We start from the raw sequence: 72,089 nt of genomic DNA on the forward strand, positions 1-72,089 counted from the left end.
TTAAAACTATATTAACATGTATACGTTTTTCTAGCATTTAATTACATTTATCTATATACTTTAGAAATACATGAATTTATGTTTAAAAAATTAAATTCTTATGGGGTTAAAGTGCCTGTCGCTATTATTTTTTATGGGATGCTGTTGCAGTAGCAGTGGTTGGCCCTGTGTGGTGTTTGACAATTTTATATAAACAGGGGGGGAGAGAGGTTGGTTGGTTCATCATATATTGTTTCAATTCCATAAGCAAATACACAATTTATGATGCCCACCAAACGGGGAGCCGGACCCAATGATGAAGCATGCCACTTCTGCTGGTGGGGGGACTATACCCTAAGCCTTATTAGGTCTGTTTACCACAAGAACATTTGTTAATGAATACCATTTCTGAACGACAACCTTCCTATTTTGTTTTTTGGTGCTGGACATACTTTAAGACTGAGCTAGAGTACTTTTATGACTCTTTTGGATCCTTTTTAGGTCTCGCCTAACAAGTAGCAAACACTGTCTGTTGGCAAAAAGACCTATTATCTGCTTACAGTGGCTTAGAGCCCTACCATTGTTTAGCACTGGTTGTCTTTACTGTCACTCCCATTTACTTGCTTTTCATTCTTCAGCTTGTGTGGACTTTATTTCCGCTTCGTATATTTGTCCCTCCCCGCGGGCATGAATGCATTACTTGTTTCCTTTCTCTGTTCTCTTTTACAGCACCACATTTTTTCTTTTTGGCTAAGCACTTCATGAGAGTGCAACAGGGCTGTCTCCTTTGCTTACTGTGCTACACCTGTGTCGCACTCTCTATTGCTCTCTCTACGTGCCTTTGTATTTTGCTCACTCCTGTGTTCTTCCCCCATTCCTTTCTCACCAGTGTGCTTCCCCCAGCAGCAAAAGTGAAATTATTCATTTTTGGGACCCTGCCCCTTTCCAAAAAATAGGACACCACTCCAATTCTTGTGGACTTCCCCCAGCAGCTTCGTGTTCCCCTCTCTAGCCCATGTGCGCTCTTCACATTCCTCTCCCTTGCAGGTGTTTCATTCATCACCCTCCGAATTTCTTCTCCCACCCATGCCATCTGAGGTGCTTCTGCCCGCTTGGTGTTAAACTCTCCGTATTGTTTCTAGGAGTGAACGGAACTCAGCGGAATTCTGTGGAGTTACAGAAAAACTCAGAGGTTCTGCAGAATTCCGTCACCGGGTGGAAAAAATGCAGTTTGTGCTGATTGTACTGCATTTTAGCGGCGGTAGTGTGAGTGTGGGCACCCAATGTGTTTCAATGGGGAAAAAGAGGCTGCAGGCTTGGGCCAGGAGGCGGGATGAAGGTGACCACCGGCTTGGCAGGTTAGTTGGAGAGTTGAGGGAACCTGGGCACTGTTCACTGGGTTCCCCAAGGTCGGGGCGGAGGATGCAGGTGTGCCTTTTGGTGTCAGATTTACGTTACTGGAGCCGGTGGCTGTCTGGGGAAGCCTTCAGGTTGAGGCTGCAGGCGACTTTGTGGGGTCCAGGAGAGCCCAGCCACCGATTGAGACAAGGTCAGGATTGCTTGGGAGAATTTACAGGACAGGTAAGCTGCTCGAATTTGGGCCGTGTGCGTTGGGTGCAGAGTCGGCAGGGGTCGCTGATCTGCCTAGATCCGGAATCCTTGAGGAGGGTGTTTCTTTCTGCACATAAACAATCACAAGAGGTGATTTCCTTGTTCTTTGTGTGCTAGAGAATTCAGCATGCATAGAGGGGCTTATTTACAAGCCCATTGTGCCGCTGATGCGTCACTTTTTGTGATGCATCAGTGGCGCAACCTTCTGCCTCATATTTACAAGGACACGTAAAGCCACCCCGCGTGGCTTTTTGTGTCCTTGTAAATATTGCCCCTTTACGCGCAACACTTTGCGTGAAAGTGGTGTACCATGGGTGTTGTACAACATCCATGCCTTCTGCACACATTTCCAGATTTACAAGAACTCGTAAACCTGGAAATGCGTCGGAATGCTATACCACCCCCAGGGGAGGCGCAATAAGGAGAAATTCTTTCATTTCTGCTCGTTATTCTCTCTTTCTATTCGTGATGCATTCTGCGGCACATATAGAATGAGGCAATCACCTCTTGTGATTCTTTATGTGCAGAAAGGTGTCCCTTCCTGCGCATAAACAATCATTGACATTTTTATTTTTTTTCAAAGTCTATGTGTGCTGTAATAAGCAGCACACTTAAAAGTTTAAAAACACCATTTCAGATTGTTTATGTGCAGGAAGGGACACCTTCCTGCACATAAGCAATCTTTCCCCTCAACACAGGCACCCTTGCACTATGGTGCAAGGGTAGCTGCATTGGCGCATGGCAGCAAATTGTGCGCCAGTGCAGGGGAGAACAAAGGGATCCGTCATATCGTTGTAGATATGACGCTTCTCTGTACTTTGAAAATAATGCAGCGTGCTCCAGGCAAATGGCTTGCGTCACTGCGCTGCTTTCATTCCTTGTAAATGAGGCCCAGAAAGAGGAAAAAACTAGGAGAAATTAAGAATTCCTCCTTGTTTGGCCACCCCATGCCTCCCCTGGGTAGGTGTATCATTCTGACACATTTCTAGGTTTACGATTTCTCGTAAATCCGAAGTATGGCAGAAGCCACGGGTTTTGTGTGGGAACACCGACAGCAACACCCATGGCACTGCCCTTTCATTTAAAGTGTTGCGTGTAAAGGGGCCATATTTACAAGTGTATGAAAGCCACGCAGGGTGCTTTTACGTGTCCTTGTAAGTATGGAGCAGCAGGTTGCGCCACCGGTGTGTCGCAAAATGTGACACACCGGCGGTGCAAGAGGCTTGTAAATAAGCCCCTTTATTGCCCGGTGCCTAACAAAATGAATGTGTCCATCTGTAACGCAACTGGTGCTCATGAAAAGCACTCTGATACCTTTGGGTCGAGTTCGCGCTATATAAAACTCAGAGAAAAAAATATGACTACCAAAATAACAAAATGATGTACCTGTGTTAGTACACACTTATAAGTAGATGATTTAAGAAAACAGAATATTTTGTATTCAAACACATGTAGTGTCCCTGCAAATAATTTATGCTTGTTAATCAGTATAGCTAACATGCCAGCCAGCAGATTATGCATGAGAACCAGTACATCATGCATGCAAATCAGCAAGTACTGCTTTTTAGACCAATGGAAGGTTACACGTACAAATCAGTATACTGCAAGAAAGAAGCTATAAAATATGTGTATTAGCCATGCAATCATTTATGCCAATTAGTACAGTGTGTACACAGGTAAATGTGGTATTCATGCCTACCATTTGAATATGCATGTGAAGCGTCCATCATGCATACCAACCATCATGTAATTCTTTCAAGCCAATAGGTTGTGCATTCCAATCGGTGTTACACATAAACAAAAGTACATTACAAGAGTGAACCAATACATTAGGTCTCCACACCAAGCAATTATGCACGTCTACCAGCACATTATGAAGGCAAACCATCACATAATGCTTTTAAACCAAAAATCAGTACATTACAAGAGTGAACCACTACTTTATGTATCTAAAACAAGAAATTATGCAGACCTACTGGTACATTATGAATGCAGATCAACAGGTCATCAAACCAGCAGGTTGCATTCCAACCAATAATAAGTATGCACACAAACCGATGAGTCAATAAAGTATGTGCAAGAGCCAGTATGTTTAACTTCTTCACCCATTTATAACTCTTATAAAGAAGTACTATATGGATCACTGAAATAATATCGACTGACAAAATATCGACTTGCCAAAATATCGTGGACAAAATATCGACAGTCAAAATATCGAGTTTGTATCTACAAACAGGTAAGTACAAAAATATCGAGTACAAAATATCGTTAACAAAAATATAGATGTAAAAAATATCGACTTTATTAAAAACAGTGTTAAATTAAATTAATATTAAATTTAAATTACTAAAATATACTTAAAACGACTTAAATTAAATTATAATAATAAAATAATAAATGAAAATAATAAAAATAATTTTTTAAAATCTTATTTGTTGACCCTGAACCCTAAAAATACCCCTTTACCCAAAAACCCAAAACTGACCCTGAACCCTAAAAATACCCCTTTACCCAAAAACCCAAAACTGACCCTGAACCCTAAAAAATACCCCTTTACCCATGACCTGAAAACTGACCCTGAACCCTAAAAATACCCCTTTACCCATGACCTGAAAACTGACCCTGAACCCTAAAAATACCCCTTTACCCATGACCTGAAAACTGACCCTGAACCCTAAAAATACCCCTTTACCCATGAACTGAAAACTGACCCTGAACCCTAAAAATACCCCTTTACCCATGACCTGAAAACTGACCCTGAACCCTAAAAATACCCCTTTACCCATGAACTGAAAACTGACCCTGAACCCTAAAAATACCCCTTTACCCATGAACTGAAAACTGACCCTGAACCCTAAAAATACCCCTTTACCCATGAACTGAAAACTGACCCTGAACCCTAAAAATGCTCCTTTACCCAAAATTTATCAATATTATTTAATTACCAATTAATTATTAATTAACAATAACAATAAAGTAAATATATTAGAACATTAGGTGTAATTATTTTAATAATTAATATTATTTTATCAAAATTAATTACTTAAAAATAACACAAAATTATATATATAAAAAATGTACTCTAATTAATGTAATTAACTAATTACAATTAATTAATTAACAATTATTTACTAATACAAAATATATTCAAAATTATATTAATTAATTAACTAATTAATATTAATTAATTATCAATTAATTATTAATTAAAAATATTAACAAACATATATTAATTAATTAATTATTATTAAATTACTTCCCACCCTATTCCCCTATAAACCCACAACCCGCTACAGAATTACATTACGCAATTATTATCAAAACAAAATTCATGTAATAAAATATTTAATAACATTAATACACACTATTCACACATATTATTACATAAAAATACACTATAACATATTATATATTATTAAAAAATCGATATTTTTGCTATCTATATTTTATACAGTCGATATTACTTCACTTACCTGAAAAACGATATTTTTGTAGTCGATATTATGTCCAGTCGATATTTTGTCCAGTCTATATTTAAAACTCGATATTATGTCCAGTCGATATTTTGGAGTCGATATTTTGTCTCTATACCGTACTATATACATATGAATCAGTGTGCCTTGCATACAAGCCGTACATTATGAGGGCAAACCAATATATTAGGCATCTCAACCAATATGTTATATGTCTGGACCTGTGTATTCTGCATGTGTGGCAGTAGGTTATGCATGGGAGCCACAACTTTATCCTAATTTTGTATTGTATTTATTTATTTATTTTAAAAGTTTTATATAGCACTGGCTAGACCCAGGAGGTATCAGAGCTATACACTTCAAGTAATTAGGAATGATCCAATTTATACACCAATGCACTAAATATTCATAGCAATGTTCTGTTGATATAAACCGATATGTTGGAACATAAACCGATATTTGGGTTTAAAAACAAAACACAACTGTACTGTATGCTGTCTCACGTAATCCAATGTGCTTTATTGGTTTTCCAATTACTTACCTTTGCATTAACCAAAAAATTGATATCTCAAACGGATGTATGCCTTTACCACGCAGGTTTTACCACGCAAGTCGTTACAACGACTTGCGTTGGGGGGCGCTGGATAGTGAAAAGTTTAATTTACTATTCCAACTCCAGTCCCCGTGGATAGTAGGGAAGGTTTTGGATAGTACATTAAACTATTCCCTATCCTACAGCGCCCCCCAGCGCAAGTCGTTGTAACGACTTGCGTTGTAAAAGTTGCGTGGTAAAGGTACTGCGTGGTAAAAGTTGTGTTGTAAACGCTGGTCCCCATCTCGGACCAATGTTACTGTATGCTAAGCAGTATAGTGCTTGCAGGTCAATGCAACATATGCACAAATGCACAATCAATATGTTTCATATTTAGACCATTGTAGTTGCTATGTGAGCTGCTATGATGGATACCAACCAATTACAGATACAAGTTAATGAACTCTTGGCCTGTTGTGGCACCTCGCAGCAGTCTCAATGACCTAAGTCTGACACGTTAGACCACAGACCTCGCACCGGGCCAGAGAAGTCACATTGTGATTATTCATCCAGTCGAACAACGTTTTCCTGGTAAGAATGAGTCGCATGTCAGGGAGGTCTTCCCTATCAGGAGTAGAGCTCTGAGGACAAGTTTACCCGCATGAAAATAAACTCCAACCAACGAAATTAAGGATTTACCTCTCCAGGACGTACATGCATTAAAAAGGTTATTTTCGACCCACATTGCCATTTACAGGCCATTGTGGTGACTTCAACTCCTATGTGACTGAAGGAACTGCTAACCCAAGTGGCTTATTGAGTTTCAGGTCAACTGTGAAGAGGTGTCTATTTTGGATGCTGTGCTGCTCAATGCATGGTCATGTAGTCAAAACAGGCCATTGCAGTGCCGTAATTCCGTAAATAATTCCAATATGTAGGAAAACTGAAAGGTGAACTGATCAGACTACATACTATAGCCAAAATATATACAGGGGCAGATTAACAAGCCCCTTGCGCCCCTTTTACGCCACCGTTGTGTCACTTTTGGGACGCAGCAGCAGCGCAAAAGTAGCGCCATGGTGCGGGGCACTTACAACGTGACGCATCTGGGAGTTGGGTCACGTTGTAAAGCCCTGCGCCAGAAGGAGGCGTTCCGGCGCAGGAACGCCTCCTAAAAATGGCTGAGTGAATCCGAATCGCCCGGAAATAAAACGAACTACACACACTTCATTCTCAAACATGAAACTACACACACGCCCAGAAGGATACACATTGCACTGTACAGTTATAATATACATGAACGCATGGACCGCCATCCAAGAATGCAAACTATGTACACACATTCACACATGCGCACGCGTCACAGAATATACGACAAACATGTATCACAATGGCACAATCTACACTGAGCAGGAATCACCAGAGATAAACTGCACTTGTCACCAACAGAAAGGAATCATTATAACCATCACCATGAAACAAGAACTTCTCATAGAAGAATATAGAAGGCACGCGTCTTTACCAAATGAAAGCTACAAACAAATTTAATAACTAAATAATAAAAATAACACGCACATCTTCATCTCAAAATATGTGGTGCACACGCATCATCAAATACCCAAAACTACAGATAACCGTCACCATCAAAAGAAGCCCAAAAACTAGAATAAAGAATAGAACGTGCACAAATATTATCACCACAAAATAATCACTTCGCACAACGCCTCGCAGAAGTGCTTATATGTGCACACCAGTTGTGGCCGGCAATGACGGGCAGGTGGGGGTGGGAGTCGTGTGGGTTTGCGGGGGTGGCCTGTGGGGTAGGAGTAGGACAGTAATTTCAATTAAAAAAAACTCACCTTCCCCGGGTCACATGCCGCCGTCAGCTCCTGCTGCTCCAAGCCGGGTCTTATATTGAAACAGTGGTCCTTAAACAAAACAGTGTGGATAAGATAAATATTGACTAGAATCAGTGCTATATTAAGAGTGTCCAGCCGGACAAACAATTTAATAAATCAATAAAGTCAAAAACACAAATTGGAGCACATCAATATAGTGGGACACAGTCCTGCATCCTACACGAACACATGACAAATACATTTAGACAGAAACATTTCAGGCAAGACAAAAGTAGCTTGTGGAATTTAAGAATAATTGTAGCAAGCTTAGAAAAAACAGTTAATGCACTGCTTTTGTCACATTAGATTAATGTGCATACTGTTTACATTAGTCGACGACGTTTCAATCCTTTAAAAACAATAGTAGGATCATCATCAGGACGGTTAAGTTACAAGCCTGAATTATAAAGTGCCTTGGAATTACCTGTGGGCTCACGTGTGGCACATGGAGGCTCAGAACGAGCTAGACACCCGCAACAATGGACGGATCTTAATCCATATTGAGGAGGATCTAGTGGTGGACGATGACGCTTAGGATAATGAATGAATTAACTCTCGGCAAGGTGGCAATAAACAAACTGCAGCGGATCCGAGACTGGATAGCCGGGTCTGCGTTTTCCACCGGCAGCTTCCCTCCCACTCCGCACCACTGCCAATCACAGCGCTGCAATGGCAGCGTTGTGATTGGTGCGGACGGCGCCCGGCCGGAAACCTACAGGGAGGCCATTTTCTCTAGGTAGGCTGCATGCAGCCGACATAGAGAAACCAAAGTGCGCATGACTGGTTTGGTCGGCCCCAGAGGGCCAACCAAACAGTTAGGGCCCACAACAGTGGGCAAGCCACTTCCCCCTGCCCTTGAGCAGCACCGCTCACCCGCCCGCCCGCCCGCCCCCAACCTGGCACTTCTGCTTTCTCGCAGTGCAAGAAGCAAAAACATAAAATGGTAGTTTTACCATTTTATGTTTCTGCTTCTCGCACTGTGCGAAAACAGTGGGGCGACGCCTCCCCGCCCTAATAGAGGAGCTGCCCCTGAGTGCCACATTGACCAAAACCTGGCAGTTCGCCCCTCAGTGAGGTCCTGTGTGTCCCTAGGGGCATGAGTGGAAGGTTACTGTATGTCTACCCTGTCAGGTGCTCCACATTCACCATGTGGCACTTCGGAGGGGCCTTACTTCCTTCTCGTCTCAGCTTATGCAAATAGTGGATAACACAGAATTCCCTCCTGGCATGTCTATGAAAGAATACCAAATCTAAGGGCTGTATCCACCTCCAAGACTTTAATGATGGGGACACTACAAGACCTTTCAGGGCCTCAAGGGTGACTATAGTATCCCAGAACCCAAACACTCCCACTACCTGCAAATTCGCCACTGGATCATGCACCCCACCATTCGGCCAGGCGCCACAAGGTCCTTGCCACAATTCAAAAACTACCTAGAGCATCTCTGCACAATACAACACCTGGTCTCACAGATATACTCCATCCTCAACATGTCACTCCCCACGCGCAGACTGGCCTTTCAGGTGCAATGGGAAAAAGACCTGAATATCGCCCTGGACCCTAAACTGTGGAGTGACACTACTGTATCACTGGCACCTAATTCCACTTAGGCTCCACGCTATAGACCCTACGCATCCTGATACCTGCTGGTGAGTGTGTGTAGACAGAGACACCCTATCCGTATCATGTGGTCAATCCCTTGCCGGGGGGACTTCTGGGACAAAATGTTCCTTGCCATCTTACAAATAGAGGGCTATTCCTGGACAAGCTCCTGGAGCTGACCCTCCTTGGCAGGCAGTTGCAGGGCTTTTTACCACTTGTCTTCTCCTCCAGTAAATGCATCTCCTACCTCCTGCTGGCGGCCAAGCAAAGTATCTCTACGAACAATGGCTCCACTAACTCTTGCGTCTTCTGGGACAAAAGAAGCTAGCCTATGACTTAGCGGACCCTCCCCTCTCTTAATCAAACTGTGAAGCCCTGTTCTGTCCTACCTTAACAAAGACTACATGGGACTGACGTGCCTTCAAACCCTGTGAAACCTGGGCCTGGCTGATTTCTATGTTGTCCCGCGCTTTGGGGTCAATGGGCCTCCAGAGGACTGATGACACATGTGACCATGGCTGACTTGGTGTGGGGAAAGGGAGAACCCTAGGGGGTTCAAGTGATTTTGGGGTGGTGTTTATAGGTGGCTGCTCCACCATCTTGTTCTGGCAGTTCCCTTTAAAAAAAAAACAGAAATAAAAACGTATTAACACTAAAAACAAAAAGATTGGGTGTGTCTGACACCGAGGTGAAGATAGTGCTTCGACAATAAGCTTCAGCCAGGTTTCCTGCTCCAGCCGCAAAATAGCAATGCTGCTACACCAAGCTCATGCCTGTAAGAAGAATTAGGAGGAGAAGGCCTGGGGGTTCAGTCAGGCCCAGGCCTAGTGCCTAGCGTCTGTGGGTGATGCACCACCAGTGGTGGCTCCTCCACTATGGCGGAAGAGCGTCGCCCCACTGCTTTCAAGCAGTGCAAGAAGAGGAAACATAACATGATGATAACTTTCTGAAATTCTCATGCTATATTTCCTTTGCAGGCGGGAGGGTGGGTGGTGCTGCTTTACTCACCAAGCAGGGCAGGGGCGGAGTCGTATGTCCACACAAGTGCGCAACAACTGTTCGGCCCTCTCAGGCTGCCCAAAGCAGTCATGCACACTTCCCAGTTCGCAATGCTGGCTGCATTACAGTCTGCATGGAGAACATGGCCACCCCTCCAGCCCCTGGCTGAACACCTTGTCACGGCACTCAATATCAATTACAACCCTGCATTGCAGCATTGTCATTGGCTTAGGGAAGGGACCTGGCTGCCTGCTTCCTGTTCCTGGAAGCAGACTTAGGAGAGCAGGATCACTGAAGACGCATGACCAGGCCTCGAGGTAAGATGTTTTAAAAAAATATATTTACAATCCCCGCTCCCCTGTATCCCCGTCCCCTCCAGTGTCCTTTCCCACGTTTCCCGCCTCCCAGCTGTCCAGTCCCCCTGCAGCACTGTGTAATGGCAGCAGCGGTGCGACCATGCACAGTGAGTGTACCACTGGTGCGCCAAAGGCAAGCCAGTCTGCGTCCGTCCTCCCCTGGACCGCACCGAGCACCAAGGACCCTTCCTCTTGGACACCCCACCACTACAACGCCAGCACCCTCCTCGCCATGACCCCTGGACACCACACCGCCTGCCATTTAGCATCACTGTAGTATTCCCTTGCATCCTGTGCCTGCCAAAACTGCAAATGCACCTCTGCCGCATCAGCACACTAGTGCCTCCTGCCGCCCAGCCAACTAACAGCACAACCGACTGGCTCAACTGCATCCTCCTCAACGTGCAGTCCCTCTACAAACACGCAACATAAATCTGATACCTCCTCGTAGCCACCTCTTCACACATCGCCTTGTTCACAGAAACCTGGACCAACCTCTGCTCCGGACCGGACATCGCCATCAGCATCCACAACGGCTACAAATTAATCCACACGGACCACCCTGAGTGCCCAGGAGGCGGCATTGCCATTGTCTAAAAAAGCACACTCTGACTGACCATGCACTCTAATGACCTGACGGCCACCATGGAACACCTCCACTTCCAGATCAGGACCAACTCCGACCTCCCTCTCTCTGCTGCAACCTTGTCTACAGGACCTCCGGCCCATGAACCCCCATTCACTGATGCCACTGTAGCCCTTATCGCACCCCAGACTCTCCCATCCACTGACTACATCCTACTCAGAGACCTCAACTTCTACCTGGACAACCCCAGAGACCAGAACACCACCACCCTCCTGGCAAACCTCGCCAACATCGTACTCAAGCAGCTAGTCACCGCACCAACCCACATAGCTGGACACACGCTCGACCCCAGCGGGAACTTCAACTACAGCCACACCACCGAATCCTCCTGGACCAAGCATCATAGTAAACATCATACCTTCACCATGCCTGCCACACACCAGAGCAATCATTGCCCCCCCCCATCCGCGGCTGGATCAAGGCCATCAAATTACTTTTTGGCAAATCCCTCAGCACCATCACTCCGCCAACACTTACAGAGGTCAGCGCCGAAGCACGCAAACTCCACAGTTGGAGCTCCAATTGCTTACGACACCCTGGCAGCTCCTCCATGTCAGTGGACCGAGCATCTGGGTGTCGCTGGCCGCCAGGGAAGGTGACAGCAGACACCCTTGATGCCAAACTAGACTCTGTACAAAGTGACGCATCTAGGCATATGCATGATTTTTGTGAACTCCTATGCCGCATTATACCTGCGTCAGGTAGGATGTATGCAGGGTGGGCATTCCCACCCAACAAAGCCTTGTAGGAGTGGCACAGTGAAATCTATTAGATTTCTCTGTGACAATTTTAGGACGCCACTGCGTCTAAACTTTACGCCTGCCTCATGGAGGGCGTAAGGGTGACACTGTGCCATAGGAATAGGCCTGCCCCATGATTGCTGGAGTTATGTCATGCTTGCAACAGAATTGCAGCAATGTGTGACTTTAGCGCCAAAAGATACGTTAGAAATACTGACATCTGTAACTCCTTGAGACATGGAGTTCCGTACAGCAAATACAGCCCATCCATGGTGTCGCAAGGAGGGCGCAGTGAAAAGTGTTCCAACGCTGTTTTGTGCAGCGATGCAACACTGTTTGTGAATGAGGCCCAGGACTGCACACTATCTTATTGTGGGGCGCATCCCTGAGCTTTTGTTGTAGCATTGGGCAGCTCAGCAATAATCTTTGCTGCACTGTCCAGCACCAAATCCTCTGAAATGCGCCCCCATGTGTTTGCACCAATTTTAAGACCAGCTGTTTTCTGGTCTTAAAAAACTGCCTCTAACTGAACTTAGAGCCAGTTTTGGGGGTTTGCACTATACAAGGAATTTCTTGTAACTATCGCGAGGTGGGGTTAGCAGCAGTTTTTCACGGGAACGCCCACCTTGCATCTCATTTTCGTTAACTCTCGCTAACAGAAGTGGCGATCTTTAAAATTCACGTTTTCACCGGAAAAGTGCTGCAAGCTCCAGTTAATGGTGACTTCTAAATAAGGCGTTAAAAAAAGCCGGTTTAACATCGAAAAATTGATGCTACGGCAGCGTTAAGTCCTTGTAAATATGCCCAAACTCTCTCCATTAAATGGAGACAAACAAGGCTCAGCCCACTGGGGCAAAGAGCCAAACCACAGAAGAGAGAAAGCTGGCTGAAACTTATACTTTGGTTCTGCAAGAAATGTAATAGCTGGATTAAGTTCAATGGTGAACTGGGTCCGCCTAACATGCAATTTATGTAAGTGGCTCATTAAAGCACTTACAACCACTTACAGTCAGTTTGACTGTCCGTTGACAATTAAGCATCATTCTTAAATAATTGTGTGAAGGCTCAACTTTTTTAAGGGCCAATTGACATAGCACATTTTATAAAGAGCAAACAGATGCTTTAGAATAAGGAGAAAGAGGCACATGCACAATAGCAGCTCTGAAATGCGATGGGGAACAGCTTAATAAAGATTTTTGAACCTTCTCTGACCTACACGGCAAATACTCTGTTATACTGTGTCATAGATACTTAGGGCAAAACCTGTAGCAACATGGAAGTATCCCAAAGAATGCTGGTGCTACCAAACAAAGAGATGTGGAGGAGTCAGCAAAGCCTAACAAAGATCAGAGGCTACAGGTCAAGATAGTGTTGAGGAAAACATTATCACAATATCCACTTACCAAAAGAAGAGTTTTAGACATGCACATAGATCTACATCAGATGATTGCTGAAACTCACAGATGCAAAGCTCAAATGCAGAATTGTCCGTCACAGTGGCATACATAACTGAAGATATCCTGACGACAGGCGACAGAGTGGACACAAACAAAAAAGAAATTACCACCCTGAGCCAGGAAACGGAAATGTCCCAATGAATGTGTTCCGAATTGGAAGAAGAATTAAAAGCAGGGTATGCAATATGAAAGAAGCTGAAGAAGGTTTGGATATTGGAGGGTTCTATGTGGACTTTTTCAGGGCTATAATCAATAAGTCCAGGACTACACAATTTCAGTTGTACTAACCCATTTAGTATGAACCCCAAGAGAACCCCAATGGACCTACATAGGGATATCCTGGTAAAACGTGTGCCCTACAATCAGAAGGGCATAATAATCAGGGAGGCAAGGAAAGCAGCAAACTTGCCTTTAAGGGCAGATGCATCACTCTATACCAAGACCTCTCTCAATCACTTTAAACAAAGGAACGCCTTGGCAGCTATCACAATGGAGCTTTGAAAGAGACAAATGTAATATAGGTGGACATATCTCTTTGCACTCTGGCTTCATATACACTCAAAATCCTTCACCATAGTTACTATAAAGGATTGGAAAGAGATGGTAGAGATGTTGGGAAAAACACAAGAAGCTACAGGTCAAGAAACAAGCAAGATGGAAGCCAAAAGAAATCTGAGAAAAAATGCGTCCATCAAGGAAACTATGAAAAAATGCTGATAATAGAAAGCAACAGGACTAGTGAGGATAAGTTGAAGATCACATGTGGAGGAGTACTCGATTTTTTCTTCTGGCAGATTTCCTATTATCGATTTTATGAATGTAACCCGCAACTAAAGAAAGGTCAAAGCTCTAGGGTGGAGACCTGGGGGTGAGAGTGGTTGTCAATAGAATGCTTCATTGACCTACCAGGGATGTATCTGATCCCTTTTAATAACAAGCATTTACAATGCAATAGGTCTCGCAGCATTAAAGTTTGAGTTATTGGCATTGTGTATGACAATGCGTTGCATAAAATTTTTAGCAAACTTTGAATTGGTGAGCAGTGAGTGTGTGTGCAAGAGTATGCTGTTGCTCACAGCTGTTATTATTCACACAGCTCTGATGATGCACCTCAGGCACGGGCTCAAAGCAGTTATTACTCACACAGCTCTGATGATGCACCTCAGGCACAGGCTCACAGCTGTTATTATTCACACAGCTCTGATGATGCACCTCAGCACGGGGCTGACGCAGTTATTATTCACACAGCTCTGATGATGCACCTCAGCACAGGGCTGACGCAGTTATTATTCACACAGCTCTGATGATGCACCTCACGCACGGGGCTGACGCAGTTATTATTCACACAGCTCTGATGATGCACCTCAGGCACTGGCTCACAGCTGTTATTATTCACACAGCTCTGATGATGCACCTCAGGCACGGGGCTGACGCAGTTATTATTTACACAGCTCTGATGGTGCACCTCAGGCACGGGGCTCACAGCTGTTATTATTCACATAGTTCTGATGATGCACCTCAGGCACGGGCTCACAGCTCTTATTATTCACACAGCTCTGATGATGCACCTCAGGCACGGGGCTGACGCAATAATTATTCACACAGCTCTGATGATGCACCTCAGCACTGGGCTGACGCAGTTATTATTCACACAGCTCTGATGATGCACCTCAGCACGGGGATGCCGGCAGTTATTATTCACAGCTCCCTCTTGCAGCGAGCCCGGGAGGCACGGCAGACAAAGCGATCGCTTTCACATTCACGATCGCTTGAAAAACAAGACGTGCGCGTGCAATGACAACCAGCATGGGGGCGTGTCTTAGCCCCGCTCATGTAGCCCCATAGTAATCCTACACAATCCTGCTGTGAATCCTAAATCCGCGATAACCTACCTGTCGTCCCGGTCACCGCACACCCTGGGCTGCAATCTGCGACCTCTGGAGCTGCAGTGGACCGAGGAGCCCCAGCCACCCAACATGGGAGTGTTGCGCACGGCCCAACCTGCGACTGCAGTTGTGAGCTGGTGCCAGAGTGTGGCATGGACCCGGAGTTGTGCGGGTGCCCGGACCCCAGCCCTGACCTGATGATGACCGCTAACTCTGCTTAGCAAAGAGAGTGCCCCAGGTCCGTGCCTCCGTGGTTTTCCTGGTTGCTGCCGGGGCCACAGCTGAGCGCGGAAGCATTGTCCACCGCGACAATTGTATGCAGGAGCTGTTGGGCACCGATGAGCCGCGCTACGCATCGAGCGGCCGGCGGTGACATTTTGACCTCTCTCTGCTACAGAGAGTAGAACACAATTTGGAGAACTGGTGAGGCAGGTGAGGAGCGGTGGGGGCCCAGAGCGAGAGAGCCATCAGGGCAGAAGACGGCTAGAACATGGGAGACCTTTTTGGTTGGTGCTCAAATTTCTAGGCGGAGGCGGGGGGTGGGGGTGGGGTCTCGGTTCGCTCGTGTGTGTGTGTGTGTGTGTGCGCGTGTGTGTATGTGTGCATGCGTGTATGGGCGCTCGTGTGTGTGTCTTTGTGTCTGCGCATGCGTGTGTGTTTGCGCTTCCCAGGAGACAGGAGATGGCCACAGCGAACGCATTTGCATGTGCATGGCCTGCTCCGATCGCCTTCTTCAAGATGCGCGCGGCCAGCTCCTGTCTCCTGGAAAGCTATGTCGCTGACTATAGGTCTCTGGCGAGACCACGCTTACGCGCGGTTAACGCCACGAGACCTAAAAAGGAGACTACATTTAGATACCAGAAGTTGTTTATGGGGTGATTGACGGGGGTTGGCTCATGGAGGCTTGATAAACTTCTAGCCAAAGGAAATCTTAATCTTATAAATCCACAATTATGAATTGAGTTAATAATAATGATACTGCCTCTTATACAAGAAAAGGTGGAACTAATACCTTAAAATGTTAAGGGGTTGAATTCCCTTATTAAGAGACATAAGACTTGGGAAGCAGTAAAATTGGAATGCCCTGATCCACTTTGTATGCAAGAAACCCATCTTATTTAAAATATATAATCTTTACGAAGTATATTCTATACACACTGTTTAATATTCTGCAACATCTGACTCAAAGAGAATAAGGATTATGATAGCATTGCATACAGACTTTCCTTTTACTGTTAGTAAGGTAACATGTTGGGCCAGAAGTATTCATACTAAATATGATATACCAACTAATGGGTAGTGAAGGCAGTGATCTGGCTAGGTTATTTTAATTTAGTCTCTGATGAAACACCCTCAACCAGGGCTTTAAGTGGGATGAAAAAACTGGGGGTCTCTCAAAAGGTTGTGGCCAATATAATTTAGGTTGTGGCTTAAAAACGCGTAAGTTAAAAATCAGTGCTTAGCATAGTGTGCCACCCAACTTCTAGTTTGCTGTTTCTGTCATTACATCCAGATATATGATACAACAAGTAACATCATACCTACAAAAAGTTGGGACTATTGGCTTTGTCAATGGTTGTTAGTTGCATAAGATAAATAAGCAGCAACTATGGCTTATATATATATTTGAAAAAGCTTTCTCTTAAAGAACTGGTGACACCACGACAATGTTGCTGCTCCTGAGTTTCAAAAAGAGAAGGTAAATTCAGAGAGAAAATGACTCTCTTTAAAGGATTTCCCTTCCCCTACAACGCTCACCTGGCATGACGTCATGAATAAAGCAGATATGCTCCTAGTGAGGTGGCTAAAAGTGCACCCACTAAAACAGAATGCCAAGCACTCAAGGAAAACCTATTGCAGGGAGACAGGGCCAAAAGCAAGAATTTTACGGAATTGTATGATTGTAATGTGTTCTTATATTTTTGTTGTTCACATTTTTGACTTTATATACAAACACTCCATTTGGGAAAAGGGTTGGCTCAGCTAGGTTACAGGTGTTCTTATTCTTGCTAGGGTTCATATTACCAAGGAATAGCGATATTTATCGCAAAATGCGCTTTTTTTGATTGCTGCATATTGCTGAATATGTTAGCGGAGAAAACATGCTATTAGCAAAGTTTTTCTCCATTGTGCTAAATTATCCAGCGATAGCGGCGAAATGCGTGTATATCGAAGAAAATACACTGATATTCACGCAATAGCGACAAAATGCTGTTAGCCATGTTATCCACCTCTCATTGGATAACATGGCTAAGAACTGGTCTGGGCAGGCGTTAGTATTTGGAGATAATATTGCTTAGCGCGAATATTTCCATCGCTACGCCTCCCTTGCTAATAGGAGAGAGCAACGTTAGCGACTGCTTTCAGTTTCTAACTGGTTGGGTACGCTCACTTTGCATGTCATTAGCGATAAACATCGCTGACATGCAAAGTGGGCCCCAAACCGCTCACTATCGCCTAAAATCTGTTGCCAACATCAGTTAGCGACAGCTTGCTAATAGGGCGATAGATTATCGCCGCTTAGCGGCCGAAAACGGCTGCTAAAGCGGCGATAATTGCCTATCGCCCTGCTTGATAATATGCCCCTATATTCTTAAAAAAAACTGGGGCCGATGGCTCAACGAACATTTTTTTATATGCAATTTCAAGAGGAGTCGGTTTCAAGATTAGTTACAACGGTATTGCACCGTTACATCGCAACTTTTACAACGGACTTCTGTTACAACGCAACTTTTACAACGCTGGTTCCATTACATCGCATGTTTTTACAACGCATGACATTACATAGCAGATGCTATTACAACGCATGCCATTACAACGTAAGTATAGGTAAGTATATAACTTTTTTTTATTTTATTTAATATTATTTAATTAATTTAATTATTATTAATTATAAATAAATATATTTATTTATGTTTTTTTATATTATAAATTAAATATATTAATTTAAGTAATTTTAAAAATAAGTATGAGTATAGGAGTATATGTTTTGCGGTACTGAGGTATATGTTTGGGGGATTTTTAGGTTTTAGGGCTGGGTTTGGGTTTTGGGGTACAGGGGTATTTTTAGGTTTTAGGGCTGGGTTTGGGTTTTGGGGTATAGGGGGATTTTTAGGTTTTACGGCTGGGTTTGGGTTTTGGGGTATAGGGGTATTTTTAGGTTTAAGGGCTGGGTTTGGGTTTTGGGGTACAGGGGTATTTTTAGGTTTTAGGGCTGGGTTTGGGTTTTGGGGTACAGGGGTATTTTTAGGTTTTATGGTTGGGTTTGGGGTATAGGGGTATTTTTAGGTTTTAGGGCTGGGTTTGGGTTTTGGGGTACAAGGGTATTTTTAGGTTTTAGGGCTGGGTTTGGGTTTTGGGGTACAGGGGTATTTTTAGGTTTTAGGGCTGGGTTTGGGTTTTGGGGTACAGGGGTATTTTTAGGTTTTAGGGTTGGGTTTGGGTTTTGGGGTACAGGGGTATTTTTAGGTTTTAGGGTTGGGTTTGGGTTTTGGGGTATAGGGTATTTTTAGGTTTTAGGGCTGGGTTTGGGTTTTGGGGTACAGGGGTATTTTTAGGTTTTAGGGCTGGGTTTGGGTTTTGGGGTACAGCTGTAATTTTAGTGTTCAGTTTTTTTTTAAAAACGACTTTAAATAAATTAAATTAATTAAATTAATTACATTAAATTAAATTAATTAAATTATATTATTTACAATTTAAAAATTAATCAAATTACATTAATTAAATTAAATTAATTAAATTAAATTAATTACAATTTTAAAATTAATTAAATTAAATTAATTAAATTACATTAAATTAATTAAATTATATTAATTCCTTTTTTAATTTAATTAAATTAAATTAATTTAAGTAATGTAATTAATTTAATTTAATTACAATTTTAAAATTAATTACATTTTACTATTTAAATTACATTAATTAACTTAAATTAATTACAATTTTAAAATTAATTATATTATATTAAAAGAATTAAATTTATTAAATTAAATAATTACTATTTCTAAATTAATTACATTAAATTAATTAAATTAAATTAATTAAATTAACTTAATTACATTTTTTAAAAAAGATATACTTACCTATACTTACGTTGTAATGGCATGCGTTGTAATAGTATCTGCTATGTAATGACATGCGTTGTAAAGGCATGCATTGTAATGGATCCTGCGTTGTAAAAATTGCGATGTAACGGTCTGCGTTGTAAAATAACGCGTTGTAACGTCATACATCCGTTACAACCTATGATTCCTTCCTTCAAACCAAAACCATCTCTCCTGAATAGTGAAAGCCACGAATTCATAAATCTATCCAGCTGCTGGATCTAAGCTACTCTTAAGATTTTACCCTAACTGTTTGGTAAGTAGGCTTTCTTCTCATATGCCCTTTTTGATCTGGGTCAACCAGAATTCCCACCCTGGGTGCAAACATTTGATAATATAAGAAGAGTCCTCCACCTGACTGAGAAAGAACCAGGAGAAAAATACTTATGGTTGCACTTTCATTGGATGTGGAAAACACCTCCAACAGAATGAAATGGACCTCTGTCAGTTGAATGCTTGATAAAATAGGTCTAGGCCCAATTATGAAAAACTCCGAAACTCCCCTCTGCTACAGTGGTAATTAACTGACTGAGATTGGAAAGTTTTGAGTTTACCACGGAAAGAGAGATGGCTGTTTCCTCTCTTCACTTCTGTTCGTCTTGGTGGGCAGTGGGTAACAAAAGCCCCCCAAATCCCCTGGTGCTCTGGTTGCCCCCTCTGGCACTGGCAGGTCCCTGGCCTGAGAGCTCTGGACTCCGTCCATAGCGTGGGGGTGGCCCTGCATGTACTTTGCAGGGGGCCCCCTCTAGTTTCGTTACACCAGTGTGGTGGTGGAACCCCTAGTAGCCAAGATAAGATGAAACAAGATGAAATGATACCCTTTTGGCAACAATACAGGTGAGAAAACACCGGAGGAGGGTCGTTTTGACAGGTGGCGGCCGAGGTTGTGGGCGAGCTTGAGAGCCTTCCTGTTGGGATTATTCCTGAAACCTGCTGTTAAAACTGCCTGACGAGGACCTCTAAGATCTGGGTCCCAGCCCTCCCGCCTCCCGCCGCCCGACTCCTTGCTTTCCTGGGGTTTGGCCGCCGAGCGGAGTGCGGTCGAAGGGCCAAGAAGACTACAAGTCCCAGCACCCCTAGCGGCACACGCCGCGACATTTGCGCTCCAGGAGGCGCTCAAAAACAGCGTCACCCCGGTCGAGGGGGGAGCTCTTTGTACTCTACAGCCTTCCTGTTGGGATTATTCCTGAAACCTGCTGTTAAAACCGCCTGATGAGGACCTCTAAGATCTGGGTCCCAGCCCTCCCGCCTCCCGCCGCCCGACTCCTTGCTTTCCTGGCGTTTGGCCGCCGAGCGGAGTGTGGTCAAAGGGCCAAGAAGACTACAAGTCCCAGCACCCCTAGCGGCACAAGCTGCGACATTTGCGTGCCAGGAGGCGCTCAAAAACAGCGTCACCCCGGTCGAGGGGGGGAACTCTTTGTACTCTACAGCCTTCCTGTTGGGATTATTCCTGAAACCTGCTGTTAAAACCGCCTGACGAGGACCTCTAAGATCTGGGTCCCAGCCCTCCCGCCTCCCGCCGCCCGACTCCTTGCTTTCCTGGGGTTTGGCCGCCGAGCGGAGTGCGGTCGAAGGGCCAAGAAGACTACAAGTCCCAGCACCCCTAGCGGCACACGCCGCGACATTTGCGCGCCAGGAGTCGCTCAAAAACAGCGTCACCCCGGTCGAGGGGGGGAACTCTTTGTACTCTACAGCCTTCCTGTTGGGATTATTCCTGAAACCTGCTGTTAAAACCGCCTGACGAGGACCTCTAAGATCTGGGTCCCAGCCCTCCCGCCTCCCGCCGCCCGACTCCTTGCTTTCCTGGGGTTTGGCCGCCGAGCGGAGTGCGGTCGAAGGGCCAAGAAGACTACAAGTCCCAGCACCCCTAGCGGCACACGCCGTGACATTTGCGCACCAGGAGGCGCTCAAAAACAGCGTCACCCCCGTCTCGCGGGACGCCGGGCGAAGCCCGGGCCAAGGGTGGGCCCGTTGTTGCCCGTTAGTGCCCGGTAGAAACCGGACCGGGCCACCCCCCTTGGTTCTTACTGCCAATTCTTCCACCTCTCAGCACACAGGAGTTTTTATATGTCCATCATGCCTGGTAGAACCAGAAGTAAAACCAAAACCGCCCTGGCTGTAGCTCAAATCACCGGACCGATAGACCAATTCATTTCACGGACCATGAGGCAATTGATCATAGTATCTCTCTTCTAGAACGCAGAGTGTCTCTGGACCTCATGAAAGCTAAACGCTCGCCCTTGGGCCTTCTAGCAACTGCAGCATCCCCCATCCAGCAAACTCTACCTACCTCCTCCCTCCCCTTACCTGTGACTGTTGCTGATATCAATACAGTGCCATGTTCAGTTGATTTATCAGTAACTCAATCAGAGTCCGAATCACTACTATCAGACGACCTAGAGGTCACCCCGGATCTAGAAGCCTGTCAAACACTCGAAAGACTAGAATCAACTATAGATAAACACCTTCGAGGTGTAAGGGAAGGAGCTATCCCCAAACAAGGTAACATGAACCCATCTGATAACACAGTAGCTTCTGTCACCTCTATGGGACTTGAGAGGGAATCCGGGAGGGATCGATCCAAACAGTTAACACAACCCGCACAATTAATGACAATTACTCCAACAGAAAACAATGTCTTACTACCTCCTATTCTTATTGAGGATACAGATAACCCCTGTAAAATATGTAAAACTACATCGCAAATACTAACCTCAATTAAAGACCTTCTTTCTCAGCATCTAAAACCTATACAAATCAGTATAAGGAACCTGGAAGCTCAATTAGCAATCCTATCACGAACATACCCCAGCACAAACAATCCACACTTAGCTAAGCAAGGGACAGGAAACGTTACTCATCCCCCAAAAGCATCTCACCAACCACAATCAGCTGTAGTAACCAAACAACCTGTCCCGACTATCCCACCCTCTCAAAAACCAAAACATAGTGTTCCAACACAAAAACAGCAAGATTCAACGCCTAGTGTACAAAAGGCTAAAACCACTACGGAGTTGCCCCAACACACGCCCAGCACAGGTCCGGTAAAAACAGGAAAAACTGGGAAAACAGCAGTCAATGCAACCATAAATCATGCTACAAATAAACCGACACCTACACCCTCTAAACCAACGGTTACACAACCCCAGTTGACATCCAAAAAGACATCAAGATTTAGGCGCCCAGTGCACCTCCCACCAGAGGCAACCCCATATACAATCATTCTCACAGGCGTACCTGGATTAACGGAAGGTATGACAGAAACTGCCTGGTCACTCAAGAACAAGGTCATGCAGTGGCTAAGTATAAACAGACCATTAGAACCATACCACTCTGGAGGGATTTCCACAGTCCTTAGAGTAATATGGATAGGGGAAGAACCCAAGTCGATCCACGGAGACTGCATCATAGTAACCTGCAGGGATCCATCTACTGTGGACCACATCTGTTCATGGCCCTCATTGGAGAAAAAAGGTGGAATAGATGCCCAACACCTTTCTTTCTTCTACCCACCATTGAATACACATCAATATATTTCCATCCCGAACTGGCAGCACACCCAGGAAGACCAATGGAAACAGGTGGGATATAGCTATGGTCACGGAAATAGAAATAGAACTAGAGAATGGCACAAACAGCCCTGGCAAGGTAGACCCTATCATCCACTGGAGGGCTGGCAGGGTCTTCCAACAAGAAACCGCTATGACTGCCTAGAGATGGTGGATTGACCGTTAAGGCCCCAAAAACTTAAGAGCAAGAACGCCCATATCATGTTTTCTCCACCAAACCCTAGACCCCAGTCATGCCCATTTAAACCCGGAAGTCAACCAAAACAAACTTCGCCCACTAACATAAACTCCCAGCCCGGGACTACTGTAGATACCCGCCACGCCATTCCTAACGAAGCGATGACCAGAGTTTCGGTTATCCTTATGGATAGTATAGATCTAAATTCTCACCAGCCAAATGATTCGAAAGATACTATTAACTCTCCTTTGATTCCAACAGAGAGATTTCCAAGTGAACCCCTCGTCTCACACGTATCCCCTGATTCCAACAAATTGAACCTTTCCATAATGTATTGGAATGTCGCAGGACTGTTTTCCAAATTAACGCTAGAATCATGGTCTGAAACAGTAAGGAAACACCAGGTACTCTGTTTCCAGGAAACATGGTCTATTACTGCAAATCATTTAACGGGATACAAAACCTTTTTCACCCCTGCAGTGCAAGGAGTTTTGGGTAGGCCTAAGGGGGGTCTTGTGATTTATGTCGCCAATACTCTCCCTTCTCTATCCATTAAAATGTTAAAAGAATTCCCGACCTATCAAATCCTGCAAATAAATTTCAAAAATGACTGCACCTATATTTTTATCAATTACTATAATAACTCAACTACATTGGACTGTTTGACAATCCTAGTAGAAATTGCCACTTTTTTAATATCCCTGCAAAATGATTTTAACCTAAATACAGTACACTTAATATGGGGCGGCGACTTTAATCTCCCACTTTGTTCCAGCCACAAAAATGGAAACTGTGGACTGCAAAACGAACATGGTAGTCCCATGCCCCATTTTGCTCATTCGACCTGTGGAAACAAGTTAAACGAGATTCTATTTTCCTTAGATCTGGACTTTGAAAACGAGTTAGTAGAGCCACAGAAGGATTTTTCTCCAACTTTCCATGGAAGAGGTTTCCTAACAACTATAGACTATATACTGTCCTCCCAATCACTCAAGGGACAACTAACCAACTTTGTAACTGGGACAAATGTTACGAGTGATCATTATCCAATCAGTGTAAGAATCACTCCAAAAATGGCCAAAGCACACCCTGTAAAAATGAGTCTCTTAAACCAAAACTCACTAACCATGAACAAACTGAATGGCTATACAGTCAAATGGGCCAAGATTGACCCGGTCGAAGTAACAGAGAAGATTCTGGAAAAATCTAAACCTTGGATACTTGAATGCTTATCTTCAGATACTACACCTCGGTCAATCGCCAATAGCTTCAAGAACATCTTGGAAGCATTCGGTAATGAACTCTTTGTCAAGTTAAAGAACATTAAGCCCTCTACTACGAGATGGTTCGACGCAGCTTGCCGAAAAGCCCTCTCAAGCTTAAAAGAAGCCTTACACAGACCCACAAGAAACCAAGTGGAAATCTCCAACTTAAGAAAACTCTATAACCTAGCCAGACGGGAACGCAAAAAAGAAATCAAGAAAGACCTATGGGCACAACTCAATGACAGCTGCCAAAGAAAGGATAGCGCCCTATTCTGGCAAGTTATAAGATCCCCTTTTTTGGCCGACAATGCAGAAGGTCAACATCTAGATGTAGCTGTTACGGAGGATGACTGGGTTATGCATTTCTCTAAAATCTTCGGTCCATCCTCACAAAATGCCACAGAAATAGGAACAGAACCAAGCGAAGCCCATACATCGAAGAATAACATCTACCCGATAAATATCCATTTCCATCATAGTGAAGTTATTAAAGCAATTAAGGCATCGAAACCAGGCAAGGCTCCGGGCCCTGATGGAGTTCCAATGGACATTTTTCTCCACAACATAGAACTCTGGTCACCGATAATTACTCAGGTCCTGGCAGCAGTAACATCGGATGGGCTCTTCCAGTCTTGGTCAACGTCAATCCTGCTACCCATCTTTAAAAAAGGCAACCGTAACGACCCAGCCTGCTACAGGCCAATCTCCCTTCTGGATTCCATGGGTAAAATTGCAGGTCGAGTGCTCCTGGACCGTTTACAATCTTGGGCCCAGGAAAATAACATCATGACCGACCTGCAATATGGTTTCCAGAAGGGGCTTGGGACCGTGGAACAGGCCCTGAACCTTGCCCTCCTGACCGGGAAATATGTTGGCGCTAAAGGAGGTAACATCTTCCTCGTCTATGTCGACCTCAGTGCGGCATTTGACTGCGTCCAACATGAAAAACTTTGGAAAATACTCAGTGACCTCGGAGTGGATCCACCTTTAATAGTCTTCCTCCGTGAACTCTATTCCAATGTGTTAGACCTGGCACCTTGGCGTGAGTCTCCCTTCCACTTTTTGCTGATGTGCCTCCGATGTTTTGCTGGTTTTCCGATACTCAGGGCACTGCGCCACGGCTGATCCGTGCCGCAGTGCAAGTGCTCCCTACTGTAAATTGTACATACAATTGGTATCCATGATTGGTGCATTGGATTTACTGTTAGTCCCTAGTAAAGCGCACGAGAGAGTGCCGGGGCTTGTAGATGCCAATACTGCTGGTGGGCCTGCAGCGCTCGTTGCGCCACCCACCGAAGCAGCCGTAAAGATGTGTCTGGGAACTGCGACCGCAGAACCCGCGTGCGGTCTCGTACTGTCACGCTAGCTGGGCAAGTGTCCCCACTTGCCAGCACCGACCCTTCCCTTGACTACATATTAGTCACCCCTACGGTAGGCCTCTGGGCAGGGTGCGTTGTAGGTGCAAGGTAGGACAAGCCCTGATGTGCGTGGCATGTCCTGGTAGTGACTTACAACGAAGACCGTATTTCACTACTGAAGGCTACCTGCTCCATTAGGCCAGACTGAGCTGCGAGGATTATTACACCCTATAATCCCCGCAGGCTCAAGGAGCATGGTAGTGAGTCATGTTTAGTATGCCTGAACTCAGGATAAGGAGATATTTCTTGTAGTCAAGTCTATTTCAGTACCCTGGGTTTGCAAATGCTACTTTTAGAAAGTTATCATTTGCTTGCTTAACCATTTCAGCCGCCTCTGCTGGTGTGTATCTGACTGTCTGGGATGTGTGAGTGACAGGGCTGGAGGGATGACGGGTGGTGAATGCGCAGATTACACCTTAGTGGGAGGTAGGAGTGCCTCTTGACTCGAGCTGTCACTGTGCTCGACCTCCACAATGCTGGCTCCACCCTCCTGGGGAGCGGCGGATGACTCTGCCGGCACCTGGCCCAGGACGGGCGAAGCTCCCATCAACAAGGTACTCTGGCCACTCCTGTCCGGACAATGCTGGCTCCACCCCCTGTGGGGCGTCTGATGCGCCTGCCCCTCACACTGAAAGCAGAAGCCGGAGTACACCCGCGGGGGTACTCCAGAACTGAGAGTGGCTATGCAAAGGCCCCCCTGGCCTGCGAGAACAAAAGAATTGGCCTATAAAAGACGGAGCCCTGCTCCTTGAAAATTAGATCCGGTTTGGGCCACAGAAGGACTCTGCCCTACGAGAAGGACCGTGAGAGACAAGGAAGGGTGCTGACTCTTGCCTGTGTCTGGTGCCTTGCTGCTGAAGGAGAGGAAGACAATAAGACTACGAAAAGACTATTGTGCTACTTGTGCCAAACTCTGCAAAGAGATCTCCAAGGGCTTGCAACTGAACTTGCCCCCTGACCAGCGTCCCAGGACCAGTGGACGCTACCCCCTTGGAAAGCGACTGCGGGGGCTGACCATCGCCGCAGCACTGACGGAGGAATCTCCTCTAAGGCATCAACATCCTCCCGACCACCGTGACCGGGGCCCAAAGCAACAGCAGAAGCAAAGTGAGGACCAGCCGCCGCTGGCCCGAACACCGTGACCGCAACTGCACCGGGAGCCCGAGAGCAAAGCAAAGGAGGACCCGTCCGGTCCGAGCTATCGAGGGGACTGCATAGCGAGCAGTCACTCACCTGCAAGGACGGACAGTTGCCCTACGAGAATCCGCAAGGTCGGTAAGCCTGCCCGACAGCCCAGCTGTGAGCCCACAGCTGCACCGACATTTGGCTGGGTACGTCCTGCACTTGGGGACCGTACTGCCGCTTGTCACAACCGCACAGCCGCCGCCTCCAGGGTCGGAGCGGACGACGAGGAAAGGACCCTGCCGCCACAGAACACCGCTGCCCCGGACGACCAGTGACCTGCTCGGCCGAAGAGCCGCAACGATCAGCGACCCCGGGAAGGCAACGCGACGTGGGACAGATCCCTTGGAAGCCGCCGGCTCCACAAGAACTTTGAAACACCGGCCTACGGGCCTCAAGAGAACTTCCATAAGAACTGTGGTAACCCAAATTACGTAACTTGCAACCGTCTTCATAAAGTTATTGACTGTATTCACAAGCCTGCTTAAAATCTATATAAAGATATATATTTTTACAAGAATACAGTCTGGTCTCGTTGTGTGGTGGGTTGGTTGTAAAGGTGTACCTGTTGCAAGTGTTTAACCCTATGTGCCCCAAAGATTAGCCTACGACTGCTTAAGCCACACTACCTAGAGGGTAAGCAGAGGTTGTCTGGAAGGTAACCCTCAGCCCTGAGAGAGGAAGAGAGAGTCCCTGCTTGTCGCTAGTGTTGCACTGCGCCAACTAGAGCCTCCCCCTTCCTACATTGGACGCAGCGGTGAGGATTTTCGAATTTACACTTGCGATAGTTATACCCGAGCTTCTGACCACTACACAAGGATCACGGTACAGTTACGAAACCACAGACTTTGCTTTTTGAAAGAAGATTCCGCGTGCCGAAACCATGCCGGGCACAAAGAGCCTGGATGGAGCGGAGTCCACGACCTCTGAGGTGTTGGAGGTGGAGTGGGACGCCGCAAAGCTGGATAAGTACACCAGAGTTGAACTGAAGTTTTTCTGTAGGAAACTCAAAGTTCCGCACGCTGGCTGCAAAAACAAGCCGGAGCTCTACAAGGCCCTGAAAGCCTGGGTGGAGTCCAGAAAGACCCCGGAGGAGCAAGACGTCCTCGCCGAGCAGAATGCAACGCCGGAGCAGAATGCACCTGGGGATCTGATCGATCTCGAGAGGCAAGACAGCGAGCACAGCTTTGGGAAAGGCCTGTCGCCAGAGGAGCTGGCGGACAGGAAGGAAACCCGGAATCACGAAAGAAAGTTGGCAGAATTGAAAATCCAGCTGGAGCTGGAAACCAAAAGAATGGCGCTGGAAGAGCGAAAGCACCAGATGGATTATGAAATCAAGATGAGGGAGATAAGTCTCAAGGAGAGAGACTTGGATCGGCCTCCCTCTGGTGGCAGCACATCGCCAGTGCAGGTAGAGTCAAGAGTGCACATCCCGAAGGACGTAGTTAAGGAGTTCTTTAAGGGGGATGACATAGGACAGTGGTTTAGGGCATACGAGGTAGCCATGTCCTCCCACCGGGTCCCTGACAAGGATTGGGGAGCGGGGTTGTGGGGAAGGTTCCTTAGCGAAGGGAGAGATACCTTGCTAGATTTGCCCGTTGAGAATCAGAGATCCTATGCCCACATGAAAGAAGCTTTATTAAACAGGTACGGGCTTACCCCTGAAATGTATAGACAGAAGTTTAGGGGATGTACTAAGCGGCCTGGGAATACGTATGTGGAGTATGTGACTTACTTTTGCAGAGCACTGGATGGTTGGGTGAAAGGTAACAAAGTTAATGATTTTCAAGGTCTCTTTGATTTAATTGCATGGGAGCACTTGGCTGATCACTGTTTTCCTGAGTTACGCCAACACCTGATCGATAGCAAGCTGTCCAACCCGAGGAAGCTTGCTGAGGAGGCGGATCGCTGGCTCAGCACCAGGGTCCACAAGGGTCCCGTGGGAGATTCCGCCAAGAGTGGGCAGGGTCCCCAGCAGAAGAGTGGGGAGGACAAAGGGGGAAAACAGAAAGGGTTCCAAAAAGGCCCCCAAAGTAGTTCCCAAGGGAATCCGCAGCAGGGTTCTCAGCCTCCCCCACCCCCGAAGCAGAATGGGGCCCCGACAGGTAAACCTGTTCCAAAGGGACCCTTCAATTGTTTCAAATGTGGCGAGCCTGGGCACATATCCAGTGACCCCAAGTGTCGCCTATTTGGAAAACCTGCACCCACTGGTGCTCCGCCCCGACAAGTGACTAGCGTTCACCTGGGAGAAGAAATGATGGTCCCGGGGGGTGGAGATCCCGTTCACATGACCCTGGTCTCGCTAGGAGACAGTGAGATGATCCCGACGAACTACCTGCCCTCTAACACTAAGAAATATGGGCAGATGGTGATCATCAATGGCAAGGAAGCTGAGGCTCTTAGAGACACAGGAGCCAGTGTGACTGCAGTGAGGCAGCACCTGGTGTCTCAAGAGCAGGTTGTACCCCATGCCTACTGTAGGGTTATCAATGCTGATAATTCTGAGAGCCAGTGTCCGATGGCTCAAGTTCCCTTCGAGTGGGGGGGGTCTCTGGTACTCTGCAGGTCTGTGTGAGAAAAACCATGCCTGTTGACTGTTTGCTAGGGAACGACTTGGAGCACTCCCCTTGGGAAAAGGTGGAGAAAGCGACTCACCTGCGGATGGTGGGCCTGCCTGGCTGGGCGTGCGTGACCACCCGGTCGATGGCAGCCAGTAAGGGTGATCGAGAGGTCCTGGGGCCTGATGGAGAGGCCCAGGAACCGGCTTTAGGGAGAAGGCGCAGGGGGCGCGGGAAACCGGCCCCTGAAGTTCCTACGGTCCAGGAGGAAGCAGACCTTGAGGGGGATGCCCTGGAGCCTACAGGGGAACAGATCGCCGAACTGGGGGACCTGCCTGAGCTGACCCATTGGCAGCAAGAAGGAGGACCCTCCAGGGAGGAATTCTGCAAGGAGCAGAAAGAATGCCCTTCTCTCGTGGGTATGCGGCAACAGGCGGCAGACCAGGCCAATGGTGTTCAGGCCAAAACACATTACGTGTACTGGGAGAACGACCTCCTGTATTCGGAGCCTAAGGCTGCTGAACCTGGGTCAGCCCGTGTGCTGGTGGTACCCCAGAAGTTCAGAGCCTTCCTACTGGGACTGGCTCACGATGTGCCTTTAGCAGGACATCTAGGGATGGACAAGACCTATGACAGGCTTGTCACCCACTTCTACTGGCCCCAAATGCATAAAAGCTCAGACGCTTATTGCAGAACCTGTCCGACTTGCCAGGCAAGTGGGAAGACGGGAGGGAAGAACAAGGCTCCCCTCCAACCCTTCCCTGTGGTCGGTACGCCATTCCAGCGAGTGGGTATTGACATCGTTGGGCCTCTGGACCCCAAGACAGCCATGGGCAACAGGTTCATCCTGGTCTTGGTGGACCATGCCACCCGGTACCCTGAAGCCATCCCTCTGAGGACAGTGACGGCTCCCGTGGTGGGGCGTGCACTGATGGGAATTTTCTCACGAGTAGGATTCCCTCTAGAGGTGGTGAGCGACAGGGGGACCAATTTCATATCGAAATATATGAAGTCCCTTTGGCAGGAGTGTGGCGTAACGTACAAGTTCACCACACCCTACCATCCCCAAGGTAACGGGTTGGTTGAAAGATTCAACCGAACCCTCAAAGGCATGATAATGGGCCTGGAAGGTCCGATGAGGCGTAAGTGGGACGTCCTCTTGCCATGCCTGCTGTTTGCATATCGCGAGGTACCACAGAAGTCCCTAGGGTTCAGCCCCTTTGAACTGCTGTACGGTCACCCCGTGAGAGGACCACTGAGTTTGGTAAAGGAAGGCTGGGAGCAATCTCCCAGGAAACCTCCCCAGAATGTATATAGCTACATGCTGGCCTTCAGAAACCAGACCAGACGCTTCAGACAACTTGCCGAGGCAAATCTGGAAGCGAGCCAGGAAGAAATGAAGCGGTGGTACGATCAGAATGCCACTCTGGTCGAGCTTCAGCCTGGACAGGAGGTGTATGTCTTGGCCCCAGTGGAGCCCTGTGCCCTTCAAGATAAGTGGACAGGACCATTTGAGGTTGTGGAGCGCAAGAGCCCCGTGACATACTTGGTGGACATGAAGACGCCCAGGAACCCTTTGAGGGTCCTACATGTCAACCGCCTCAAGCCCCACTTGCGAAGGTCCGAAGTGGGCATGTTGTTGGCAACCGATGACGGAATGGAGGAGGAGTCGGAGCCTCTTCCTGACCTCTTGGTGGCCTGTGAGAAGGATGGGTCTGTGGATGGAGTTAACCTCTCACCCTCCCTGACCGCCGAACAACAGGAGGACTGCCGCCAGTTGCTGGGACAGTTTCCAGACCTGTTCTCCCTGGTTCCGAGTGTCACAGATTGGTGCGTCCATGATGTGGACACTGGAGACAGCTTACCGGTGAAGCATAAGGCTTACAGGGTAACTGACAGGGTACGGGCCTGCATCAAGGAGGAGGTCTCCAAGATGCTTGCCCTCGGGGTGGTTGAGTCTTCCAGCAGTCCTTGGTCCAGCCCCGTGGTCTTGGTTCCGAAGGCTGCTGCGCCGGGAGCCACACCCGAACTCCGGTTCTGTGTGGACTACAGAGGAATCAATTCAGTCACGAAGACTGACGCGCACCCCATCCCCAGAGCTGACGAGCTCATTGATCGGCTAGGGGCTGCCCGGTTTCTCAGCACGTTTGATTTGACGTCTGGGTACTGGCAGATCGCCTTGACCGATGGGGCAAAAGAGAGGTCGGCATTCTCTACACCAGATGGGCATTTCCAGTTCCGGGTTATGCCATTTGGAATGAAGAATGCCCCTGCCACCTTTCAGAGATTGGTCAACCAGGTGTTGGCTGGACTGGACGAGTTCAGTGCCGCCTACCTGGATGACATCGCGGTGTTCAGTGGCACCTGGGCCGAACACCTGCGACACCTCTGGGAAGTGTTGATGGCCCTGCGCAGAGCAGGCCTCACAATCAAGGCAAGCAAGTGCCAGATTGGGCAGGGTTCAGTGGTGTACTTGGGACACCAAGTTGGGAGTGGCAAGGTAGCCCCCTTGCAGCCCAAAATCGAAACCATCCTGGCTTGGGAACCCCCCAAGACCCAGACTGCAGTGAGAGCCTTCCTGGGGCTCACTGGGTATTACAGGAGGTTTGTCAAGGGCTATGGCACGATCGTGACCCCCTTGACAGAGCTGACTTCGAAAAAGCAGCCCAGGAATGTGATTTGGACTGACACCTGTCAGAAAGCTTTCGACACCCTGAAGACTGCCATGTGCACGGCGCCCGTGCTCCTGGCCCCAGATTTCTCCAAGGAGTTCATTGTGCAAACAGACGCTTCAGAGCATGGTGTAGGGGCTGTTCTTTCACAGATGACTGAGGAGGGCTTTGACCAACCCGTAGCCTTCATAAGTCGGAGGTTACTTCCACGGGAAAGTAGGTGGAGTGCAATAGAGCGTGAAGCATTTGCTGTGGTCTGGGCGCTGAAGAAGCTAAGACCCTACTTGTTTGGGTCTCACTTCCGAGTTCAGACGGACCACAGGCCCCTCAGATGGTTGATGCAAATGAGGGGTGAGAACCCGAAACTGTTGAGGTGGTCCATTTCTCTACAGAGTATGGACTTTACGGTGGAACACCGCCCTGGCACCGATCACGCCAACGCTGACGGTCTGTCCAGATTTTTCCGCCTTAGTGATGTGGAACTCCCTGGGGAAGGGTAGTTCCCCCCACATTTCAGCTGGAGGGGACACATGTTAGACCTGGCACCTTGGCGTGAGTCTCCCTTCCACTTTTTGCTGATGTGCCTCCGATGTTTTGCTGGTTTTCCGATACTCAGGGCACTGCGCCACGGCTGATCCGTGCCGCAGTGCAAGTGCTCCCTACTGTAAATTGTACATACGATTGGTATCCATGATTGGTGCATTGGATTTACTGTTAGTCCCTAGTAAAGCGCACGAGAGAGTGCCGGGGCTTGTAGATGCCAATACTGCTGGTGGGCCTGCAGCGCTGGTTGCGCCACCCACCGAAGCAGCCGTAAAGATGTGTCTGGGAACTGCGACCGCAGAACCCGCGTGCGGTCTCGTACTGTCACGCTAGCTGGGCAAGTGTCCCCACTTGCCAGCACCGACCCTTCCCTTGACTACATATTAGTCACCCCTATGGTAGGCCTCCGGGCAGGGTGCGTTGTAGGTGCAAGGTAGGACAAGCCCTGATGTGCGTGGCATGTCCTGGTAGTGACTTACAACGAAGACCGTATTTCACTACTGAAGGCTACCTGCTCCATTAGGCCAGACTGAGCTGCGAGGATTATTACACCCTATAATCCCCGCAGGCTCAAGGAGCATGGTAGTGAGTCATGTTTAGTATGCCTGAACTCAGGATAAGGAGATATTTCTTGTAGTCAAGTCTATTTCAGTACCCTGGGTTTGCAAATGCTACTTTTAGAAAGTTATCATTTGCTTGCTTAACCATTTCAGCCGCCTCTGCTGGTGTGTATCTGACTGTCTGGGATGTGTGAGTGACAGGGCTGGAGGGATGACGGGTGGTGAATGCGCAGATTACACCTTAGTGGGAGGTAGGAGTGCCTCTTGACTCGAGCTGTCACTGTGCTCGACCTCCACAATGCTGGCTCCACCCTCCTGGGGAGCGGCGGATGACTCTGCCGGCACCTGGCCCAGGACGGGCGAAGCTCCCATCAACAAGGTACTCTGGCCACTCCTGTCCGGACAATGCTGGCTCCACCCCCTGTGGGGCGTCTGATGCGCCTGCCCCTCACACTGAAAGCAGAAGCCGGAGTACACCCGCGGGGGTACTCCAGAACTGAGAGTGGCTATGCAAAGGCCCCCCTGGCCTGCGAGAACAAAAGAATTGGCCTATAAAAGACGGAGCCCTGCTCCTTGAAAATTAGATCCGGTTTGGGCCACAGAAGGACTCTGCCCTACGAGAAGGACCGTGAGAGACAAGGAAGGGTGCTGACTCTTGCCTGTGTCTGGTGCCTTGCTGCTGAAGGAGAGGAAGACAATAAGACTACGAAAAGACTATTGTGCTACTTGTGCCAAACTCTGCAAAGAGATCTCCAAGGGCTTGCAACTGAACTTGCCCCCTGACCAGCGTCCCAGGACCAGTGGACGCTACCCCCTTGGAAAGCGACTGCGGGGGCTGACCATCGCCGCAGCACTGACGGAGGAATCTCCTCTAAGGCATCAACATCCTCCCGACCACCGTGACCGGGGCCCAAAGCAACAGCAGAAGCAAAGTGAGGACCAGCCGCCGCTGGCCCGAACACCGTGACCGCAACTGCACCGGGAGCCCGAGAGCAAAGCAAAGGAGGACCCGTCCGGTCCGAGCTATCGAGGGGACTGCATAGCGAGCAGTCACTCACCTGCAAGGACGGACAGTTGCCCTACGAGAATCCGCAAGGTCGGTAAGCCTGCCCGACAGCCCAGCTGTGAGCCCACAGCTGCACCGACATTTGGCTGGGTACGTCCTGCACTTGGGGACCGTACTGCCGCTTGTCACAACCGCACAGCCGCCGCCTCCAGGGTCGGAGCGGACGACGAGGAAAGGACCCTGCCGCCACAGAACACCGCTGCCCCGGACGACCAGTGACCTGCTCGGCCGAAGAGCCGCAACGATCAGCGACCCCGGGAAGGCAACGCGACGTGGGACAGATCCCTTGGAAGCCGCCGGCTCCACAAGAACTTTGAAACACCGGCCTACGGGCCTCAAGAGAACTTCCATAAGAACTGTGGTAACCCAAATTACGTAACTTGCAACCGTCTTCATAAAGTTATTGACTGTATTCACAAGCCTGCTTAAAATCTATATAAAGATATATATTTTTACAAGAATACAGTCTGGTCTCGTTGTGTGGTGGGTTGGTTGTAAAGGTGTACCTGTTGCAAGTGTTTAACCCTATGTGCCCCAAAGATTAGCCTACGACTGCTTAAGCCACACTACCTAGAGGGTAAGCAGAGGTTGTCTGGAAGGTAACCCTCAGCCCTGACGAGGAAGAGAGAGTCCCTGCTTGTCGCTAGTGTTGCACTGCGCCAACTAGAGCCTCCCCCTTCCTACACAATGCTTCAGGGCGAGTCAGATTCGGTACCAACGGTGAGCTGTCCCGCTCATTCCCAATAACAAAAGGAGTAAGACAGGGTTGTGTACTGGCTCCCTTCCTGTTCAATCTTTACACCAATGGACTAGAGCAGGCTATGCTGGAAGGGAGCCAGGATCTACCCCAGATAAACCACCGACCAATACCGACACTGCTATATGCAGATGATTCAGTCATCCTGGCCCGCACACTAAATCAACTTCAAAAACAAATCAATAAATATAGCAGTTTTATGGACTCACTTGGCCTGAAAATTAACATAAAAAAGACTTTTACCATGCACATTGGCCCTAGGGTCAAAAACCCTAAACCAATATTGGTGGATAACACAAAGTTGGAAAAAACCTCTGTCTACCCTTATCTGGGAATTCTTGTGGATGATGTTTTAAACTGGTGTCAAGCTACGGCCACTAGAAATCTCCTTTTTCGGCGTGCAACATCGGCCCTGATTTCTTTTTCAAGAAAACTGGGGAAACCTGCTCCTCCAGAACTCCTGAAAGTCTACTACGCTAAATGCCACAGTGTGGCTACCTATGGAGCAGGCGTGTGGGGGCACGGCCATATTGATCACCTACAAATAACAGAGAACGGCTTCATCAAATATGTGCTGGCCCTCCCGCAAAGCGCCCCGAACTTTGCTTCCCATAGCGAGCTTGGCATGGAATACATTACAGACACTATCCGTTCCCAAACTATCTTATTGTGGCAACGTATATGGTCCAAACCCGAGTGCCACTTAACACGATCCCTGATCACAGACTGCTTAGCTCTAATAAATTGGCATAAGATCTCATGGTTGGTCTACGTACGGAACTTTTTTAATGACCTTGGCCACAAGTCCTATTTCGATGACCCTCCTAGTATCGAAGACATCTCCAGGAAACAGCTAAAGTCGATGTGCTTGGCTCACCTGAGAGAGCTGCGAAACCAGACGGAGATTATAAAAACTTCGAATACCCAGATTTGCGTAATACAACCTCTCAAAGGTATGCAACCCTACTTGGCCTACTTTCTGTCAAACCAGGAGAAATTTTTATTAACAAGATTTCGTTTCAACACCTTTTTTCGTTTAGTTTCTTTTCCTGAAATCCACAACTGGTCCCGCACGCTCATGAACTGTCCATGCGATGGAACATCTTCACAAACAACGATTCACATTATTTTTTTCTGCAAATATTACAAATCTCCCCGCAAATCTTGGATTCTTCCACTTCTTCGATCTAGTGGTCATAGACAGTGTTATTCTGCATTCCTGTTTCTGCAATGTTTGGACTCGCCACATGTAGCTAAATTTATAGCGACTTTTTTAAAAGCCACTATCACAATACGCCAAAAACTTACAAACTGAACAGAAATACCTAACCCATAAGTTCTTTCTCAGGCACTTTTTAAATTTTGTCCTTCTTAAATTTAAATTTATGTTTATGATGAAATGTTTTGCTCTGTTTTTAAATTATGTACTTTTTATGATTATACAAATGGTAATCGAAAGTTATTGAACTGAACTGATACCCTTTTGGGGAGAATAACCTAAAATCCACCTGTTTGCTAATGATATTAAGCTAACAGTGACGGACACTGAAACCTCACTTGGAGCTCCTTTGACAGTAGTACATATATAAAGAAAGGGCTTTGGATTTCGAGTGAATTAGGAGAACTCAGAACTACTAGAGGTAGGTTGGGCCGAGCAGTTAAAAACGAAAAACAAGACCTTGCATTCCCAATGGGCGAAAGACAAGATTGAATATCTGGGCATCTTCATTACACCTACACTGCAACATTATACAGTGTGAGCTTCCTAGGTCTTTTTCAGCTTTAAAAAGACGTATGTACTAATCTGGCAACCCTTATTTATATAATTGTTAGTTAGGGATGTTGCTCTGAAAATGAAGGTGCTACCTGGACTTTTGTACCTGTTTCAGGTGCTGCCAGTGATAATCCCATTGAAAGCCGAGCTCCAGACTGTGATAAATTCCTTTGATTAGGCAGTTAGGAAGCCGAGAATAGCCAATCATGTTTTACTGGATGGAACAAAAGCAGCAGGATTGGTTTTCCCAGATGTAAATCTATATCATGTTGCACAGCTCCATGTTATCTTTAAATGGTCCCTCTAAGAAATGGAGAAACATTCAATTCCTATGGTAGCAGCTGCCATTGGGTGGCCACCATGGGAGGCAGCTTGTTTCCACAAGGGAGCTAAACCGGCAGTAGGATACATATCAGATGTGCTTGCCTCACATCTGAGGTCAGGGGCAAAGTACTGAAAGAACAGAAGTTCAAGACATTCTCTTCTCCCTTTACGCCTCTGTTCTTAAACCCAAATTTCATGTTGAGTGGCAATTGAAACTATTTCGTAATTGGAGGCACAGGGAGTGCAGGATTTTGTGAGAGCTAGTTCATAGGGGTGAGATAAAACCCTTCAAGATGTGTACAAAAGAATTTCACCTAGACAAATTAGAAAGAAAATACTATTTATGATACTGCAATACTGGGCACTGGTCCCTGAAATCTAGTGGGAATGAGAGAGCTAAATTCCTTTTGAAAAGGTTCTGAGTACCTACTATACAATGAACAGCCTCATTTCCAGTATTTACACAGCAACCTCATACTTTGGGCGGGACGTGGTCTGGCCTTATATGAAGAGTGGAACTATATCCTAGGGAATGAAATTCAAGTGAAAAGGTGGCAGAAACATTTAGATGCCATCCTATAACTGTGTTGTAGTGTGTGTCTAGAACAGAGAAACAATGCACAAACTCATGTTTCATTGTATTTGACCACGAATAAAACAAAACTGATGCATAGTGAACTAGATGGAAAATGTTGGGGAGTGTGTAGTTGGGATAGGGATGAGATGCACATCTGGTGGTCCTGTCCTACAATACAAATCTTTTGGAAGGAATGATCAACGACCAATGATCAGTCTGTACAGGTGGAGGACCCCCTATCTCTGACCTGGCCAGATCACTACCTGATTCCTTTTAGTATCTGTGGGGTTCCCTGCAATGATTTGGTCGGAACCACCTTGGAAGTCAGGAAAAATTGGAGCAAGGTCTCAGCTGAATCAATGGGCCTCATGCTTCAGACCACTCTCTCAAGGCTCACAGGAGACCCCGGTCAGGATGCACTTATCTTTAATAAGTGGGTTACGTCAGCACTGGATAAAACGGCCCAATGAAAAAAAGGAAGCTTGCTAGGAGCAAACCTTCAGCTCCTTGGTTTACGAACGAACCCCAGACAGAGAAGTCTATGCAAAAGGTTGGAGCGTGCCTGGCGCAAACACCATGAGCCTGCCGCCAAATGTGCATATAAAGCAGCGCTAAGAAAATTTCATTCCTTAAAGCGGAAGTCAATTAGGACTTTCTTTGCTAATCAGATTAATTCCTCAAATAAGTAGATGAAAGAAATTTTCAATATTGTCCAAGGTTTTATTAAACCTGTAGCACTGAAAAGCACTATCCCTTCCGCCAAAACTCTTTGTGAAAAACTAGCTACTTTCTTCCAGACAGAAATCAAGGATATCTATTCCTTCTTTTTGCTTTGTGATCCACCAGGTTTTCCATCTTCTATACCATGTGCAACTAGAATATGGGCAGCTTTTCACCCCCTTAAGTTAGAAGCATCTTTGGGAGAACTTAACAAGATAAAATCAGGCTCCCCTATGGACCCGTGTCCGGCCAGATTATTTAAACTACTTGCCCCTTGGCTTCTCCCGGTATTGAATGATATCTGGAATTCCTCGCTGGTGACAGGGGTTTACCCTTCCAGCTGGAAAAATGCATATGTCAAGCCCATTTTGAAAAAGGAAAATGCAGATCCTACAGAGCCCAAAAATGTCAGGCCAATCTCTCTCCTTCCAGCTCCGGCTAAAATCCTGGAAAAGGAAGTCCAAAAACAACTTAGGGACTTCCTAGAGTCGAACCATCATCTTCACGACTCCCAGTCTGGTTTTAGATCCGGATATAGTACGGAAACGGCTCTGCTGGAAGTGGCAGAGACTATCAGGGAAACCGTAGATCGGGGAAGCTATGCGATGCTGGTGCTGCTGGACTTATCCGCAGCTTTTGACACAGTGTAGCACAAGATCCTCCTAAACAGACTCAAGGGTCTTGGGGTGTCGGCCTGGTTCCGCTCCTTTCTATAGGGGCGCCCACAGCAGGTGGTTATCCATCCCCATACCTCCATCTCCGTCCCTATTAAGTGTGGAGTTCCTCAGGGCTTGGCCCTGAGTCCTACGCTTTTTAATGTGTATCTTACACCTTTGGTGGCAATAATTGAGAAATATGGGGTGAAGGTCGGCTCGTTGGCGGACGACACCAATTAGTGTTCTCCTTTAAAGATCATAGCGAGAGGGCCTTTGTTAATTTCAAGCAGTGTCTTTTGAACATCTCATCTTGGATGACAGAGAACTGCTTGAAATTAAATACAGGTAAAACTGAGGTTCTATTTTTTAATGAATCCATTACCCCTTGGCAAGAGCTTTGGTGGCCGTTCGAGCTAAATCGCCCGCCTAGTCCAGCTACCTCTGCCAGAAATTTGGGCTTTAAGTTTGACACACAATTGTCTTGCAAAGTGCAAATTGCCTATGTGTCTGGGCAGTGCTTTTGGAAGTTGAAGGCTCTACGGAGCTTTCTTAATTATCTCCCTATGGATTGAAGGAAGACTGTGGTGCATGCATTGGTCACTTCACAACTTGACTATGCAAACAGTCTTTACTTGGGTCTACCTGATTATTTAATCAGAAGACTGCAGATTATCCAGAACGCAGCAGCCAGACTTGAGTGGAATGTGCCAATGCGTTACCACATAACCCGCACTGTCGAGGCCTGGGGAATGCCCAGGTCTGCAAGGCGCTCTGCCAAGTGTCCCTAAGGTTTCATTTCTTAAAACATATCTTTGCACTATAATTCAATCTGAGCATTATACATGCAAGTATTCTCAAACACCAACAAAATGTATACCAAAATCTTTTATGTGATTTAGATTAGATAAACAAAAACAGTCATTGAATTTTTACTTTTTACCCCGACCCCGACCCCCTGCTGCTACGACCCCAGCACTCTCCACGCATTCAACCCTGGATGCAACAACTGCAAGCTCTTGACGCCAAGCAACACCCAAGGCCCATCTCCTGTCGACACTGCTGCTGACCCTTCACCCACCTATGGACCCCAGCAGTAGCCTCCAGCCCACCGGACACCAGTGCACACAAACCACTGGACTCCATCCTCCTCAACGTACGCTCCCTACATAGACACGCCGTAGAAATCTGGAACTTTCTTAACACCCACACCCCCATCGTCGCCTTCCTCACAGAGCCCTGGACCAACGCCAGCTCTGCTCCCGACATCGCAACCGCCATCCCCGACAGATACAAGATCCGGAGGAAAGACCACCTCAACTGCCCAAGAGGAGGCCTCGCCATCGTCCACAAAAGCACCCTTCGACTGACAATCCCCAACTCGGATGACTCTTCGCCCTCCATGGAATACCTCCACTTTCCAGATCCAGCCCAACCCCAGAACGACGCTCCACAGAACACTCACCTACAGATCACCTGGACCCTGCACCCTCTTCACCAACATCATGGCTGACCACATTGCACCCCACGCTCTCACCTCTACTAACCACATACTACCTGAACTTCCACCTGGAGAACCACAGCCCCCCCAACACCACTGCCATCCTAGAGAACCTCACCAACATAGGACAGAAGCAACTTGTCTCCACCTCCACTCACACAGTAGAACAAACACTCAACGCCATCTTCGCCGGAGGAACTTCTTTGGGCCAACCATCACTGCATTCATTTCTCCTTTACAAAACCCACTGCACCCAAGCCCATGAACTGCCTGCCTCGCAGAAGCTGGTACAAAGTCTCTGAAGAACTCCTCACCTCCACCCTCACCTGCAATCCACCCCCTACTATGACAGAAGCCAACAAAACGGCAAACAACCTCCACCAATGGATCACCAACTGCACCAACAATCTTGCCCCCTCCAGAACACCACAAGACAACGCACCAAGAAAGCTAACTGGTTCCCCGCAGACCTCTGAGAATCAAAGCGCTCCTTCCGACAACTGGAGAAGACGTAGAGAAACAGTGAAACCCCGGAAGCACGTGCTGCCCACAAAACAGCCATCCCAGCTCACCACCAACTCATCAAATTAGCAAAGAAAAACTTCATCCAAGACTGAATCCTTGTCAACGCCAACAACTCCAAGGAACTCTTCACCATCATACAGGAATTCGTCAAACCCAACAGCGAAACAACCAACGTCCCTCTCTTCGAAGACCTCTGCAAAAAACTCAGCTCATTCTCAAGATCAAGATGCTCCTTGACAACTTCGACGACCAAGACCTCGACACTGAATTAACCCCCACCCCGACGATACCACCCTGCAGACCCTTCTCACCTGGACCCCTCTCACAACATAAGACACCTTAAAGACAATGAAGAGCATCCACTCCGGAGCACCTTCTGACGTCTGCCCACTGCACATCTTCCACAGAGCGGCCACTGCCATTGCTCCCAAGCTACGCCGAACTATCAACTGCTCCCTTGACACAGCCACATTCCCCGACAACTGGAAGCACACCGAAGTCAACCCCCTCCTAAAGAAGTCCTCCTCAGACCCATCGGACCTCAAGAATTTCAGGCCCATCTTTTGCCGCTAAAGTCATCGAAAAAGGCCGTCAACACCCAGCTAGCAAGCTTCATAGAAACAAACAGCATCCTAGACATTTCTCAGCCCATATTCCGTAGCAACCACAGACCCGAAACCGCCTTCCTGGCCACCACCGACGACATCCGCGCCCTCTTTGACCGAGGCCACCCTCATCCTACTGGACCTAATATCAGCCTTCGATACGGTCTCCCACCACACACTAGCCCCATGACTCCATGACGCAGGCACCCAAGGAAAGGCCTGAGACTGGAAACGTTTTTCATCTCAGGCAGAACACAGAGAATAAGACTCTCGCCCTTCCTCTCAGAACTGACAGAGATCAGATGCGGAGTACCACAAGGATCCTCCCTCAGCCCCACACTCTACTTGGCTCCCTTGCAACCATCGTCAGAAACCACAGTCTCATCATCATCTCCTACACCAATGACACTCAGCTCATCTTCTCCCTCACCAAGGAACCTGACATCACCAGGCACAACTTCCAAGAAGGGATGAAACCCGTTGCGACCCGGATGAGCAACAGCTGCCTGAAGCTTAACTCTGAGAAAACAGAAGTACTCATCCTCGGCTCCACCCCCCTTATGGGACGACACCTGGTGGCCCCCGCCCCCGGACACCCACCCACCCCAGTAGCTAACGCCAGCAACCTCAGCATCATGCTCGACTCTTCACTCACCATGAACCACCAGATTAAAGCTGTATCCTCCAAATGCTTCAAAACCCTCCGCGTACTTTGCTAGACATTCAAGTGGATACCCCCTGACTCCAGGAATACTGTCACCCACGCACTTATCAACAGTAGACTAGACTACAGCAACACCCTCTACGCCGGAATTGACAAAAATCTCCTTCGCAAACTCATTACTGAAAACGCTGCAGCCAGGCTTCTCCTCCATATCCCACAACACGACCACATCACCCAACAATCCCGCAACCACAACTGACTGACAGTCGAAAAAAGAATAACCTTCAAGCTGCTCACACATACCTACAAAGTCCTCCACAACACCGAACCCCAAACCTCAGTGACAGAATCTCCTTCCACGCCCCCAAGAGAAACTCCTGTTCAGCTGACCTCGCCCTAGCCACCGTCCCTCGTTCTTACAGGGCCAGAGCTGGTGGAAGATCCTTCTCCTACCTCACAGCCAAGACCTGGAACGCACTCCCCCTCCCCCTCCGACAGAGCCCGACACTGCACCAATTCAGAAGGGATCTCTAGGCCTGGCTCTTTGAATGACCCTAACGGAGCTGCTCACTCCCCGTTCCTCCCCAGCGCCTTGAGACCCTCGCAGGTGTGTAGTGGGCTCTACAAAGTCCCTGATTGATTGATTGAATACATGCAGAACATGAAACAAAAAGAAAGCCTCTAACCAACCTCAGGAGTGGAAGGTAGATCCAAGAAGTAGAAACAAAAAAAGGATGGTGCTTGAGTTCGCTATTAATGAACATGTAATGGTCAAATAATTTATAAAGCATGCTTAGTTATACCCATAGGGTCGTGGCGCTAGCTGAACTTAAGCATGTCGAATTAGGACCATCGTATTTGCTAGAGAGCCGCATCACAGCACTTAACAGAAGCAGCAGTGAAGCAATGTGAAAAGCGGCCTCCTTTAGACTTTGTCTGTAAGGCTCAACAAGAGCCCAGCAGAGCAGACCCAGGGGGCCGAGTCTGACGTGGGAACCCCAGAGCATCTGCTCATCGGGGGTCCCGTTGCCAGTTGGAAGAGCTTCTGTTTACAGGCCTGCAATGGTTGTAACAGCTCAGCGTCTCCGGAGAGGCTGAGAACCGCGGCGGAGGCGGCACCTGCCCACGTTCCTCCGCATCTGGGGAAGGAATTCTTCCGTGCTTGGCTCCGGTTTCGGAAACTGTTAACTGTCCGCAGCGAATCCGTTCAAAAGAATGGCAAGTATGGCCATCATGTTGCGCAACGCGAGACTTCCTCTGCTCATTCCAGCCCCGGGAGCAGATGTTCTACTCTAAACAAGGGGAGGGAGAAGGAGGTTGCGTCATTAAACAAGGGGTGGGAGAAGGGTGGGGGGGGGGAGAGGGGGGGCTTGGTTGATTCCAACATATTGTAAATCTCACACAAGGCAAGGGCAGATAGAGGTAGGGTTGCTGCCAAGTACTACGTGAGCTGGCTTTCACCAGTTCCAACCTCTCTTTCCTCCTTCCTATATCGCATTCTCTCTTCGTTCTCTCTCTTTTCCTACTCTCTCTCCCTCCGATATTCTGTTACTTCTCCCTGTCAATCTTAATTCTCTTTCCTTCTTAAATCTATCTTTCAGTCTTCTCTCTCTCTTCCCCCGCCCACTTGCTTCCTTTTCTTTCTATCACTTTCTCAATTCTTTCTTTCTCTTTCTTTTTCTTCTGCCTTGCTCTCCTTTTTGACTCTCTAACTCTCTTCCTCATTCTATCTCTTTGTCTCTCCTCCTCTGCCTCTTCCCTTTTTTCACTCGTTATAGCTTCTTTCTCCTCTCTCGCTTCCCCTCTCCTTCTGTCTCCGTTTCTGTCACCTCTCCTTCCCTGTAATGTGTTCTCTCTTTCTCGCTTTTTGTCTTCCTTTTCTCTCTATCTCTCCCTCTTTCTCCCCTTTTTTCTTACTTCTTCCTCTTAATTCTCCCTTGTACTCACTTCTCTCTTTCAACACTCTCTAGGATGTCTCTATTTTCCACCATTATCCTGCACTTCTATTTCTATCTTCCGGGAAACCTAAAAAGATGGATCACATCTCACCATTTCCGAAATCTCCGAACTAGTGTCGAAATTCGACAAAGAAAGCTTAAAGGTTAGAAAAAACCTCATAAAGCTCGCTCAGAAACAGCAGATTAGTCTTTTTAAGTTTCAGCCTGTTGTCAAAAGACCTATTGTGTACAGTACCAATACATGTACTGGTCTTTCTGTCAGATTGTTGCTTACCATTGGTTGACTTTCCTGTCAAACTCATCTGCTTGCTCCTTATTTGCTGACTTTCCTTTATCTTCTTGTGTTGTCCCTCCCCTGGATGACTTGAATCATTCCGTAGTTCACATCAGGGAGCCACTTTTTGTTTCCTTTTATTCTAGCACTGCACAAGACTGCATGTGTTTTATTGTTTTCACTCTTATGTACTGCTTGACCCTTCATTCCCACCCCTACGTTCTCCATGTTATGCCTCAACTTGTCAATTGCTTTCCCCACCTCATGCAGCCCTGCTCAACTTGTTGGCATGAGGAACAAGTATTAGCAAACCCAACAGGGTAGAGAATACCTATAAAAGCTAATGCCTGTTTAGGTTGTATGTGTACGGAGACGTGAGGGGCCCTATGCACTCCAATTATGTCTATATACTACTACCTTAAATAGCCAGGGAGTCAATTTTTTATACTGCATTAAAAAGGCCCATTACATATATGCTAAATCAATGTCAACAGTCAGCTATTGGCTTCTTCTGCTCTGAATCATCAGCCATTGGTTTGAGACATTGTCAATCATGTCTTTGTTCCGTCGACACAAGTTTAACAATCTTACCTTTTTTCTATTGGCTGATTGGTGTGTCCTTCCACCTCTTCTGTAATGCATGGTGGACCCTCTATTGTAATGCATGAGGGACTATTTTGCAGTCAGCAAGCAACCCAATAACACTTGGGAGTAAGTGCTGAAAAAAAGCATCTGAAAAACGATTACTAAAGAAAAAAGGCTTGCTTTATCTTCTGGAGTAGCCAATATACAGATGCAATGTCTGCACTAGCTCCCCTGCACACAAACAAGCAGTGGCAAAACCAATAACATGCCATTCCAATGTGAGAACTATTGGCTTTGCTATTGCCTTTTGTATCAGAAATGAGTATCACTGCAACTTTCTAGCCTGCTTTTAGAGGTGGAGATGCAATTAAGTATTATAATCTAAAGGTCCTGAGTTCCGACCAAATAAGGTACATAGTTGTTATTGTCATTGGCATTGCCATTGTGCATCTTAGTCTACAATCACCAGCTTCTTATCAAGGAGGTTTAATTTCACCAGCAGCTTAGGAGTAAGGGTGCTGTTTTAGTTAGGTATGAATAGAAGGCAGTCTGTTTTGTCTGGGTTTAGTTCTAGGCAGTGGTTGGAGAGCCAAGATTTGTTTCAGTGTTTCCTTGTCTTCTTTTAAATTTCATAAAGAAAGTTTATTCAAGACTATAGGTGTGTCATTATATATCAATACAACTGAGCAACAAACATTGAGCAATAAATATAAAAATACATTTGTATTCCAGCATAAGTACTTGAGTAAAAACAAAGAAAAATAATGTCTATGTTAAATAAACAAGCAAAATATAGTACATGAGTTACATAAGAAAGAAAAAGAAGTTAGAGAACTATGGAGGTTTGAGTACTTCTTGTTGAGAGGGTTTAAGAGAGGAGTGCGTTTTAGCACAAGTGTCGAAAAATGTTGTAACTGGTAACCATAACTGAAGCCTTTTAAAGGCATTGAGTGAAGGTGCAGTGGAGAAAGTATCTAGTCTATGATTGTGCCAAACATCATACCTCCAGGCCTTGAATGAGATTTTCGTGAAGTCCTTCCAATTTCTTGTTATCTGTTGGAAAGCGACTGCTATTAATAGATCAATTATTTTATAATTAGTTGCATTATTATCCCAAACTGCAGAAAGGCTACCCAAGAAAATGTGTATCGTGGAGAACGGGAGGTGTGTACCGAAGATTAAATTGATTTGAAGCCAGACCTGTTTCCAGAAATTATACACTGGTGTACATGAGAACAACAAATGAAATAAATATGCATTTGGAGAGGTACAAGTCCAACATGTGTCCGGAGTAGTAGGGAATCTTTTATGTAAAAGTTGTGGAGATAACAAACGTTTATTATACACATAGAACAATGTTTGCGTCAAACTAGCTGATCTAGAAGATTTACGTAATTTAGCCCACAAATTATTCCATAAAGTGAGAGACCATTCTGTGTTGAAATCCTTTTCCCACGCCTTTCCAGTACTTGTTTTCTGTCTCAATGTGCTGGCAGATCGTAAGAAAAGGTATAATTTAGATGCTGTGGGTCGGGTATGTAACAGAATGGAAAGGCCGTCATGTATAGGAGTGGTAGGAGAAGCAATATGATTAGTTGATAGTGGTATCTATACATCAAGGATAGCTTTACGAAGAGTCTGAAATTTGGAAATGAAGGAAGCGGGTAGGGTGTATAACTGTTTGAGTGAAGAAAACGAAACAAATTCTTTGAGAACAACTGATGTACTCAAATATACCTCGTTGTTGCCAAGATTTCCAATAAAAAGGTTTGTTACGTATTAATAACATTTTATTATGCCAAATGGGTGAGTTCAAAAAGGAGTCAGGAGTATCATAAAGTAATGGAAATATGGGATTTAATAATTTTGAGGTACATTTAATTAATGGAGTAGAAAGTGTTTGGTGTTTGTGGGAAAAAGAAAGGTATTCCTGAAATGAAAAAGGAGAAAGGAACGAAAGTTCTACTGTCGCCCAAAGAGGAAGGTCTTCTTCAGAGTCAAGCAACTAGTATGAAGCTTGCCGTAAAAGAAACGCTTTATGATAAGTAATAAAGTTCGGAAAGTTAACTCCACCTTCAGTTTTAGGACGTGATAACTTGGAGAGAGACATACGCGGTCGTTTCTTATTCCATAAGAAGGAGGATAACACTAAATTAATGGATTTAAATAATTTAGTAGAAATGGAAACAGGGATATTAGAAATGGTATATAAAACTATGGGGGAAAGCATCATCTTAATAGTATCCAGGCGACCCCATCAGGATAAATAAAGGGGATGCCATTTATTAGTAAGCTCTGTGAGTTTATGGATGCAATTAGCCAAACACAACCTGATTGTCTCTTTTATTGTCGGTGTAAAATTTAAGCCTAAATATTTAATAGAGGATAATTTCCAAGTAAAATTTGTTAAAATAAAATCATCTTTGAAGGTATATTTAGTCAAGGGCAATATTTCACATTTATCACTATTCAATTTATATCCTGATATTGAGGAAATAGAATGAACTTCATCTAGAAAGGCTGGAATCGATTCATTGGGATTGAAATAAAAAGTAAAATATCTTCAGCGTATGCTGCAGGTTTGACATTAATTGTAGGGGTCTGAAAGCCTTGTATGTGCACATTTTGACAAATTCTGGAGAGGAAGGGTTCGAGGACTAAATTAAAAAGAAAGGGGGATAAAGGGCAACCCTGCGCATCCCTTTACCCAGATCAAATAAGGAGGACAGTAACCCATTAGCACAGACAGCAGCACGTGGATTCGAATATAAAAGGGAAATTAAGGAGATGAAATTAGGACCAAAGCCAAACCACTTAAGGGTGTAAAATAAATAACGCCATTCCACTCTATCAAAAGCTTTTTCGGGGTCGAGAGCTATAGCTGCAAGGGAATGTTTCAAATGCGGAGCCTTGGATAAAATATTGAAAAAAAGTCTTTTGTTGTCTTGTATAACACGGCCTTTCATGAAACCGGACTGTTCCTTATCTAAAATCTTGGGGAGGTAGGAGTCTAAACGAAGAGCAAGTGTTTTGGAAAATATCTTGTAATCGGTATTAACCAGCGAAATGGGTCTAAAATTCTTGCAGTATTTCGTGTCTTTCCCTTCTTTAGGAATCAAACATATGTGAGCATCTGAGAAGGTACCACCAGACTTTCCCAAAGATTGAAAAGACTCAATTAAAAGGTGTAGCTTGGGCATTAATAAATGGGAGAAATTAAGAAAAAACTCAACAGTGAATCCATCTGGCCCAGTAGCTTTGTCTTTTTTCAAATGTTGGAGTGCTTTTAAGAGTTCTTGTTGCGTTATCTGAGATTCCAATAGTGATAAATCAACAGAAGACTGTTGGGGATGTTGTATGAGTGAAAAGAACTGTGGTAGTGAGTGATCTGTGGATTGTGTTTCGGATGAATACAATCTTTTATAAAATAAAGCAAACTCGTCTAAAAATTTTGAGTCCTTGAACTTTAAGATAGAATCATCATCAAAAATAGCATCAATATTCACTTTGTTCTGTTTCGTTTTTAAATAATTCGCTAATAGTTTCCCTGCTTTATTTCTACCGCCATAGAATTTCGCACTAGATTTCAATAGATATAACAAGGCATTTTTTGTGGATTCCTTATTAAACTGTAACTTTGCGTTGATGAGAGTGTTAAGAACATCTTTAGAATTGGAAGTATAAAAAGAATGCTCCATTCTTTAAATGTCATGGAACAAAGCACGAGTACAATTACGAGCAATAGTACGTTTCTTTGACACATAGGATATAATAAAATCCCTAGCGGAGGCTTTAAAAGCATCCCAGATAGTTGAAAAAGGCAGGGAATCAGTATGATTTAGGAGAAAGTATTCATTAAAAAAAGGTTTTTGATTGAAGAAGAAAATTCTGGGTCCAAAAGCAGGGTATTATTACAACGGCATCTTCTGAGAGAATTGGGTTTGGGTAAAATGTCCACAGCAATCCGTATTTATCGACCTGGGAGCAAGGAATGCGACTGTAATATGGAAAATACTGTTACGATATTGTTTGGATGTAAATTACTTAAGTAAGAAGTAGACGAGGACGCTAGAGGGAGCTCGTGAGTCATCCCAGAACGCCGGATCGCCATCTTCGCTGCCGCTGCCGCAGCTGCAGGAAGACGCGGTGGTTGCCGTTACCGTTCGTTGCAGTCTTGCGATCTGTACTGCACCCGTGGAGTTCGTGGGCCGCCCCTGTGGGCTCGCGGGGACCGTGGGAGTTGGGGAAGACCTGAGGAGCTGAGGAGGCACGCAGCGAGGCACGCAGTGAGAGACGGGGCGTTCGAGAGAGCCGTCACCATCAACGCCGCTCCGCTCCGTCCGCCTGCTGCTCTGTCTGTTGGCTCGAACTCGGCGGGACTTGCACCGTGGCCCTGTCCTCCGACATAACTGCAGCGAGATAACGACACAGTGAGCAGGTGGGCGGGAGGGAGAGCAGGTTGTCACTGGCTGTTGGAGCAAGTTGAAAGGCGAGAGCGCCCGGGTGTGCATCTGGCGTGCCTCTGAGTGGTCTAAGTATCGGGTGAGGTACTGAGCCAGAATAGCCGCCACCCCGGTAAACTAAACATTCAAACATTCTCTGCAAAAACCTCCCGTAAAAACATTAAATAGGCTCCAGGACTGAGGACCACAGTCTACGGCGGTGCGGGGGCTGCTGGGGCTGCTGGCAGGTGTGAGCGCTGTCTCAAGCGCTGTGATAACAACGCCTGCTAGCAGGTGGTGGGAGGGTGCTTCACTTTTTGGCCCCCCTGGGTACCCGGGTAATTGCCCATTGACCTCAGCGCTAAAGTGTTAATGTGCGGTAGGCAGGCGTGAGCGCTGCGTGGAGCTCTGAGCGCTGTGATAACAATGCCGCCACCGACACTGATCAACTCAACCATCTGGGCCAAATACCTATTTAGAAAAGTCTTTAATCTCAAGCGAATTAGAGCGTAGGAGGTCTATGAATTAAAGGGATACAGAGTGGCGCATGAACACTGCCCCCTTCTTCATCACCCGACGATTCCAGAGCGAACAACGCTAACGCTGCAGGAAAGCAGTAAGAAATCACAGGGGAAATAATGAGGACTAGAAACTCGACCCTACTGCAGGCCCAGACACAGACAAAGCCCCGCCCTCATAGATCTGCAAGAAGACGGAAGGCCAAACTCTTCTACCCCTCGGGCGTGGGGGAGCTCTACCCTGGGTCAGTGCTCTTGGAGGGGGGACTCTTGGATTCATCTGGAGCCACAGGAACCACACCAACGCTCCCAGGCTTACTTACCGGGGCGCCAGCACTGACAGTGTCATTAAACACCGTAGCGCCGCAACCAGGGGAAGAGGGGAAGTGTCATAATCGAGCCAATTTAACCCCCCGCCCCGGTGCCACCTCTGGGCCCTCAGGTAATAGAGATATAAGATCTTTCTTGCATCCCTTGGTAACAAGTCCCGCCGTACTTTTCAGGCCTCAGAGTTGCATATTGTCTAACATATCTCCAGAGGACGGCCAGAGCTCGAGTTCCAACGCGGTTCAGGCGCCAGGGATTCCCCTATCCCCAATAATAACCACGCGTCAGGGGGGAGATTTGCTCAAGTTAGAGCCATCTGACAGGGCAGTTTCGAGGTTCGATCACAACAGAACAAGAACGCCGCCCCCTCAAGCGTCATAAAATCTTCAATTAAACTTGCCCCCAAATGGCGCCCCGATGGCCGACATTTGTATCGGCCAACGCCGCTGCGCATCAGGAAACGGAGAGCATTCGCCTGATGCGCCCGGTAGCAGCAAATGTCCCGTCGAAGGAGGAGGAGAAATCACAGAATCACCAGCCTGGCACATCCAGTCCCCGATCTTGTTGAGCTGGAGCACTCCGGATCAAGACAAAATGACTCAGCCATCTCCCACAATGAGCTGAAGGGGGACAGCCCCCAGTGTTTGTGGACCATCTAACTTTGATCAACGAGACCCTGATTTCCATGACTGGAGCCGCAATCATGCACGCCGATAAGCTCGACACCCAGATAAATATTTTACAAACAGTGGCAAATCTAATTTCTTGGGTTGATGCGAAATTTGATAATTTGAATTCTCTGATCTGCAGAGCACAGGACAGCACAAACTTTAAGCCAGAACCATGTAGTTGCGGCCCTATTTTGAAAAATCTAGAAAAACGACCGCACATTATGACTACACTAATTGAGGATCTTAAAATAGAAGCTGGCAAGAACAAGGTTTCAAACGTAAAGGCACCAGCGCCTGATCCCTCTAAAAAAGAAGGCTTGAAAATCCCTCTACTAGACAGCATAGAAATCGGTAAGGCAAATACATTTGATAGGTTGGAACCCCCATCATTGCTCAATGCAAACTTAGTAGAGGTCTCATCGACCATAACAAAAACCCACGTTCGGCAGCAGATTCCCATGCCGACCAGCCCAGAACTCCAAAAACACCTAACGAGGAAAAATAAGAATTTTTTTTAAAAAACTGAACAAAGCGAACACAAATAAATCTATACGGGAATGGCTATGCCCTGGCAACCATTCGCAAGGACATAAAGCGACACCGGAAATGATAGAACTAGATGCAACCCCCACAATACCAGAAAGCTCGGAACAAAAGCACGAAGTACTCTATTTTGCTGACGCAGCAATTAATCCAGGGTCGGCTGCCCCTCCGGTAACGTCCCCGGCCAGTTCCACCAGCACCAATCATAAGCCTAGTAAATGAACTACAAGGCCAAAATGCCATTGAAGCGACTCAAATTTGCACTATTGAACATGATACTCGCTCAAACGACCCTTTGGTCGCTGTCTCAGCAATGCCGACGACGCATGGTGCGTCTCAAGTGCGATGGGCTGTTTTAGATACCAAGAACATCGTAAACTCCTCGTTTAACAATTGCCTTCCAAGAATTCCATTCTCGGCGGCCCCTCAACAAGCCACGAGTTCAAAAGGCCAGGCAAGTGCCCTTCCATCTGGATATCCACAGTCATTACAAACAGGCGGTCAGGCCGCGGTCTCTGTTGGTTATTTAAAGCACGACCAATCACAGGACCGGGAAATTAGGCTGCACCCAGATTATGTCTCGCAGAGGAAGTGGGACATCCTCAATCGCAGTAACCTTCTGACCCTCTGTGCGAACATCCCAGGGCAGGAGGGAATAAAATCTACGGACATTGAAACCGTCTCCTTCCTACCGCCAGATGCGGAAGAGAAAAATGAAACAACATAGTTTTTTTTTACGTGCTCGTTCATGGCAGAGGCCTTGAAAAGCCAGCATAAGCTCCTGGAAAGCTGGGGCATAAAGATAAAACCCAAGCGTCTACAAAAATATCCTCTTATACTAAAAACACAGTTGGTATATCCCCGACGGGAAACATGGCACAACCAGCTGGAGAGCCTTTGCGCTTGCAGGCGCTCTCCACCTATGCGCCAAAAATGGCGCCTACCGTTCAGGGGTCTAAAGGGGGCATAAACACTGGTCAATCCATCAGAACCCCAATAAAGATAACCATGAATCCAATCTAGGGTACACGCATATGCGCTACACTGGGACCTGTGAATAAAGACTGGTCCTGGCTGCCGCTTACTTTAAACTCCAAGACCTAGTGGTCTTTGTAGTAATGCCTGGGGCCACTTCCACCGATGCACGGTAAACACGTACCTAAAGCCCCCAGAGAAGGAACGGTCTCCAGTGTGTCTGAAAATCATGTCTTGGAACGTTGCTGGGCTCAGGAGGCTGCTTCTTAAACAAACTGCGGTGTCATTTATGAAGGAAGCAGACATCATCTGTACACAAGAAACCTGGCAAATGCATCCTCTCTCTTTGAGAGGATACGCTGAGTATGGAAAACACGCTAAAAAGCTCAACATTTTCGGTAGACCCGCCGGTGGGATATGCATCTATATTAAACACTCACTTAATCTGGAATTCGCAGAAATATCCAACCTGCCGGATACCCTCCAGGCAGGCATCCTGAAAGGCTGTCAGCTGACAAACAGTAACTTTTCATTTTTATTAGTTAATCTTTATCACAACCCTCACGGGCCCAATTCTAACATGGCCACGCTGAAACACCATATTGAGCGCCTAATGCTCCAATTCGTGGGCCTTGAATGCATCATTCTTGGTGATTTTAACTCTCATAATATAGGGGTCTCAACCACACGCAGGTGCCAGGCAGGGGACACCAATGCCCTAAACAACCTACTAAAAAGCTATAATCTGGCGACAGCGCACTCAGTCCTTCTAAAGAACAATCCCGGGCTGATTGTCGCTCCCACATTTAATAACCAAACTACGGTCGACTATATAATCCTAAGTGGCAAACTCCAACTTTTAATGTCAAATTTCTCAGTCCAACCGCATAGTGACAGCGATCACGCTGCCCTAATTGTCACATTGAACCTTATAGCGGACTTCCGCCACAAGCTTGAATTCATCAGGGAAGCCTATGGAGAAGAACTAATAAAGCTGCCCGGAAGGATCAAATGGGAACAGACCGCAATCAATAGATTCAACAGCTGGGCAAATCATTGGACAGGTTGGTCACTAAGCGAACAGAAAAAGGACGCCATAGAAACTTGGAGTGTCACAATAGAGACCCTTGCGGAGATCCATCGCGGGAACTTGAATAATATATCGCTCTGGCGCCCTTTACCTACATATGGTTATAATTCTGAAATTAAAATAAGCGCCAAAAATCTAAATAAGAAACAAAAACTTTTCCGCAAAATTGGAACAAGCCTTAACAAGATCGAACTACAAGAAGCCAAAAAAAGCCATGCAAAGAAGGTCTGGGCAGCAAAACGTGCCCACTGTGAAGCACAATGGCTAATAATTTTTGACTTGTTGAGCCCGGGAAAATCACAGGAGTTTTGGAAGTACATATGCAACCTGGGCAGAGACACAAACCATAGAGAAAACTCCCTTGAAGCCTCTACTTGGGTTGCCCATGTAAAAGCACTCTATACTAATGATGGCGCTGCTAATATGAAAATTGGCACATCCATTGTTGGAGACAATCTAGGCACATACACCGAGCTGATGGCTCCACCGGGGAAATTGCTTGTCTCCAAAATCATTAAAAACATCAGACAAAACGCTGCTCCAGGTCCTAATGGTCTCCCTGGACATCTATGCAAGGCAAATATCCATTTTTGGTCCACTAATCTGACCCACCTGTATTCTGAATGTTGGCTCCAGGGGGACGTACTAGACTCTTGGAGAGGCTCGCTTTTACAGCCCATCCATAAAAAAGGCCCAAAAACTGAACCTTCCAACTACCGCATGATCGCCCTGCTGGATATTGAGGGAAAAGCTTATGCCAGCGCCATCTTGAGGGAACTCGCAGACTGGACGAGCGCAGAAGGCATCCTTCCATTTTGTCAAACCGGTTTTAGACCTGGGTCTGCCACAGTTGACAACATCATCGCACTTTCTTTCCTGGCACATCACGCTCGGAAAGGCAAAAGCCTTCCCCTCTTCGCCTGCTTTATCGACTATTCGGCGGCGTTTGATAGGGTAGATCGCGCAATTCTGTGGCACAAGCTGGTCCAATGGAACATCAACCCGGTATTGCTAAGAGCGATACAGTCCCTTTACCAAAAAACATGTGTGCGAATTAAACTCTCGAGGGACCACGCATCAGTCAAGATCAACACAGACAGAAGTTCAAAACAAGGGTGCGTGCTAGCCCCACTATTATTCAATTTATACACAGCAGACATGGAGAAGGCTCTGACTGGGGCTGCCCTGGCCACCCCAAAGATTGGTGGAAATAAAATTCTTTTCATGCAATATGTTGATGACTTGGTTCTCTTTGACCACACGAGAATAGAGCTACAAAAGGTGCTGACGGCTCTGGCCACGTACAACGACAAAAACAGGCTTGTAGGAAACCCGAGCAAGTCAAAAGTAATTATTTTTGGTCATTATCCAAGGAAGAAAGCTTTAAAATGGAGACTAGGCAACCTCCTTCTGGATTCCACGCAGCGGGACATCTATTTGGGCATTTGTTTCCAGGAATCGGGGCTCGCAAGCGCCCACCTTAAGTCAATCCAAGCCAAAGGTAAATCCATCACCTATGCCATTTGCAAGCTGCAAGCATCCTTACATAGCCCGTCCACCACGGCCATTAATAGAGTTCTTAAAGCCAAACTTATGCCGGCACTCAACTATGCCCTACAGGCATTCCCGGGCAAACTGAGTAATGAATTAGAAAAAATCCAGTGCAGAGCATATAAGAAAGTTTACCATCTTCCAAGGTGTACTAGAAACACCCTCGTTCGCCTGGAGTTCTCGCTCAACCAGCAAAACCTGGAAGAGTTGGCCGCCTTAAGTAAATATTACTTTTTAACAACTGCGGCACATGAGAACTCATTAAAGGCAGTCTTGAATGTATTTTCATAGAGCCTGGGAACCCCTGGTCGGCCACACTCGAAGTGGCTAAGGCCCAGCTCAAACTTGCCACGGACTCATGGAACCCTGAATATGTCAAATATTTTGCCATCAAGAATGCGATAAAAAAACAAGTGCGTGTGCGGTCACGGGAACTGGACCTGGACTCTCTGAGAAGAAAAGACTTGCATAAGACCTTGTGTCTTCCGCACACCCAGCATACTCCTAAACATCATCTCACGCAGGCGGGGGGCCGTGCCGCCCACCATAAGATTTTGGCTTATAGACTACACCCATTGCCCCTTAAAGAACTATATTCCTGCGGTCAGACCAGCTTTGGAGTCCGGGAATGCAGGCTTTGCAGGTATAAATGTGAGTCCTTGGCCCACCTCCTCTTCTGCTGCCCGGCCCTCTGCCTGGCCCGTAGTCTTTATCTTAGGCCATTACTAAGACAATCGGGGTCACGCACTGCAGAGGAGGGGATCACTCATCTGTATACCCTGTCCACGGTAAAGCACATGGCGGCCTTTGGAAAGTTTATCTTTCAAGCTCGGGCTATGTTGATGGCCTCCACAGGCCGGATTCCAGAGACTCCCGCCGGCCCATGAACCCTTTCCCCAGCATGTTCTGCGCCTATGGAGCAATCTGATAAATGGACCTTTTGCAATTTCCTTGATTTTAACTTTTGTAATGTTGTTACTTTTGTATCTTGGTTTTATGTAATGGTTTTTAGTAACCAAACAAATAAATTCATTCATTCATTCATTCATTCATTCATTCATTCACAGCAATCAAAACCGGAGCGTGGTCAGATAATAAAATGGGGCCAATTTCCGCACATGTAAGTGCTTGTGAGATGTTATGGGAAACAAAAAAAAAATCAATTTGTGATTGAGAATGATGCACCGGGGAATAAAAAGTGTATTCCCTAATAGTAGGATTACCCAATCTCCAGGCATCCAAAAGTTTATTTTGCGTGACTGTGTGAATAAAGGACTTATGTACTTTGTTAGGTATAAAGGACACTTTAGAGTTTTGATCTATAAAAGGATTAAAAACCTGATTACAGTCTCCTGACAAAATAAAATTGTCTTCCATGTGAAGAGTAATCTGCCTGACTACTGAGCGCCAAAAGGAGGCGTCTCCACCAGTTGGGGCATAAACAATTAAAAAAGAGACCGGAACATCCTTAAGCAGTAATTTAACATTCAACCAACAGCCATCTTTATCAGAATCTTGTGAAATAAAATTAAAATAAGGGGATTTGCGACATAATTTCATTACTCCATTACGTTTACCATCTCCACTTGAATAAAATAATTCTCCAACCCATCCTTTTTTTAATTTTAAAGACTCATATTCTGTAAGATGAGTCTCTTGCAGGAAAACTATGTCAGCACTGTACTTAGCCAAATGTGATAGTACTCTTTGTCGTTTTATAGGAGAATTGAGTCCTCTAACATTCCATGAAACTAATTTTAACGACATAAAAATTTAAGAGAAATAAAAAGATATCAAAAATATGTTAAAATCTGCCAGAAAAAAACGACTCAAAAAGAAAACATAGGAAAAGTAAAATATCAAATCAAATCAAATTCAAATTTCAAAGCTTTATTCGACATTTGTCATAAAAGCATCCTTCCTAACCCTATTACAATAAATACTACAGTTAAAAATAATTCTAAAACACATATTAAACAATGACAGTCGAATATTATACATGAAAAATACAAGAACATTTTCAATTATTTCTAAAAATAGTTTCTTTTAAAAACAATTCATACAATACAATAGAATGATTAGATTAGGGCAACACTATTTCATGATGTTATTTACATTTGACTTTAAAGTGCGTGTACGAATTGTCCATGCCCAGGCAAGAAATTTAGCTAGGGCAACTACAAATGGTGTGGAACAATCAGATTCAAGTATTCTAAGGGCTGTCGATTGACTACGGGTGCCAATATTTAGGCACACTGGCTTCAGCCATTTACGCCTAGAGCTAGCATATAATGGGCAGCAGAACAACAAATGGGAAATGTGCTCTATTTGATCTTTACAATAATAGCAATGATCATCCCACATGGGAGACCAGTGTTTTTTGAAAGCATTCACTGGTAAAGTTCCTATACAAAATTGAAAGTATAGTTTCCTATCATGTGGTCGTTCTATTATGTCCCAATATGTTTCACATGATGGATACATTTTAATATCACAAAAGCGAGTTGTCAGTATTGATTGGGAACCTTTACAGAACATTGTTACATACACCATCTCCCAATATAATTCTTTCAATTTTGCTTTCGAAGGAAAGCTAGCCACATCATGGTTGCCCCAGAGGTGTTCCAGCTTTAACAATCCAAGTAGCCCCCGTAGTTCTTTTAGCCATTCAATACAATGAAAACGATCGAACTCAACAACATCCTCCAGAGCTGCAGCATAATGGCTCAGCTCTGGGGTCACCATCAAGCGTCTCCAGTATAGGAGTGGCCGTAGTCTGGCTATGTCCTCGATATTTTTCCTACCAAGGTCCAGTTTCAAGGGAATTGTGGGTGTGCTTTGGGGGACCATAACAAGCCCTCGTAAAAATCTGTTTTCTGCACGTCCCAGCTCTCCCAAATTTGAAAACCCCCATAATTCGGAACCATATAAGCAGGCGCCTAGTACTTTCATATTGTATATTTCAAGTGCACAGTTAACCGGCTTTGTTAGCGATTTACGATGTTTTAAGGCAACTGCGCCAGCAAGCTGGTTAAACTTCAATAATGTCTTGTTAATATGCGATTTCCACTTCATGTTTCCCTGAAGGGTGATGCCTAGGTAAGTAAAAGCATCCACTTTCTCTAAAGGGGTACCTTTGTATTTGATTACACCTTTGAAAGAGGACTGATAGTTTAGGCACATGAATTTGGTTTTGGTGGTATTCAATTCAAGGCCCCTACTATCACAGAATTCAGCAAAGGCATCAACCACTTTTTGGAGACCGCTCGGGGTGCGTGAAAGTAAAAGCGTATCGTCCGCAAACATTAGGACAGGGACGTGGGAGCCTGCTATAATTGGAGCGTCGCTTGGGGATTTCATTAAATGGGCAACCATTCCGTTTATGTAAATTGAAAATAGTGTTGGCGCTAAGACGCACCCTTGCCTAACTCCTCGTTCTACTGGGAAAGGATCTGTGACTTCTCCTTGCTTGCCCCATCTGATTTTGGCAAAGTTATTATCGTGAAGGCGAACTAGGAGGGTGATGAGTTCCTGGCTTAGTCCGACATCAGCCAGGGTCTGCCACAATTTTTCTCTAGGGACTAAATCGAAGGCTGCTTTTAAGTCCACAAAGACAGCATACAACGAGCCCTTTTTAAGTGTGACATTTCTCCAATAGATAGTTATAAAGTAGAGAACTTGGTCAACACTACTAGTCATTGGGCGAAACCCTGCCTGGTGAGGGGACAGTATGTTCTTTTCGTCAATCCATTGTTGCAGCTTATTCTGGACTAAGCGCCCCATCAGTTTTTGTGCTGTGTCTATAAGTGTAACGATTGAAAGCAGCGCAAGAATCGCACGCGCCACTAACCTGAATCCTATGCCCAGCAGGAACGACTGGATGACTGTCCTCGCAACCTCACACCGCACTTCACCCAACAATGGGACAATCACCGCTATTGGAGCGAGCACAGCCGGAGGCCGCAAGGGAGAACCTAGGGATGGATGAGGGGGTCTTCTAAGCTTCTCAGGACGAGATCCAGAGCCAGCGGCTTTACTGGGAAGACCTCCCACTGGTGTAAGTGAGCTTTCCGTGAAAGAAGTCTGGTGATACAATGAATACAGGAAAGTCTGCTCCACAGTTGGCGAAAAGTTACTGCACTTTCCACCCAAGCTCCTGTAATGGATTCCTGAGGGTGGAACTCTCCTCGGCACTAGTTTAGCAAAGTACTGTGTACAAGAAACCCAAAATACTCCTTTTGGAATGTACGTGGATCTGGGCTCAATGACGCCCGTAATACAGGAAGCCAAAGTATAAACAAATCAGAAACATGTGCGATCCGCACTATACCCTCTTCCAGGCGTTGAATCAAGGACTGCAAACAAGAGAAATGGAAGAGAGCGAGCCCGCTCTCCTCACTGCTTTTCCCAACAAGCGCGGTTCTGTTATACTCACAGAGACGCGCTGGGAAGTTGTCTCCTCACTGCTCTTCCCAACAAGCGCGGCTCTGTTATACTCACAGAGACGCGCTGGGAAGCTGATAGTCTGACCACGCAGGCACTTCGTCGTCGCGGCGGGTGTCTGCACAACTGACCACGCAGGCACTTCGTCGTCGCGGCGGGTGTCTGCACAACTGACCACGCAGGCACTTCGTCGTCGCGGCGGGTGTCTGCACAACTGACCACGCAGGCACTTCGTCGTCGCGGCGGGTGTCTGCACGCTTGACAAACAGGCTAGTCAAAAAACTCCAAGGCAGGGTCTCCAAATCCGAAAACAACATGGAACAAACCAGGAACAGGATTGACAAGCCCCGTTTTGTTCAAGGGGAGGAGCTTAAGTAAGTTCTTCCCATTGTGCAGCCTCCTGGCGCCGCTTGGCCTTCTGGGACTGGTAGTTTTTCTGCACACGTCTGAAAACGTAATGTCTGCGGCGACTTGCCGCTCTGCCAAGGGCGATCGCTACAGAACCCCCCCTCGAGGACTGCCGTCCCGGCGGTCGTCCCGGCTTTCCAGGGTAGCTTTCATGGAAAAGCGCAACCAAATCAGGACAATGTAAGTGGTCCGCTGGTTCCCATGAGCGGTCTTCGGGACCGTAGCCTTTCCACTCGACCAAATACTGGACCCGACCCCGCACCACACGGGAATCTAAAACGGACTCCACTTCGTACTCCTCCTGCCCTTCCACTTCCACAGGACCAGGGCGCTCAGGCAACCGGACACTCGGGAGGCAAGGCCGTAGAAGTGAGACGTGAAAAACCGGATGTATGGACCAAGACACAGGCAGAGAGAGTTTCATGGCCACCGTATTGATTACCTCACAGATACCATATGGCCCTATGTATTTAGGTTTCAGTTTGTTTGCTCCTCGCAGGTGTAAGTTACGAGTGGAAAGCCAGACTTTATCTCCTACCTTGTACACGGGCTCCTGGGTTCTTTTCATATCGGCATACGTCTTCTGGGCGTCCTGAGCCTTCTTCAGATTGTTCCGAGCCTCTATCAGTACGGCGCGGAGATGCGCATGGTGTTCCTGGATGGTGGGAACCAAGGAAACACCAGGCCACTCGAAAGGGAGCATATTCGGGTGGAATCCGTTCAAACAGAAAAAAGGAGAACATCCCAGAGTGGAATGCACGGCGTTATTGTACGCAAATTCTGCCAACCATAACAAGGTGGTCCAGTTGGTTGTGTTCTGTAAGGTGAAACAGCGTAGGTATTGTTCCAGGGTTTGGTTTAACCGTTCTGTCTTACCATCCGTTTGTGGATGGTAGCTGGATGATAGGCGAGCGTCTATCTGGAGGATGGTACAGAGTGCCTTCCAGAAATGAGAGGTGAATTGCGTACCCCGGTCCGTTATCACCACATTCGGAAGTCCATGCAGACGCACAACGTTTTGCAAAAACACCTTCGCTAATTCTCCGGAGGTAGGCAGACCCGGTAGGGAGATGAAGTGGCCCATCTTTGTGAGATGATCTACCACCACCAAGATGACTGTTTGCTTCTCACAAGGAGGCATTTCTACAATAAAATCCATGGACACGGTATGCCAGGGTTTGGACGGGATGGGTAGAGGGCGCAGCAATCCTGTCGGTTTAGCATGAGATGATTTACCTTGCGCACAAACCGCACAGTTTTTTATGTAGTCCTTCACATCAGTCCGGACGCTGGGCCACCAAAAGGACCGTTCCACCGTAGAGAGTGTCTTGTACACACCCATGTGTCCTCCCAGTACTGAGTCATGAGCCCATTTCATCACCTTGGTTTGCAGCTCAATGAGGGGAACATATAATGCATGGTGATGATACGCTAAATGATCCTTTTCACAGCGATGATCTGGCTCTTCAAGGACCCATGCGGGTACATCTAGGTCAGCGAGGGCGATTTTAACGTCCTCAAGAAAGTCGTCTGAGGTGATCAAAGCAATGGAGGCCTCGATCTTCTCGACGCCCTGCAGTATTGAGGGTGATTCAACAGGTCTCCCTGTGTCATCCTCCCCCAACCGTGAGAGAGCATCCGCCTTACCATTCCGAGTTCCCGGTCTATATCTGATAACGAAGTCGAAATCGGAAAAGAAAAGGGTCCATCTCAATTGACGGGGTGTCAAGGCTTTTGCGGTTTTCAAAAACAGGAGATTGCGATGGTCCGTAATGATCTCCACGGTATGCACAGCTCCAAGGAGGTAATGCCTCCCACTCCTCGCATGCTCTTTTAATAGCCAGAAGCTCCTTGTCCGTGATGGTATAGTTCATTTCACAAGGAGTGAGCTTCTTTGAATAAAACGCCACCGGATGAAGCTGCCCAGTAGTAGGGTGCCGTTGCGACAATATTCCGCCAAGAGCATATTGGGAGGCGTCCGTTTCGAGTATAAAAGGCAACTGGGGGTTCGGATGTCGAAGGATGGGTGCTTGTGTAAATTTCACCTTGAGGGTTTGAAAGGCCCTTTCTGCTTCTTCTCCCCATTTGAACGATACGTTCTTCCGCAAGAGAGACGTGATGGGATGGATGATCTTGGAGAAGTCCTGGACAAAGCGCCTATAATAATTGGCGAAACCAAGAAAACTCTGAACGGATTTGATAGTCTGCGGCGTCTTCCAGGAGAGTATGGCCTCAACCTTTCTCATGTCCATCCTAAATCCTTGGGCATCGATCACATAACCCAGAAACGCCACTTGTTTGACGTGAAAAAGACATTTTTCAAGCTTGGCGTACAAAGAGTTTCGTTGCAGTCTCTCCAACACCTCCTTGACGTGTGTGATGTGCTCTGAGAGGGAGGCAGAGTACACCAGAATGTCGTCAATATAGACGATACAGAAAGACTCCAAACACCCCCGCAACACCTCATCCATAAAAAACTGGAAGGCGGCGGGGGCGTTGCACAGTCCAAACGGCATCACTCGATACTCATAGAGGCCGAATTTGGTTCTGAAGGCCGTTTTCCACTCGTCCCCAGTCTTTACTCGCACGAGATGGTAGGCCCCTCGAAGATCGAGTTTGGTGAAGTACCGCGCCCCTTTGAGTTGGTCCATAAGAACGGGTATCAAGGGCAATGGGTACCGGTTTTTTACCGTCACCCGGTTGATGGCTCGGTAATCGATGCATGGACGCAATTCCTCACAGTCCTTCTTGGGGATGAAATACATAGGCGACGATACAGGGGACGTGGAGTGTCTAATGAACCCGGTGGCCAAATTGTCATCAATATAGGTTCGTAGATACTGTGTCTCCTTTTCGGTTAGGGCATACACTCTGCTGCAGGGGAGATCCGCACCTGGAACAAGGTCCACACGGCAATCGTATGCCCTATGTGGAGGCAGGTGAGTGGCTTTTTTCTTATCGAACAAAGAGGCGTATTCGTGGTATTCCGCCGGTAAAACCGTGGCACAGCAGAACCTGTCAACTGAGCAGGCCCCAGCCAAGCAAGAGGCAGGTGAGGGTTCCGGAACACTGTGGAGATGGTCTCTGTTCTGGCAATGTTCTTGGCAGTATTTGGATGTCATCCTTACTGTGCGGGTTGACCAGCAAACGGAAGGGTCATGTAAAGTAAGCCAAGGCATGCCTAAGATGAGCCGGAATTGTGGGGCGTCTATGAGGTCGAATTGGATGTATTCGTAGTGACGGGTTCCATATTCCATCAGCAAGGCCAGGGTATGTTGGGTCACTGGTCCTGATGACAAGTCAGTGCCATCCACAGCTTTGACCATCTCGGGCGTTGTTTTCTGGTCACAGGGAATACCCATTCTTCTTGCATAAGCTTGATCGATATAGTTCCCTGTGGCCCCTGAATCCAACAGAGCGTCAACCAGGAAAGGTTTCTGATTTGCTACCTGCAGGGTTACGTTTATATTCATGTGCGCAACAGCAGGGTGAAGGGTGTTCGCGACGTAGGGGGAGACCGGAGGAGACTGGAGTCTTGAATCAGTGGTCTCTGTCTGATCCAAGACCATTAGTTTTCCGACGGCTCTTCCGTTCTCAGGGTGGCCTGTGTTCTGGGAAATACATTCCTTCCGGAAGTAGAAGCCCGAGCTCTACAATCGTTAACGAAATGCCCGCTTTTACCACAGTACATGCATAGTTTGAGCCTTCTTCTCCGGTCCCTTTCTTCTTTGGTAAGGGGGCCCCGTATTCCTCCTATTTGCATGGGTTCTGGCCCCTCTTGGGGCTTGGTTTTTTCCTCACCCGCTTGTCGGGATCTGACCAGGGGATAGGAGAACCGAGAGTCCCCTCTGCTCCGATCACCTCTCCGCTCCATCAATCGATGATCCAGTTGGACTGTTAAATCAATAAGTTCTTCACATGTGGAGGGCAATTGCACCACCTGTGCTAATACGTCCTTCAATTCCCCCCGAAGACCCTGATAGAATAGAGAGATCCGTTTCTGAGCCGGCTAGTCTGTTTCTACTATGAGTCGGTTGAAAGTCGTAATATAGGACAATAGATCCTGTGATCCTTGGCGTAAGGTCATTAGCTCCCGGTCCAATGATAACATGTGGGACTTTCTGTCGAACAGTTTACGCATTTCGAGACAGAAATCGGCAAAATTATGTAATATGGGATCATTCCGTTCCAACAAAGGAATGGTCCAACCGGATGCGTTCCCTCCCATATATGACATAACGAAGGCTGTCTTAGATGATTCATCCTGAAAGACTTGAGGCTTGCAAAGGAAATGAAGGCGACATTGGTTTAGAAAGGTCTCAAATTTTTTGGGATCTCCGTAAAACCTTTCGGGAGGAGCCAGAGGTATGCCATGGGTCTGCAGTATATGTACTGTAGGGGTGGCGTCTGCGGACGTAGAAGGGGCTGCAAAGGTTCCTCCAGGTTGGAACGATGGAGGAGGGGGCAAGGTAGCAGGTCGTATCAAAGGCCTGACACTAGGCTCTTTATGGGCAAGATCAGACATTTCTTTACGTAAGTCCGACATTTCCTTGTATAATGCTTGGTTTTCAGCACGAGATGTTTGGACCTCGCTTTGTAACTCCGAGAAGCTTTCCAACAAAGAGGTGAGTATGGTGTTTGTATCCATCGTCCAGGCTGGTTAGCGTCCTTGGGCTTGTCAATCTGTAACGATTGAAAGCAGCGCAAGAATCGCACGCGCCACTAACCTGAATCCTATGCCCAGCAGGAACGACTGGATGACTGTCCTCGCAACCTCACACCGCACTTCACCCAACAATGGGACAATCACCGCTATTGGAGCGAGCACAGCCGGAGGCCGCAAGGGAGAACCTAGGGATGGATGAGGGGGTCTTCTAAGCTTCTCAGGACGAGATCCAGAGCCAGCGGCTTTACTGGGAAGACCTCCCACTGGTGTAAGTGAGCTTTCCGTGAAAGAAGTCTGGTGATACAATGAATACAGGAAAGTCTGCTCCACAGTTGGCGAAAAGTTACTGCACTTTCCACCCAAGCTCCCGTAATGGATTCCTGAGGGTGGAACTCTCCTCGGCACTAGTTTAGCAAAGTACTGTGTACAAGAAACCCAAAATACTCCTTTTGGAATGTACGTGGATCTGGGCTCAATGACGCCCGTAATACAGGAAGCCAAAGTATAAACAAATCAGAAACATGTGCGATCCGCACTATACCCTCTTCCAGGCGTTGAATCAAGGACTGCAAACAAGAGAAATGGAAGAGAGCGAGCCCGCTCTCCTCACTGCTTTTCCCAACAAGCGCGGTTCTGTTATACTCACAGAGACGCGCTGGGAATTTGTCTCCTCACTGCTCTTCCCAACAAGCGCGGCTCTGTTATACTCACAGAGACGCGCTGGGAAGCTGATAGTCTGACCACGCAGGCACTTCGTCGTCGCGGCGGGTGTCTGCACAACTGACCACGCAGGCACTTCGTCGTCGCGGCGGGTGTCTGCACAACTGACCACGCAGGCACTTCGTCGTCGCGGCGGGTGTCTGCACAACTGACCACGCAGGCACTTCGTCGTCGCGGCGGGTGTCTGCACGCTTGACAAACAGGCTAGTCAAAAAACTCCAAGGCAGGGTCTCCAAATCCGAAAACAACATGGAACAAACCAGGAACAGGATTGACAAGCCCCGTTTTGTTCAAGGGGAGGAGCTTAAGTAAGTTCTTCCCATTGTGCAGCCTCCTGGCGCCGCTTGGCCTTCTGGGACTGGTAGTTTTTCTGCACACGTCTGAAAACGTAATGTCTGCGGCGACTTGCCGCTCTGCCAAGGGCGATCGCTACAATAAGACTGATGGGTCTATAGTTTTGGGCTAATGTTTTGTCTCCTTTTTTAAATATGGGGATTATTTCTGCTCCCTTCCATGAATAGGGCACTTCCCCTCCCATCGCCACAGCATTTGCCAACATTTTAAAGTAAGAACACCAGGCATTCCGGTCCGATAAAAATACGTCGGCCGGGATGCCATCCATGCCTGGCGCTTTTCCCCCCGCTATGCAATCCAGTGCTTTGCTCACATCCTTCTCATCAAATATTTGGTTTTTGAAAAAGATAGATGGGGGAGGTTGATCAGAAATGTGGGCAGGGTTACGGGCATACTGTGGTTTAAAAAACTCGGTCCATTTATTTATGGGAACATTATTTTGTGGCTGGGCAGCTATTCCTCCCCTCTCCCATTTTACTATAGCCCAAAAGCGCTTAGAATCCTTTGCTGCACAAGCCTCCTTCAAGTCCAGCCAACCTTCTTCATCCCAGCGTTTCTTGGCCTGTTTTGGGGTTTGTCTGTATACATCTCTCGCCCTCCTAATTGCTATTGCATTGCCTGTTTTCAGTTCCAAACTCAGATTGAGTCGTGCCACCCTGCAACTCTTATCATACCAGCCTTGTCTTGGTTGAATTTTTTTCACTTTACAAGGATCTGCTCTTTTAGTAAAAAAACTTTGTATTTTATAGAAGATGTTTTCATGGGCCTCCATCATGTAGTCTTGGAAGCTGGGCATCCCTTGATGAGACTTGATGTTATTTACTTCATCGACTACTAGTTTTTTAAGTACCTCTAGTTTTGCTGTGTCCTCTATTAGCATTCTCCATTTGAGATGGCGTAGGTTATTCGAACATGCTACATCCTGCGTCACCATTCCAATGTTATTAGTATGCACTATAGACTCATAGTGGGAGTAGAAGGTCAATCGCAGGGGGTTGTGATCACTTTCTAGTCTATCTTCTACAACCATGTCTAGCATTTTACTCCAGATCCTTACGTCTAATAGTATATAATCAATTCTGCTAGTTGATCGCCCATTATCAAACGTATTATTTCCCATTAGGTCGGATGGCGAGCGCCCATTTACCGCTCTCAAGCCTCTAGCTAGGCAGAGACTTTTTAGCTGGATTGCCACACTACTCCATTTTTTGATGGCTGGCAACTCCAACTGTGGTATTCCCCACTTGGCGTCCTCTTCCTCAGACAAAATCCTGTCCTCTTCACCCAGGGGCTCAAAGGTGGCGTTGAAATCACCGCCCACTATTATTTGGCTTTGTGGTGATGACATTTCAATATTCTGCTCTAAGGTTGTTATAGTATTTGAAGATTTACCACTAGCCACTCCCCTGGCGTAGACATTAAACAGGATAAGCTCTTGGCCGTTATCCCATCTAACAATGAGTGCCATAATATCATTAGATGGTATGGATAGTTGTTTTATGGTACAGTTCAAAGACTGGCGTATCCAAATTAACAGGCCTCCAGAGGGACGTCCTAGGCGATTTCTGATTGCTGGGATGTAAAAATTTAGATACCCCTCTCTAAAGGTTGGAGTAAGAGACCAGGTTTCTTGCAGCATAATGATGTCATGTTGGTCAATGTGTTCAACCCATTCCAATGTGGTTATCTTACTTGCTATGCCTGCAATATTCCAAGATACAAGGGATAGTAAAGTAGATTCTTGTTGATGCGATAGCTGGCCATTTTCATGTTTGCTTGCATTTGCTTTACTTTCTGGTATTGCTATTTTTCCCTCCCTTAAGATAACCTTGGTGCCTTTTGCCTCTGTAATACAGACAGTACCCTCAATGACTATCATTGGCTCTTCAGGAGCAGGGTTTTTACATACCATATGGACTGGTTTCTGTTTCTCTATATTCTGATTGGCCGAGTGAGTGCATATCATATTTCCTCCACTTACATACTTTTGCAACGTCGGCCTATTGGGAGAAACCGGATCACGGCTTGTGAGTCAATCACATTCATTTAGATCGGATAAAGCTGAGAAGCAGTTTTCCAAATTTAGCCCCCAATCACAACTTGGTCCACCCCTAGCCCTTCTAGTTCCAACTACTGACCACTTAGTCCTTAGGATACTTGGCTTTGCCACTAGGCCTCTTCTGCTATAAAAGAAGTCCAACGTTAGTGGGATTATTTCTGCCGTTCTACGTTGTGGTGGGAAAATGTTAAGCAGAATGTCTGGTAATACATCTGGGCCCTTGAGGTTTAGTACCACACAGTCCCCGGCAAATTTCTTAGGTTTAGTCCCTATCCACTTTACTCTTCTTGCTGTTAGGAGATCTTCGGACAGCTTTTCTTTGCCCCATGGAGATATTTGCATATTATTACCTAACCACTGCAAGGATTTGTTTAAAAGGGAATCAGGAGTCTCAATCTGGTCTTTTTTCAGCGGTGGGATATTAGCAAGTACTAAAACTAGGGGTGAGGCTTCCACTATCAACTCTACAGGATTTAGTTCTAAATGGAGATCAGGTGTTAAAACATTCCCTTCGGTTGTCGGAGGGACTACAACTGTGGAGTTGTTAAGATCATTTCTAACACTGGTTACACCTGTCTGGGTTGGGTCGGGTGTAACATTTGGGTTCCCAGTCATATTCACCTGTTTTTCATCTATTTTATTCATGATTGAGTTTGGAAGTTCCCCCATGTTATCATTTGTTATTTTTAAAAGGGTCTCCAGTTTGTGTACTTTATCGGACAAATGGTCTATTTTGGATATGAGCGGTTTGATTATTCGTGATATCTTGGATTCTAACATGCCCATAAACTTGTTCGATAACAGCTCATCCCAATCTATAGTGCCGCTCCCTTCCACCCTTATTTCATCAGTAACACTTTTGTGTTTAATTTTAGGGGGGGTTGCTGGTTTTTTGCTACTGGACCGTAGCCCTGGTCTTTTGGGGGGGACCTTAGTGGACCCTTTTGCCGTTCTTGGAGCAGGGACTGGCGTTGGCGGAGTGATGCTCTCTTCAACTATCTCTAAGTCATTGCAGGACATATGTAGCTCATCCCCCATTAGTAGATCAACATTTATATCTGGTTGTAGGACATTTATAGAAGCGTTTAATACTGAGCAATCATTATTTTCTACGGTTTGAGCATCTATTATATTCATTGCTTCAGGATCCAGTTCAATTAAACCTAAAGCTTCTCTTTGGGTGCAAGGAGGAGAGTCATTAAGGCCCAAGGAAGACCTCCGTTCGCTATTTATTTTTGCCACCCTGTGTACTAAATAATTGTCCATAGTATTAGCAGGGGTATTGGGTGTTTTCTGTTTCGACATATTTAGACAAGATTGTAAAGTGCTACAGGCAAGATGTTAACCCTTACGTCTATAGACAGTCAATGGCAGTAGGGCGCAGAGGCAGATGACTCACGGTACTGGTGATGTTAGAGTCCTGATCCAGTCCAGTCGTGGCCAGTCTTGGACTGTCTTAGACTGTCCGCCCTTTGTCCGGGCTTCGTCCGGGCATCCCGCTCGCGTCCCGCGACGCGGAGGACGGCGGCAATTTCAAGTGCCTCCGGGCGCGGTGACCCCCGAGATGTTTTTCCGGGTCGCTGGGCAGTCTGGGAAATGTAGTTTCCCTCCGCTCGGCGGCCGCGAGATGGACTCGAGCGGCGGCGGGAGGGAAACCAATGAAGGCCGAGGCAAGGTGGGGTTCTGGCAGCTCTTCGTAGCAGGTTCGAAACCCCCAGGCAAGTTGTGGCAAGACACCCGCTCCGCCGAGGACAGCGGCAATTTCAAGCGCCTCCGGGCGCGGTGACCCCCGAGATGTTTTTCCGGGTCGCTGGGCAGTCTGGGAAATGTAGTTTCCCTCCACTCGGCGGCCGCGAGATGGACTCGAGCGGCGGCGGGAGGGAAACCAATGAAGGCCGAGGCAAGGTGGGGTTCTGGCAGCTCTTCGTAGCAGGTTCGAAACCCCCAGGCAAGTTGTGGCAAAATATCAAAATAGAAGCAAATCTAAAGTACACAACAGTATAATACAAAAGAATAGAAAAGACAAGAATAACAACAACACCTAGAATGAGAAAAAGGAGAATAGTTACAAAGAAGAAGAAAAATAGGATTAGGGATAGAAGAAGAATAGAAATGTAGAAGGGTAACATACCTACAAGGGAGGAGAACATGAAGACAAGGAAGGGGGATGAAACCACATAGGATGGACGACACATCCAAGATCAGCTGAACGAGGAACCGGGAAAACATCACGAGATAAAGAAAAGGAACCTGTAAAAATGGAAGGAAAAAATTAAATGAACTGGAACGAATGTTAACAACAATAAGAAAAATAGTAGCTATGAGGAAGTATCAGCAATAAACGAATATGTATTGAAACATAAACAAAGATCATGACGAGAAATCCTAAAAATGGTAACCAGAAAAGAACATCATTAAAGTTCAACCATTGTATGAAGAGGAAGGTCCAGATGAATCCATGGCCGACGTTTTGCATGAGTTGATGAAACTTTACAGCCTTACTGGATCTTCATATGTAGTTGTTCTATTGTAGTATGTAACTTTGAATAAACAGGGGTGGAACAGGCCGTATCTGGCTCCTAACGAGCGAAGCTCAGCTCTCATATTTAAAAAAGCTTTACGCCGATTAGCAGTGGCTTTAGCATAGTCCTGGGCAAAAAACAGGGATGAGCCCGACCATGTAATTTTTGGAGAGGATTTGACTGCTGCCAAGACTTTCAATAAATCTTTGTATTGTAAGAAGTACAAAATGACTCCTCTAGGCCTTTGTGAAGAAGATGCAGAAGATGGCAGACGTCCTAAGCGGTGCGCTCGTTGGATGTTAAGTACTGTATCTTCTGGCATGTGAAGCAATTTAGGTAGAAATGATTTGAAGAAAGCCAACGGGTCAGATCCTTCGAGTCCTTCACCCAAACCGTAAATACGTAGATTATTTCTTCTATTGCGATTTTCTAAGTCCTCAACCTGCTTCTGGAGTACCATGACTTGAGAATGAAGATGAGAGACATTAGCACAAGTTTCTTTCAAAGAAGTAACCGTCTGCTCAACGGAAGAAACTCTCGTTTCAAGTTGGGACCAGTTGTCCGTCAGAGCCCTAATTTCCTCTAATAACAACCCATTGAAACAAGCAAAGACTGTTTGGGAGGAGAGGGAGGATCTTTTTTCAGTCGCTTAGTATTCTATTTCCCTGAGATACCTTGAGAGGTCTCCGTCATTGAATTTGTGCTGTGCGAAGAGGAAGAAGTTAAGGAATCTTCTAATTTGGAGAATTCCGAAAAAAAATCTTGAGTTTTTCACACAAATACGCTTTGGTTGAGAACATGTCGGGTAGAGAGACTTAGTTCTGCCCATAAAGCCTTATAAAGCACACTTCCGTCTGATATGCTCATATGGTGTAAGACCAGATATCTAGGAGAGAGGTGCTGTAGAAAGGAGCGCTGGTATGGGCCAGAATAAAAGGTCTCGTACAGATAGTTCAAAAATATCACACCAAAAATCAGATATAGTAACCTCCAGTACTGAAATGCCACCTTGAAACATATGTAACTGAGGCCAAATACCAAAGTCAAAGAGTACTATGAAAAAGAATGAGTGTAAAATGGCCACCAAGCAAATTGTCTCATCAGCAATGAAGCATAGGGCAAGTGGTAGGGAACAGAATTAAATGTCGAAGACCAGCTTTAAAAGCATAAAGAAAAAAATGTCCTGAAAACCATGCCCAGAAGTGAAGAAACAAACTGTCAGCAAGGTGCTTGGTAACATCGCAAAAGAAGTTGAGGAAAATGCTGCTCCTAAAATAGCCGCACACAGATTGTGGTAAAAGGCATGAAGAAACGTAGGAGAAGAGCAAAAGCGAAAAGGCTATATGCAGCTCGAATTTACATAAAAACGCAGCAGCCTTATGAGGGACATAGTGAGCTGAAGCAGAAGGAAAACAACTTAGTCCAGAAAAAGCGCCGTTTTAAAAAGCTTGAGGAAGCATATTGAATTGCGCGAGCGAATCAAAATGGCCGCCGCAGCTATAGCGGGACCGTGAAAAACGTACGGAGTCAAAATACAGCGCTGTTGTGCACCGCAAAAGTCGTCAGACGTCCAAATACGGTCCTGGCACCTT

This window comes from Lissotriton vulgaris, chromosome 1_1, assembly GCF_964263255.1.
Source record: "Lissotriton vulgaris chromosome 1_1, aLisVul1.2, whole genome shotgun sequence".
NCBI lineage: Eukaryota > Metazoa > Chordata > Amphibia > Caudata > Salamandridae > Lissotriton > Lissotriton vulgaris.